This window comes from Cibotium barometz, chromosome 31, assembly GCF_041138505.1.
Source record: "Cibotium barometz isolate CiBa-2024 chromosome 31, ASM4113850v1, whole genome shotgun sequence".
NCBI classification, from domain to species: domain Eukaryota; kingdom Viridiplantae; phylum Streptophyta; class Polypodiopsida; order Cyatheales; family Cibotiaceae; genus Cibotium; species Cibotium barometz.
In genome coordinates this window covers 23,670,995-23,738,153 of record NC_141076.1, presented here as the reverse complement: position 1 = coordinate 23,738,153, position 67,159 = coordinate 23,670,995, and the positions used below count along the sequence as shown (strand labels likewise).

Genomic DNA, 67,159 nt, shown 5'->3' with positions numbered 1-67,159 from the left:
TTGAGGGGATTCTTGGGGCTTTCTTCCTTTTATAGAAGGTTCATTGAGCACTATGCATCTATTTCCGCTCCACACATTAATAGACTCAAGAAAGAGGCCTTCTTTTGGGATGCAATACCAGAGAAGAGCTTCCAAGAACTAGAGGAAATCCTAACTTCAGCCCCTATCTTAGCATGCCCTAATTTTTCCTTATCTTGGCTTTGATTAAGCAGGGGAAGCATTAACCTAGTTCATGGAAAGAATTTCACAAGCTTTTGAAAAGAAATATTTTCTTCCCTCACAATACAAGGCTCATCAACAATGGGATTCTCTACACCAAGTGGAAAAAGAAAATGTGCAGGTATACATCGACGTGTAGGTTCAAATGATCAAGAAAGTCAAAGAAATAGAGCAAAGAAGGAAATTCATTATGAGTCTTAAGCCAACCATTAGGGTAGATGTCAATATGTTTCATCCTTGCTCAGTTATGTAAATATTGCTCTTGATCTTGATTTTGAAGGCAAATCTTCTACTTCTAGATATTTTAAAATACAGAATAGTACTTATACAAACTCTTTTAAGCCCTCTTTTCCTTCAAGAAATTTTGATAAATCTAGGATGTACAAAGGTAAAGAAGTTGTCTCAAAGGATATTTTTGAGGGATATATACAACAAACCCTAGAATGGCAAACTAAAGAATTGTATTGTTAAGTGTTTTAGACATCGAAAGGAGGAAGGGCATATCGCACCAGATCATCCATAAAAGAAGAATATACCTGTAGCTCGTGTCAATATGGTTAAAGATGATGACGATGACTAAATTCACTCAAGCAACTGGGTTCGATCCTGATTGTTTGGTTCCTATTCATGCTTTGTTAAGAATTCAAGGAAAGATTAAAGGTAAACTAGTCTCTATTTTGCATGATGATGGTAGTTCATATGATTTCAATTTTTTTTAAAAAATAAAGGCACTTGACCTAGATGCATTGCACTCTAGTTACAAAGTCAAAGCTGTATTCCAAGAAACTAGGTACAAATGCACTAAAGAGGTTAAGGATCTAGAGTTGGAAAAAAAGTCATTCAGGGAAAGCTAACATTTCTAGTTGCTCCTTTGTAAGGTGTTGATAATATTTTAAAAATGCCATGGAGATATGAACATAACCCTAAAATTGATTATGACACTCATACAAGGTGAAGATGATAAGAGAACTTGTCTTAAGTGTCAAACAAGGGTAAATTAGGTCCTCATTTAACTCATACCTAAGCTAAGAGAGCTATAAGAAAGAAGGAGAAGACAGTTTGGGTTGTTATCGTTCTAAGATTGACTCTAAACCAAACATGTCTTATGATCCTTTTATTTATAAGTTCTCTGACTTCTTTATGGATGACCTACCTCCTAGTTCACGTAAGCCCCATCTAGAAAGAATATCATAAAATTGGAAAAATCTTTAGAAGCTCTTTGCCATTTAACGTACTTGAGCAGCAAGATATTTAGAGACAAGTAGAGGAGTTGCTAGATGGGATCGTAACATTGAAATAATCCCTCGAAGCTCTCTATTGGATAACTTGCTTGAGCAGAAAGAGATTTAGAGATAAGTGAGGAGAAGAGATAGAATCGGTGAGAAAGTTCTCATTTAGTGCTCCAATTCTTCTCATTAAAATTTAAGAATGGGGCATATCTAATATGTATCGATTATTACATTTTAAACAAGATATTTGCGAAGAACTGATATCTGATACCTCGAGTGGATGATTTATTAGACAAGCTCAAGGGAGCACAAGTGTTTTGCAAATTTGATCTCAAATCTAGTTTTTACCATCAAATCCCTATGGATGAAGGAGACATTTTCAAGACTAACTTCAGAACCCAAATCGGCCATTATGAGTTTTAAGTTATGCCATTTGGTTTGACTAATGCTCCGTATAGTTTTAGTAGAATGATAAATAGAATATTCTTAAAGTATTAAAATTGTGTTGTAGGATATCTTAATTTTCAGTAAGAATTCATGTGGAGCACAAACAACATTTGGAACAAGTGCTCACTTCTTTGAGAGAATTAGCTCCATGTCAACCCTCCTAAGAGCAGTTTCTTTTAAGAAGAAATTGAATACTTGGGACATCTTATATATGCTGACTCTAAAAAGATCAAAAGAGTCCTCATTGGCCCAAACTACATAATATTCATAATGTTTAATCTTTTCTTGTCTTATGTAGCTCCTATAAGATATTTGTTAGAAACTTTGCACATATTACATGTTCGTTAATGAAACTTCTTAAGAAAGCTAGACACTTTGATTGGACTACTAGACATGACCATTCCTTTTTTGAACTCAAGAAATCTCTAACTCGTGCACTAGTCCTTAGACTACCTAATTTTTAGTGACCATTCTTTGTGATAGTTTATTGATATGCAAGTGGGCAGGGTTTTGATGTTGTTCTCATGTAAGATAGTCACCCCATTGCCTATGAGAGTCATAATCTTAAACCAATTGAGAGAAATTATAGTAGATATGATAAGGAATTAACTGATGTTGTGCATGCTCGTAGACTTTGGAAATATTACTTAATGGGATCTTATTTCTTAGTCAATAGAAACCAACAAAGCATTAAACATTTATCGACCCAATCTTTAATTTATGTGATCGAAGTATCAAATGGGATTCATTTATCTAAAGTTTCCAACCCATAATCCAATATCAACCATGGAAGGAAAAGATAGAAAATGTTATGATAGATGTTTTAAATAGACATCTGAGTGTCCACAACATATATGTAATTGAGAGTTAATGTTTGAGTCCTATGCGAGAGTCTTATGAGCTAGACCCTAACTTCTCTCTGAAGTTGGATTAAGCTCATTGGTTTGAGGCATTGCATCTACATTGTCACCATGTGCATATACTTACCCTATAAATATTATGGTAGATGTTTTAAATAGACATCCAAGTTTCCACAACATATCTGTAGTTGAGAATGAACGTTTGAGCCCTATGAGAGAGTCTTATGAGTAAGACCCTAACTTCTCTCTGAAGTTTGGATCAAGGTCATTGGTTTGAGGCATTGCATCTACATTATCACCATGTGCATGTACTTAACCTATAGCACTTTCCTCAATGTCTTCCTCATGCATGGATTAGGAATCATGAGTGGCATTATCCACATGATCTACATTGCATCTACATTATCACAATGTGCATGTACTTGCCCTATAGAACTTTGCTCATGTCTTCAGCATGCATAGATTAAATATCATTAGTGGCATCCTACATATGATCTACATTCTCCACATCTTGTTGCATTCTCCACATCCTCCATATGATCTACATTCTCCACATCCTCCATAATCTACATTCTCGACATCTTGTTGCATTTTCCATTGCTTTTACCCTCTAGCCATGGCTAGAAATAAAAATCCACCAAATGACCAAGAAAATCTTTTCCAATCTAAGAGTTTGATGGCTTATTGGAAAGCTTTGACGATGATGATTCCAAAGATGTAATCAACTCCTTGTAATTCCTAGTAGTTTGCTCTCTGTTTTTTGGGTCCCATGTGTAGTAAAAAATGACTAAATGAGTGGATTTTGGAAACTTGATAGCTTGTTGTGAAGCTTAAAATATAAGCTATCCTATCATGTAATCAATTCAAGTTCAATCCAGCCGGCTTCTATTTTTTACCTCGTGTTACTGAAAATGGCCAAAATGACCAAGCAAATGAACTTTGATTCAAGGGACTTGATAGCTTGTTTTGAATTTGTAGTAAAGCCTATCCAACCATGTAATCATGTCAAGGGACTTGATAGCTTGTTTTGAATTTGTAGTAGAGCCTATCCAACCATGTAATCATGTCAATTCACTTTGGCCCAATTGCTTTCTATTTTTGGACCTCATGTAATTGAAAATGGCGAAAATGATTAAGCAAATGAACTTTGTTTTGTTGAGCAGATAACTTGTTTCAAAGCTTGTTTTGAATCTTGTAGTAGAGGCTATCTGTTATGACCCATGTTATTTGACGAATGATAATCATGGTCATTTAAATTTATATATTTTTTATGATGCCTATTTCTCATGAACACGTTAGGATTGATTGATGTGATGTCAATTGATTGTTACTACTGACGTGGTTTATGTTTATGAGGTTAGGTGATGAGGTGTGCAAGGGTACCGATTTAGGTGTTGCACAGTGCGAGGGTATCGATTTAGGTGTCGCACGGATGGTGGATTGAGTCATGGCGTGTGGACCGATCTCACAATATTTTGTGGCTGTATTATGGCGATTGATATTATTTTGACATCAATGTGATGTGTGTGTGTGCACGCGTCAATTTATTGTACAGTGTGCGTACGAGCATTAGTTGATTTATTTTGTAATGTGCATATGTGCACAAGTTAGATTATTGAATTAGAAAAATAGTGCAAACCTTAGAAGGTTTGAGGACAAAGGTTAATTGAGGACAAAGGCTAATTAAATGGCAAAGTCCAAATATGGATGTGTACTTTATTTTTGACTGAAAGCCTACTTTTGGAATATATAAAAATACCCATGGGAGAAGAAGCCACTCACGTTGGGGGGGAAGATTGCACCCAGTCTTGTGTTGCCTTGTGTTGATGGCGATGTATTTCTTTCTCTTGCTCTATGTTTTGATATGTGCTGTAATTTTCAATTTAATTCAAGTAGTTGTTTTGATATTTGATATAATTTTTATGAGTCTTTTGATTATTCTCTTCAAGAAAATTAAAGGTCCGGTTGCACTATCCAACCATGTAATCACTTCCTTTTTAGTCCCAAAAGCTTAATGATTGAATCACGCTTCTATTTTTAGTCCGCAAGTGGTTCAAAGTGGCCAAATAACCCATGTGTTGCATCCATTAACCAATGGCATTTCTTCGCAACATCATTAGACTTCATTTGCACCATTGAACACCATTTCATATAACCATAGTGTCCAAGTTTGCTACATACTCTGCTTCATGACACTGCCTTATATATGGCATTCTAAGATAATATGCAAGATTACTGCATCATAAGCCTCTCCATTGAAGGCTAATGTATCTACTTACATCTCGAAAGCCATTGACAATATATCATACATCATCATTGTGTATATATGTGCCAAAGTCTTCATAGGCTCATTATGGCCGTATACACTGACTCCTTTGTTCCATCATTCTCTGGACTAAAGTAGCAAGCCTCTATGGCTCAAGATTCATACAACAATTTGCAATATGGAAATTGCAATTGACATGAATGAATCTTGAATCAAGATCATGATAAAAGGATGAATTCAATGTCACTCACATGTCATTAGCTCTCCCATCCCATGTTTGTAACCACATAGCATCTTTCTCCTTCCTTCATCATCACTCGATGCCCCATTTTCTTCATTCTTGTTTGTAACCACATAGCATCTTTCTCCTTCCTCCATCATCACTCGATGCCCCATTTTCTTCATTCTTGGTTGAACTCTAAAGTCTCTTTATAATGTGTCTGACTAGCCCTTATCAAGGCATATGCAAGCAACTAGAGAAAGCCTTACAAATGTACACAAATCTTGAATCTTTTAAGATTTCAAGATTTTCATGGAATCTCTTCCTAGTGCTTGCAAGTACACTCCATTACTAGGGTTTTTAGCAAGACACATGAGTGAATGCAAGAAGAGAGCAAGCAAGCTTGTATTTAAATGTGCAAGAGTCTTTAACCTTGTCAAGATTTCAAGATATATTGGCAACGTCTTTCCCATGCTTGCAAGAGCTCCCCATTGCTAGGTTTTTGCACAAAAAACATGGAATAGGCAAGAAATTGCCAAAAGTATCCTCAAATCACTCAACCATGGCTTTTGCAAGCCCTATGGGATTCAAGCTTCACTAAACATGATGGCCATCATGCAAATTGAAGTTGTTGCCTTGTAGGTGGTGCCTTCTTAAGCTCAAAAATGTGTCACCTCTGTTTTAGGGTTTTAAGGGAGGAGCTTATGGTTGCTAGATGCTCTAAATGCCCTAACAATGCTATAATGCTTATCCAACACATGGGAAGCAAGTAGGTTCCACCTAGGGTTTGAGAAATTTCAAGGAAATTTTAGACATTTGGGAAAAATTAGTAAAAATTCAAAAATAGGCTTCTATGTAAGAGACCGATCAAAACATGAAGCTTTATGTAAGAAGGGGAAAGGAGGAGTGCACACATGAATACTATTGATGGGAGTAGACACCATGTAGGCTTGGTGGGCAAGAAGAAGAGTAGTATGAGTTAGTTGTGATTGGGCCCATTTGAGTTCACCTATACACTTGCCCACAATTCACACTACACTTGTTATTTGGCCTCTCTACATGTTCGACCTCCTTGTATGTCCATGGTGTTTGGCTCATCGCACATGTCCTAAGTTGATATGTACATGGACATGGTCCACCACGTTACACATGTATTGCTTGGTCCTTGTATGGCGACTCTTATGTTGCCACATGCTTTCGAGCTGAAAAGAAGCATCACATGTATTGCTTGGTCCTTGTATGGCAACTCTTATGTTGCCACATGCTTTCGAGCTGAAAAGAAGCATCACATCATCCGAAGAACTGTCCTCAATTTGTACGTGTTTAAAAATAGTTCAGTGCTTTTTACCATGCCCATGTTTGGCATATCCACCAGTGAGAAGGGCATTCCACAAAATCATAAGACTCTAATTGGAACCTTGTCAAACACTTCATGTGCTTTCATTGGTAGGTGTAGGGGCCCTTTTATAGGCCTTGAAAAACCCCTATTTTGGCCAACTCAAGGTTGGCCTTATAGGCTCTAATTTGTGGCCTAAAAATACCCTACATTGGGCTCCTTTAAAGGGCTATCATCTGCCCTCATTCAAATGAGCACCAAACAAGCCTAAACTACCTCGTGAATTGCTAACAAAATTCCCGGTTCATGTAAAACCATGATCTACTAACTTTCATAACGATGCTAGTCTATTTGGCTTGAACTAGATGTTCCAAAAGGTGTCATTCTACTACCGATCACATCCAATGTCCGAATTTGGACGTTCAATGTCTGTCTTGCTTAAACATTGTTGCTCCTCATAAAAGAGGCCTCACAAACATGAGCTAGCGAGATAACTATTCAGGTTGAAGCATTGATTTCGAACATGAAGCTCACCTTTTTCAGGTAGTAAAGCAAACAATGTTGGAGATGATTTTGACCGGGGCCTTGAAATATTTGTCGAACTTTCTAATTATAAAAACCACAAATTCTTTATTATGTATATGCTCGACTGATATATATATATAGAGAGAGAGAGAGAAAGAAAGATCCCGACTGATATACAGAGAGATCCCGTCTGCCGCTTCAGCGACAAACGTTGAGAAGCTGTCATGGAGGTAAGTTCGTTGATCGAACCTGGGAAAAGCATATCATTCTGTGCAGATCTGCATTTGTGGTACATGCGAAATTGCGCAATCGTTACTGCTCTTTAGCTTCAGAGTAGATTGGAAAGCGTAGATGTTTCGAAGCACGGTCCACCTTGACGGATCGAGTGAGTGTGGGTTCTCTTTTGGGCATTTTTCAAGGCCCTGACTTGTATATGTGTGTGTGTCTGTGTGCGCGCGCAGCTGTCGTGCCCTTTGATTAAGAACATCTTGCTGCTGGACTCGGAAGGGAAGCGTGTGGCCGTCAAGTACTTCTGCGACGAGTGGCCGAACCTTGCCGCCAAACTAGCTTTCGAGAAATCAGTCTTCTCAAAAACTCAACGGACCAACGCTCGAGCAGAAGGTAAGATCTGCGCACCGGAGTCCTTTTTAAAAGGCTCTCTGTTTGAGATATCAACCATCATGCTAGGTAGCTTGCGAATCAGAAGAGGTTCTTGTTTGCCCCCCCAACTTTATTTTGCAATTGATATATCATCATTTCACAGAGTCATAGACTCATGGGCATCTAGGAACCAAATTTCATTTCTACTTAAAATATGTAAACGCTCTGAAGGCTTGAAAAGGCTTCTTCTTTTGTACCTCATTTGAGATCAAGCTGTCATTTCTCATTTCTCAGACTCACCTTTAGTAGTTTTGGTGCAACTGCAATGAAGGCCGTTCTTGACCCACGACATGTTTTGAGTGTAGGGGGCATCTTGCCTAGAAGTCTAGAGGTTTTTTCATTATTAGTTGTGAGCCATGCGGCTCGATAAGTGTCCTATCCTTCTACAATCTTGTTCCACACAAGGTATTGGTATGGTTACTGCCCAATAAATGCCCCTTAGGACCTCCCCTTCCGCACTTGAAGTTTGCAAGGGGAGTCCTTTATATCTTGGTGCTCCATGCCAAAAAATGAAAGAACTTGGCGAGCTTTTCTATGCAACAGACTTACCTCATATAAGCTGTTTGCTGTTCTGCTAACTTGTGCCAGCCTACTCTCTCTCTATCAAATTATTCTATGGTGCCTTGCATTTGTGATAATTAAATGCTGTGATGAAAGCAAAGGTCAAGTATCTTTAGCTTTTTGAGGCTTATAATCAAAGCTATAGTTTGTTTGAGTTGGAAAAGACACATGTTGCTTACAGTTTATGTTTGTTGCTTTGACAGCGGAGATAGGGATGTTTGATGGCTACATCGTTGTTTACAAGTTTGTGTCTGACCTCCATTTCTATGTGACTGGGGGTGATGATGAAAATGAACTCATCTTGGCGACAGTCCTGCAGGGTTTTTTTGATGCTGTTTCTCTTTTGCTCAGGTTTTCTGTTTCTCTCAAATATATATGAGTTTCTAAGCTAGTGATCTTGTGTAAATTTTATCTAGGTGTGCTGCTTGTCTGATTTAGGTGAGCATGAGTGTGTTCCGGGTAACCATCTCTCTTTGTCACCCACCAATCATATTTCTTGGGCGTGTGATCAGGAACAGCGTGGACAAGAAAACAGTGTTGGAGAACTTGGACCTTATTTTTCTGTGTCTCGATGAAATTGTGGATGGCGGGTACAAGCTTGCTTTTACTTTTTATTTCTTCCATCACCATGTCACAAGGGTGTAGTTTTAGCTCTAAGTTGTGGATGTCTCTTGTTGTCCTAATCAACTTATCAGCTGCATTTATATTATGGCATTCATTCTAGTGTTCATGGGAAAAAGATCCTTTTATTAGTCATAAATAGCCGAGAGCTAGATGCACACGCTTAGAACCCTCACAGGAGGCAAAAACAAATTGGGGAGGGTTGTTTCCCTCCATGGCTGTAATGTGCAACTGGTATGATCATGTGATGCATAACAAGATCTTCTTTATACCTTTATGTTAGTGAGCATGAACCAGTCCACTTTAATCTTTTATTCATAGGTGAGAGAGAGAGAGAGAGAGAGAGAGAGAGAGAGAGAGAGATGACACCAAATTGGGTCCCAATCTACCCACTTAAGGGTCCCCTTATGCAAGCAAGAGTATTTGCTTCGTTGCTAACTTCTTTTACAATGCAGAACACTTATTGTAGATGATTGACTATTCTTGAAAAGGTACGTACTACTTCTTGGAGTCAGTGTGTCAGGTTGCACCTTAGTGCATGGGTGCATGTGACATTCCCTCTTGCTTAGCTTGGCGGTAGTCAAAAATGAATGCTCCCATAGCATCCACAACCAGCTCATCTTTCATGAGCAAATCAGTGAGCACAATCAGCTCCACTTGGGCTCCAACTAGCTCCCACAATTGCTTGTTTTCACATGAACAAGCATGCACCTCACATCCTTGCCAAATTGCAAGGTACCAAGGGATTCACACATCCCAAAATAGCACTACGTAAGGTTGATGATATAGAATTATATAGAACAAGATGTAAGTTGGCAACACAATTATGCGCAGATCAAGCAATAATTGATTCAGTCCTCTGTAGTCAATACAGAGTCTTAACGTTCCATCTTTCTTCTTTTGAGAGCGGGTGCATCCCAAGGTGAGACACTGGGTCTGACAAATCCCTGCTCTAACAGTTGTCTATGGCTTCAGGGATGTGCATTTTGTATGCACGCTGGGCTACTGTGGCTGAGCTCCGGGGGTTAATTCGATCTCATGGTCTACTTGTTCGCACTTTGCTCTACAAGGATACAAGGCTCCAAAAGAGATATTCAAAGGTGGTCTCCACTTCATTCCAACCTTCCATTTATGGAATAAGGCATGCAAAGTATACCTTCCCTTTTTTGTAATAAAGAAACAAAATATCAAAGCTTGGTATTATCTCAAGATTTTCTTTTGTGGAGAAATCCACCATCTCTAGAAACAAGAAATGCATAAATTCTAACACCCTCTCTGCATCTCATAGTGTGCAAGAGTTGGAAGAAGATAAGTCGATGAAGATACAACCATGGACCCTCTAGCACCGCGAATATTGGAATCACCTCGGAGAGAGCATCCACCATCTGATTCCTCGAAACAAAATGCCACCACAAACATCAAGGAACTTTGCTTGGCCACGAATTCCCACACAAGTGTGCAGTGAACTCCAAGAATAGATGCGAAATCCAAGAATAGATGATGAGGTGTTGGACACACCGTGCTCATAATCCCCAACAGTGGACGGAAAACACATCACGTCCCAAAATCCTCAAACAATGAACTCGGAACAGATCCAGTTCATAATCTCTGCTACACAAAAGATAACCATGTTTCCTCTCCCGCCCACAAGCCTTCTTTGGCTGGAAGCACATGGGGAGGAACTGCATGTGTACTAGAGGAGTACACCATCTGTTAGAAGTCATCTCCTGTCCAGTTTTATACACCAGGGCCTTTGTTGTGGGTGTGCCCGCCCTTATCATGTGTTTTATCATTTTTCCTCACTCCCCGCATTTTTTCCTTATTTTTTCCATTTTTTTTGTGGCTTGGGAGGCAGCCCCGAGTTGGCAGGAGGATCCATTTGCTGGCCGACTACACCAGATGTGTGTACAGGAGCTGGCCGACTGTACTTGATGCAGTCGTGGACCCTCAGAGCTGGCCGACTGGCTGCATGCTGCTGGCCGACTGTAGATGCAGTCGTGGAGCCTTTTTCAGCAGGCCGATTGCACATGTGGGGGCATATAAATAGGCCCCCACCCCCATACCACTCATTGTATCATACCCGAGATTTTCTTGTGTATATCAGAGCAGAGTTACACGCCTACTTCTCTCTCTCTCTCTCTCTCTCTCTCTCTCTCGTGCTGTTTTTCTGCATGCGTTTTTTGCTCTTGTGTTCCCAGATCTGGTCATCATCTCCGCTGCGTATTCTGACATGGTATCAGAGCCCTAGGCTCTAGATAAGTCTTGGGATTTGTGTGAGCAAGAGGGGGACTGTTTTGTGGCTGATTGGTGGACTGTTTTGGACTGTTCGGGAAGAGGAGAAGCAAGAGGACGGCGGGCTGATTTGCTGGACAGCCACTTGCAGGTATTAGTTCTTCCTTGTTCCCACCCACCCACCCTTTTCAGAGGACATCCCCGCAATGGCAGATCTGTTTGAGATGGCCGAGAGACATGTGAAGATCCCGACACTCCCCACGTTCCCGGTGGACCGTCAGTTGGACGGGAGCAACTACGGCATATGGAAGGTTATGATGGAATCTGTTCTGGAGTCTTACGACCTCGTTGATTTCGTCGTTGTTGGTGTTCCACGGCCGGAAGTAGAGGAAGGGGAGTTACCGTCAACCCGAAAGGACCGGGAGGCCCAAACATAGATGTGGGATCGTGTCAACGCCAGGGTCCGCTCGTGTATTTTCCTGAACTGCACACCAGAGGTAATCAATCATGTAAAGCATATGACGCTGGTCAGAGGTATATGGCAGCATTTGGCCTCACTTTACAACAGGGTATCGTCCATGAAGAGGATTTCCTTGGAAGTACAGATGTTGTGAGCAGTGTGATGCCTTTTTGACTCAGAAGCAGTATGGTTCATGGTTCTGGTTGATGGACACCAGATTGGACGGGAGCTTTCTGATGAGGCAATTGAGCTCATGGTTGCAGATGTCTCTTTGGGAGGCAGGATTGCGTTTCCTGTGGTTTCTGCGGCATGTGAAGGATCATGGACTCTTTTACACAGGAGGGGGATTGTTGGATGGAGTCCGACTCCACGGTTGGAGTGACTCGGTTTGGGGAGGAGATCCGGACACGAGGAGATCTACTTCAGGCCCAGGAGCAGTTTTACGGAGCAGTAGGAGACAGTCATCTTTTGTCTTGTCGAGAACAAAGGCAGAGTACCGGGCTGCTTGTGCTGCTGCTTGTGAGGTGGTGAGGATGCAGAGGTTGCATGGCAGGTTTGGGCTTCCACTGGAGGAACCCATGGTCATCCAGAGGCACTTTGTTCGTGAACAGATCGTTGCTGATGACATCTTGCTAGAGTTCTGTTCGACGGAGGACAGTACGGTGGACCTCTTCACAAAGTCGCTCTCTCAGGATTTGCTCAGGCGGCACCCCAGCTCCCAGTGGTTGGTTTCACAGCCAGGAGCTGAGAGGGGGTGTTAGAAGTCATCTCCTGTCCAGTTTTATACACCAGGGCCCTTGTTGTGGGTGTGCCCGCCCTTATCAGGTGTTTTATCATTTTTCCTCACTCCCCGCATTTTTCCTTTATTTTTCCCATTTTTTCTGTGGCTTGGGAGGCAGCCCTGAGTTGGCAGGAGGATCCATTTGCTGGCCGACTACATCAGATGTGTGTACTGGAGCTGGCCGACTGTACTTGATGCAGTCGTGGACCCTCAGAGCTGGCCGACTGGCTGCATGTTGCTAGCCGACTGCAGATGCAGTCGTGGAGCCTTTTTCAACAGGCCGACCCCACATGTGGGGGCATATAAATAGGCCCCCACCCCCATACCACTCATTGTATCATACCCGGGATTTTCTTGTGTATATCAGAGCAGAGTTACACGCCTACTTCTCTCTCTCTCTCTCTCTCTCTCTCTCTCTCTCTCTCTCTCTCTCGTGCTGTTTTTCTGCATGCGTTTTTTGCTCGTGTTCCCAGATCTGGTCATCATCTCCGCTGCGTATTCTGACACCATCTGGGTCCTGAGCCGGAAGCACCTTGGGAGCCCTAGAAGTGGTACTAGAATTTGTATCACTGTCACGTGTCGTGTCTTTGCCCTTTATTTGAGATGAAGCTTTGCCCTTGGTCTTGTTCTTCTTCTTGGACAAACAATCCTTGGACAAATGGAGTTTGCACGGCCGGTGAGACCTCCTCTGTGATGGTGAGCACAAGCACTGAATGCGCCTTCGCTTGTGGATGAACTAGATCCACATCTGAAGCTTCCAATGGGCATAGTTGGTCCTTTCAACTTGTCATCCTTGTTCGTACAGGGGGGGGCCATACCCACAGCAACAAGAAACACAGATCTCAACTCTCAAAGACTTCTCTCAAGTGCTTTCTGACGAAGCGAGGCTCCAAAACCAATCAGCCCCCTCTCAAACCTGAGAGAGGAGGAGGCTGGACAGCAGCAAAACAGTCCAAGAAACCACCGGGAACCAACTACCGGAATGGCAGGGACTCGTGGAGGAAGGAGGAGATGTACAACCACTTGTTTGGTAACTCCACATGCAAGAAACTCACCAACAACTGATGCCAGAGCAGAAAACACAGCCAAAAAACTCTGTAGAAGAAAACACATCCAAGCACCTGGCCGTCTTGCTTTTGTAGGAGAAAACACAGCCAAGAAACTGGCCAGCAGCAAGAAGAGGGCTGGCTGGACCAGAAAACGCAGCACTGTTTGTGGGACTGATCTGCAGCCAGGAGGAGCTAGGGCAGAAATTGTAAGGTACAGATGAGAAGGCAGGCAGATTTGCAGATGGAGTAGCCTGAACCTAAGGGAATGATACCATGTTGGAGAATGCACATGTGGAAGCATAAACAAGACGAGAGAGAGAGAGTAGAGAGAGCTTGTGGACAAAATCACCTTTTATATTAGCTTGAAGCTTTACAATGGCAATTTGCCAGCAAGAGAATGTTGAACTTGTGCAAGGGAATGGATGAAATAGTGAGAAATGGGGGAACTCCTTATATAGTGCATGTGTAACACGCGGAAAGCTCTGAGAGTCTTCTTTTAGCCCTAAACACCACTTAGAACATGCTGATGCAAAAATGCAGACAAAAGGGAGAGTAGAGAGAGAGAGAGAGAGATAGCTGGAAATTCAATATATTCATATGGTACAAAAAGGTACCTAGGTTCTACAGCCATAGGTTGCCTTCCATGAAAAGGTGGAAACACCCCAAAATAGTCCTAATGCTGGACCCACTCCCTAATGGAGTGAATGAATCAATCAATGAGCACACATGCCTATTTATAGGCCTCTTGGACACTTGGAGTGCAGTCGGCCAGCCGACTGGACTATAAATCATAAATGTTGATGTGCCTGCAGCCAACACACCTCTGGTACAGCCGACAGCATCCTTCATGCAGCGGACAGTCCCTTCATGCAGCCGACAGCATCCATCTTGCTCTTCTACGCATGTTTGGTCCCCTTGGTCCTTCTCCTAGTCCAACGCTTGTCACTTTTGCACTTTATGCTTCAAGTCCTGGTTCTAATCATCTTTTCTTGGCTGCCCCTTTTGGACTAGCTCCAGAGAATGTCCATGGCAATTCTTGCACATGACATCCCCCTCTGCTAAACTTGATGACGGGATTCCAACCTGTTCTTGGATGATTGTGATCATCCCATTGTGTTCCCTTAGTCCCTCTATCATCCATCCATCTCTGGCGACCCTTTTCTCAGAAACCCGGCCCGGTCTCCAAAACCACTTAGACTCTGAATAAGATCTATGCATCTGTTCCATCCAGTCCCCAATTGGTTCCTGCCTTGACTCTGAACACTGTCTTGGTCTTCATTCTTGAGAAATGAGTCTGGCACTCTCACTCCACCCCTTGGAGGATAATCCTCCCTTGGGACCGTTGCCCGAAAACCTATCTGGCTCACAGGACTGACATCCCCTTTGGCTTTGTGGAACACCACCAACAAACCTCTTGGGAGCTCTTCCCGATCTTGTATTCCTTGCCTTGGGCTTCGTTGTCATGTGCACAGTGTGTATCTACCGTGTGCTACACGCATGCAAGACTAGTTTCGAGGCTTGGGGAAGCTCGGAACTAGGCAGGCTAATTGACGAGCTGAGTTAGGGATATACTAATGGGCGGGCACCCAAGTATGGACGGGCGGGCGTCCAAGTGTGGACGCTCGATGACCGGCCAAGAGCCTATAAATTTATAAAAGGGTGGCCAAGGTTAATTATTGGGATATAGAGAGTCTCGCGAGTTTGTGAGAGCTCTATGGTCTTGGAGCCTGGATCTAGTGCAGACGTGCACCTGCTTTATGAGGCCGAGGCCGGCAACAATCTCGAGGCCCGCGAGGGTAGCTCGTGGCGGTATGGGACATCGCGAGGAGGAGATTGGTCGGTACGTCAACCTAGTTAGCTCAGCTCGTGGCTCGGTGGGGACAGCCAAGTCTGTGGGCTTGCCCACGGCTGTCATGGTTGGGAGGTGAGTCAGGCCTGCACCCCCTTGTCTGTCTGTTTGTTTTGTTTGTAGGTTTCGAGTCACGAACCAAGGACGGTCACGAGGGGATCCGTGGGGATTTGACAGTGGTATCAGAGCATACCTCGTGAACGAGCGAGTCGGTAGGTAGAGAAGATGAGGTCGAAGAAAGGTATGTGTTGAAAAGCTTGCTGTTTTTCTGTGCATACTGTGGTTTTCAAATTCTGTATGTGTTTTTTCTTCATCAAAGAGACCCATGTTGATGGGGATGGTAGTTTGGTAAGGGTCGTGTGCTTTGCAAAGAAGAGGAAAGACAGTCGCATGACTGTAGAGAGAAAACAGAAAAAAAAAAGCATGTTCGTTGCTTTTTTGGTTCGAAAGAGAGAGAGAGAGAGCGAGAGAAGTGCTGGATTGCAGATTCGCGTTGGTTGGTCGAGTGCTGCAGACACGTGCGGTTGGCCGGGTGCTGCTGGTGGTTGAGGGCGCCAGTGCATGGGCGGCCAGGGCTAGTCGGCTGGCAGGCGCCTAGGCCTGCGTAGCCAGGCGGCCAGGCCTGCCAAGTCAGGCGGCCAGGCCTGCGCAGCCAATCCAGGCAGCGCCCAGGCCCACGCAGGTAGGCGCAGGATGGCGCGCAGATACCGGCGATGCACAGACGCCGTCAGCACATTAGGCGCCGGCAGTGGTTGGCGACGACAGCAGGGCGACGTCAGCAGACGGCAGCTCCAACCGGCGGGCTATTCCAGGAGGAAGGAAGAAAAAAACAAGGAAAGCATACGTTTTTAGAGCTTTCGTTTTTTTTTGAGTTTAAATTTAAAAAAAAAAAAGTATACAAGTCCCCTCCTCCAAGGTTTCAAAGTGTTTATTTTTTTTAAAGAGTATATATATATATATATATATATATATATATATATATAAACACAAAAGCAAAGTAAAAGCTAAGCCTAGCTTTTGGAGATTTTAGCTTTTGGGGCTATCTTTATAAATCCCTTAAGTGGGCTTCTTGCCACACATCTCTCAAGTTTTCAAGCTCTCAAGCTCTCAAGTTCCCTTGCACTTTCCTTGTGCAAAGATCGAATTTTCTCTCCACGTCTCCTCTTCACGATGTCGACCCAAGAATCGGAGTTGGAGCTCCTTGTGGAACGCGAAGGCTTGCCGGCTACGGAAGGTACCGATGGTGATCTTTTTGACGATTTTGTGTCAAAATCAGATTTCCAAGAGTTCAAAGTAGCTCTCGAAGCTTCTTCGACGGAACGTCAGGCACAAATCGCAGCCTAGATGCAAGCTTTGCAGAACTCCATCGCTCTATTGACCACTACTCTCTCTACTTTCTCGGGTATGGATACCTTGGCTTCTGCTTTGGGCCCCAACATTACTCTGGAACCGTTCGGGGGCGAGCAAAAGCAGCGCATCAAGGAGATCGTGGATACGTGGCTACATAAGTGGCAAGTTCACTTTCAGTTTCATCCATATGATGATGGAAAGAAGATTCAGTTAGCAGCAGGTTTCTTGTCCGGCAAAGCTTTGCTTTGGTGGAAGGAACTCAACCCTAAGCCAACGACTTGGGCACAATTCGAAGACGTGGCTCCTTAGGGCTTTAAAGCTTAAGAAGGAAGGACGTTGTTTTATCTGCGAAGAAAAAGGACACATGCGTAACGAGTGCCCCAAGCAAAAGGGTACCAAGACAAACGCAGGACCCAAGCCAACGGCAGCTAATCAGTTGTCTTTGACAGGTACGTCAATTACTGTACTTTCTCGCGCTAGTACTTGTTCTGATTGTTTGTTCAATTCTAAAGTATTTGGCTTGCATGATCTTCTCCGAGTTTATGGAGAAGTGATTGGCCATAAGATTCACATTCTTCTAGATCCTGGTAGCTCACACAACTTTGTTAACTACAAACTTGTGCAGAAATTGAGTCTTGATACGACACTCAGTGACCATACCTATGAGGTACGCCTACCTGCGGGAAGGCAAGTTTGGGATCGCAAGGTGGAGATGCTTCCAATCCCAATTCAGGACTACAAAGATACTATGGAATGCTATGTAATGCATCTGGAAAATGTAGACTTGTTATTAGGGATTGAGTGGTTTAAGACTCTTCAAGTCCAGATAGATTGGTCTAGTCATATTTTTTCTTTTCAGCATAGGAACACCCAGTATAGTATTTTAGGTGATTGTATTCATCTCTCTCAGGGACCTCTTGTAAATACAATTGATTTTGGAAATATAATGGATTCTTCTTTGTATATCGCTTTTCATTGTGTATTGATTCCACTTTCTTCTTTTCTCATCCCTTCCATGGATGTAAATGAATTAAGTGTGTTTGAAAGCAAAGAATTACAGAAGATACTTGATTCGTTTCAAGACGTATTTCCTAAGGAACTGCCATCGGGTTTACCACCTGAACGGGCAGTAGATCATCGTATTGACTTGATCCCTGGTGCTCATCCTGTCAGTATTCCACCTTACAGGATGAGCCAAGCCGAGGAAGATGAGTTGACTAAACAACTCGAAGATTATTTGAGGATGGGCCAGATCCGTCCAAGTAAATCACCTTGGGGTGCACCTGTGTTGCGTGGGAGAAAGAAGGACAACACCTGGAGAATGTGTGTAGACTACAAGAGATTGAACAAGCTGACCATTAAGAACCGTTATCCTCTCCCTAGATCAGATGACCTGATTGACCGGTTAGCAGGAGCGAAATATTTCACGAAGATAGATTTACGTACTGGCTATCACCACATACGTATTCATGAAAGGCATGTCGAACGAACCGCCTTTCGAACTAGGTATGGCTATTACGAGTTTCTCGTATTACCTGTTGGGTTAACCAATGCTCCAGCCACTTTCCAGCAAATGATGAACGATCTTTTTCGTGAACATTTGGGAAAATTTGTGGTGGTGTTCCTGGATGATATTTTGATTTATAGTCGTACTCTTGAGGATCATGTCAGACACCTCACGATTGTCTAAGACAGAATGGACTATATGCTAAGTTAAGTAAATGTGAGTTCTTTATGACCGACATCATTTACTTGGGACACAAGATCACTAGAGATGGATTGAGCATTGACTATGACCGAGTTCAGAAGGTTCTGGACTAGCCTATAGTATATACCACGAATAGTGAAACAACTTCGTTCTTTTCTCGGTTTTGTTGTTTTTCTTCGGAAATCTGTACGGGAGTACTCTTAGCTCACACTACCGATGACCGACTTATTGAAAGATCGTGGACGTAAGTCAAATCAGCCTATCACTTGGAATAATGATTTGGATATGGCCTTCAGACTTTTGAAAGATAAAGTCAAGGGAGCATCTATCTTAGCATTACCTGATCCTCGTCGGCCTTATGTTCTTGAAATTGATGCCAGTAACTATGCTATCGGGGCTGCTCTATTTCAAGATGGTAGACCGGTTGCTTTTGAAAGTAAAAAGCTAGACGACTCTCAATCTCGTTGGCCAACCCTTGAGAAGGAGCTTGATGCCTTGGTTCATGCTCTCAAGGTTTGGAGACATTATTTATATGGCTCCAAGTTTGTGGTATTGACTGATCATCAGTCAATCAAGTATGTGTGTGATGCGGATGATTTGAGAGGAAGGAAAGCTCGTTGGGCGGAGCTAATGCAAGATTTTGATTTTGAGATCCGTTATCGGAAAGGGTCCATGAATAGTATTGCAGATGTGGAAACAACTTTGAATTTGAGTTCCTCTGATCATCCTCAATCTGATGGCCAGACTGAAAGAGTGAATCAGATTTTGGAGGATATGCTTCGAGCATATGTATCCAAAAGACAGAGTTCATGGGAGGATTATCTTCCTATGTTAGAATTTGCATATAATAGTACTAAGCATACGAGTACAGGGTTTAGTCCTTTCATGCTTATGTATGGTTTTCAACCTCGATCACCTGTTACAGTAGGATTCTCAGGACTTCAGCATGATGCAGCACGTAATTTTTTGCAAGATATGCAGGAAATGTTACAAGTTGCGAAGGAATCTATTAGAAGTGCTCAAGACCGAGACAGGTTTTATTCTAATAGACATCGTTCACCCAGAGAGTTCTCTGAAGGAACGATGGTGTATTTGCGAGTTCCGAAAGATTCCGAGACTTTACGGAGAGGTCGATCTCCGAAATTATTCCCTAGATACTGTGGACCATTTCGTGTTACACAACGGATTGGTTCAGTTGCATATGAATTGGATTTGCCTTCTCATGTGAAAGTTCACCCTGTATTTCATGTCAGTAGACTTAAGGAAGTACTGGGTGGAGCAGATCAGTTAGTTACTCCTCAAGAAATTATAGATGTCGAGGACATGACATTTGCTCCGCACGAACCTGAAAGGATTCTTGGATTTCGTGAAAGAAGATTGCGTAATACGCTTATCACGGAATACAAGATCAAGTGGAAGGATCGTGTTGAGGAGGACGCTACATGGGAGACATTGACTACTCTTCAGAGAGATTACCTTGGCTTTTTAGTGAGCTCCGGAGTGAGCTCTTAGAGGAAGGGGAGTATGTCATGTGCAGAGATCATCCTCCATGTGGCAACTCCTTTTTCCACTCTTTTGGTAAACACTCACACGCCATACAATATCACATGTGACATTCTTATCTTACAACAATATCTTGCACCTCTAGGGTGCTTTCCCACCTACACACAATACCGCGATTACATCTCTTAACATTGAGGAGGTAAGAGGTGTTGCAAGGTCATAAAATTTGTCCATATGGGTGTTGTAGGCCTGGCAAAGACCCACAAATGATTTGATCTCTTGAGTAGCCTTGGGTACATACATCCAATCCAGTATAGCCTACATCTTTTTAGGGTCAAGGTGAATAGGAGAAGCATTGGTCACACATCCTAGAGAATGGACCTCGAACGTGGCTTGCAAAAATTGCAAGATCTTCTCCACATCTCCTCATGCTACTCAACAATAACAGAAAAGATTAGTATTCATTATGGCTAAGCCCCGCATCTCTAGAGGCTTGACAGAAACTCAGTACGAAGGGCTTTGTGTGAATATATGCTCGTGCGTGCGTGCGTGTGTGTGTGTGTGTGTGGAGTGCGTGTGTGAGAGCATATCTTGATACAGAGTTCTACACCCACTATTGGGCACTGATGACGTTAGTGGGGATGTCGTAGTATTTAGTCCATACTATGCATAATGGAGTTGATAGTTATATAGTCTTGTGGGTTGACTACCATGACATGCACGTTCCTAAAAGGTGAATTTGGGCATGTTCTTGGATTTATCTAGGTATATATATTTCATTCAAGAAGATAAATACACGCTTTGCAATTAGCTTGATGAATACCCGAGACATCATTTTATTAAATGTCTACGGTGCATTGGTAAGACTGAATGGCATCACCATGAACTCATAATGGCCATGTTCGGTCCGAAAGGCTGTCTTTGGAATGTTTTGTAAATATTTGAACCTGATGATAGTCATTGTGGAGGTCTATTTTTGAAAAATACTTAGCACCATTAAGACGCTCCAGAATGTACTCAGTTCTGGGCATTGGGAACTTACTTTTGATGGTGAGCTTATTTAGTGCCGTATAGTCCACACATAAACGTGTGGTCTTGTCTTTCTTTTGCACAAATAAGATGGGTGCAGCGAATGACGAGGAGGATGGGCGGATAAATCGAGTCCGGAATAACTGAGATAATTGCTGCTCAAGTTCGCCCTCCAATGCCTTATATAGGCAATACCTTCTACGCATGTGATACACCCGGCCTTGCAGCGTCCCCCAATCACCGTGGAGGGTATGAATGATGTCGGTTCTGACTCTAAATGGAGCAGATGGACTCAGCTGAGGATGTGAGAGTACCCTCGATGACCTCATTGCAATGGGCCTATCAAACGTGCAATACAGCTATGCTGTAGATGATCTCCCATTTCCTCGGGTTAGTTAGTGCCCAGACACTAGGGCTTTGTTGGGGGTGGGAACTGTATCAATCCTATAGTGAGAGAGTTGGAGGGCTTGCCCACCGGTTGCCTCCTCGTAGAAAAGAGCGGGGCCGGTCTTAGTCACCCAGGCTATCCCCCCCCAAGTGATAGTATGCGGCGTGGACCGCATCGACGTTTACAGGCGAGGGATCCTGTGCCAAAATTGTTGTGCTTTGGGATAGTCTCAAAGGTAGTGCCGTTGCGACTTTGGGGGGTGGCTACATCGCACACTACCGGTTGTCCTCCAATGGCCAACCAAGTGCCGACAGCGAGGCTGCGGTGGGCTAAGTGCTAGAGGAAGAGTGTGACCTTCCTAGGCAATAACTATCTCACATCCGCTTCCAAAAATCTCCGAGGAAGTGGGAAGGGATGCCCAGTGTTCTATCGTCATTGTCGGGGTGACATCAACCTAGTGAATCTGAATCCTGTGACCCATCCTCGTTGAATAATGAAAAAAGGGGGTTGGTTGGGCTCTTTGGGCTGAAGGGGTTCTGTCACTCTCGCTCGCTTGGATCCCTCTGGACGTGAGTTAGAGGTCAGCCCTCCGAGAGCCATAGGTGTTGTGAAATGTTACGTGCCACCTTGGCTGGAGGAGGGTCTAAGTGCAACTGATGATCATGAAAGCCAAGAATCCTCACCTGCTGAAGAGATCCACCAATGTACTCCTCTATGGGGGAGGGTCACCATTCCTTGGGGACCAACTGAGAAAATGAGTGCGGGCTCCATCAAAATCGAGGATTGACCACAGGGAAAAGTGAAAGCACAAAGCCACTTTGGGGGAGGGGAGGATCCTGGAGGGGGGTCCACCATTTGGGGGGAGATGGCTGAGCTGATGACGAGGGAAATTTGATTGTGGGCCAACATCCCTGTGAGGCGTCTGTGCCGTTGAGGGGAGCCTCCTAAAGCTGGTCCACTCGTCCAGCTACTGAGCAGGACCAATGCTTGGAGGCCCCCACGCAATGTGAGTGAGTTCCAGGGGGTGACCTATGGGCATTCTGAGGAGGGGATTCTAATTCAAGGGTTGGTGAAGTCTCTCCTCATCTGAGGTTGAGAGTAAGTGTGTGAGGGCTGGCTTGAGGTGGCCCCAAGCTCTGAACAAATTGGTAGTAAAGCGGTCCTTGAAGGAGGAGCTAAGGCCGCGGCTTCTTTTCGGAAAGCCGCAAACCAAAGGTGAAGCAGAATACCTGGTTGTTCCAGTTAGTTCGTGGTTTTCATAGAAAACTCTGACAAGCTTTTCTGTCAGCCATCAACTGAAATTAGACCAGACTGTCATGGAGCAGAATCTTATAGCTGGTAGGCAACCTAGCCTTTTCCATACAAGCCTTTACAGCAACAATCAGCAGCTTTGGGTCTCCTGCAAATACTTCACAGCCCTGTTGCACCTTTGCAGCTGCAGTATTTGTCCACCGCAGTCTTCTGCAGCTATCGTGTGAGCAGCCCATGCAGTCAACCAGGGACCTGCAACTTCTGTGTTTTCTGTCTGGACAACCATTTTGTGAACTTACACATAATTATAACTAGCTTGCATCTATCTAGCCATTAGCAGTTATGGTTGAACCATACAACTAAACACGGTGAATTCACATGGAAGAACATGAAGATGATTTAAATGTTCAATATGTTTTAACGTTTCTTGAGAGATGGTGAGTGGGCTGACCCAGCAGTGGTTTGTCTCATGTACAGAATCATTTTGGAAACCGAAGCAAATTTGATAGCTGGAAAGGTAGCCATGCGGGGTGCTGATGCAGATGTGCCTCTATCCGAGCAGGTGTGTAATCTTTTCTTGTGTGCATTGTAGCTCTAAATTATTTACCTGAAGCAATGATGAAGATGACACATTAGTAACAACCTTGATACTTCCAAAGTGTTTCTGCTGTTATGTGCAATGAAGTTCATGATCACTACCATGAGGCTAACTGCAAGCTGTAGTGTTTTTGTAACATTAGTTTTTGAAGGTTTTCTTGATTGCATGAGTTCAGAGCTGAAGCTCTGGAAGATGCACACTGCATGATTGAGTGTGGGTCCTTTAGGATGTGGATCTTTTTTATAAGTTACAACACTGTGTGACATATCTGAGAGTGAGCCAGAAAGTGAATCAAAGAGAATGCGGGTCTCCTCGCTTGGCTGAGAAGGGATAATACTCACAGAGATTTGAGGTTTTACCTATCAAGAGATGTACATACCTTTGAAGTTTGAGCTGTGTGCATGGATTTGTATGCACCCCCTCAATGTGAATTTTAGTGTATATGCTTTGCTTGGCTTCACCAGCAATATGCTCATCCTCTTACTCTTCCTCCGATTTGCATGTCTCCATTTTCTGTGCTATTCGTTTTTTGCCATCTTAACATGGGATTTTCTGCACCTTATGTATGCTTCTTGTATGGAAGAAGACCCCTGTGACCTATTGTTGTAGGGCTGATGCATAAGAAGAGAGAGCTGATAATTTTGAAAGTGGTGGTTCTTATCGCTAAATGGAGCACTTTATTAAAGTTTCTGTGACCATGGATTTGGTAGCACATGGTTGGATAGCAAGATGCTCACCAAACCCTATCATTTCATCGATGTTACTATGATGTAGTGTTTTAAAGTTTTGTTTGAAAGGTGCTTGGTTGTACAATGATAGGAATCAGTGAAGAGTTAATTTTGGTATGAATTCAAGATGGCTAGCTTAGGAGTGTTTTGAGTTGATGGTTGAGGGATTGAGTATAGATACGGATACATGGTGTTTTACATGTATGCGTTACCTGGTAATGCTGTAAGCTTGGGTTCTTGGGAGGCTGCACCTTTCACACACAATGACTTGTGTACAAATGAGCTAGTACCTAGCTTTTATAGTTGCAAGGTGTCCTTAAGGACACTTCATACCCTGCTAACCTTTATTCTTTATGGCTTCCAAATGCTAGCTACGTTATGTCCGTCAAGCTTACAAGATCACCCAGCCAAAGTTTCTCTTGGAACACCGTTGAGCATGAGTTTTAGTGCAGCTTGATCCCTAAACCATCAATCTGCATGTAGAAACATATCATAGCAAAGATCACCAACCATATTTTCTCTTGGAGCACCCTCAAGCATTAGGCTCGGGCAACCATTGAACGCAAACCTTGGTATCTTTTTTTTTTCTTTTTTTTTTTTTCCGCGAAAGAGATCCTTCTGTTAGTTAAAACATCAGCCATAGGCTAAGTGTACATGCTCAAAACCCTCATAAGAGGTAACATAGAAAAGGGGGAGGGTGGTTGCCTCCATTGCTGGCCGATCTCGAAGGGAATCCATCTCATAGAGGGGGAGGGGGTGAAAGCCGAACCGGTGGCCTATAATGCCAAGTGATCTTGCCTGCCCGATCAGAGAGAAAGGGGCCCCAGTGCCAAGTGCGCAAAAAAGCCTCGCGTCGTCTATGTTCTAACCCCATCACCAACTGCAAAGCAACGATCTAGCCATGAGCACTCCCATGCCATGGTAATCCGCCAATCAGAAAGTGACCAAAGCAGCAAGGTCAGCTCTTCGTCACCCCCCTAGCTCCTAACAGGGATTGTCATGAGAAAGGAACCTTTTATAATATGATCGAGAAGAGAACCCTTGGCTTTTACACATAAAAACACGGAAAATAAGTATTGTTGGAGATTTTTATCCGCCTCCATGCAGATGGAATGTTGATGCAGACTTTTTATGGGCGGCGTTGCCATGGCTCCATGCTTCAATTCGATGGAGGAGGGGTCAAATCGAAAAAGCCCCAAATTTTTGATGTTGCAAAATCCTTAATTTGATGTAGATTGTTCAGTCCCCCAAATTTTGAGTGTTGCAGAACCTTCAATGTGGTGAAGAGAGCTGAATTACAGAAAAGCCCCAAATTTTTATGTATTTGGGAGGTTCAATTAGGCCAATTTTTGCCTAATTAGGGAAAACCCTATTTTTTTTTTTCTTGCAGCTGGTGTCGATGTTCATGTAGATGAGAAATTGCAGTTATGGTGGTGAGGCTCAGCAAAGTCAAAGAATGAGGGGGGCAAGTAGCTGGCTACTGCATTGGCCTTAGGAGAAATGTTGAGCATAGCGCCACTGCTATGCCCGCAGGAGGCTTTGGCGCTCTGGCGTCCCATACCACTAGTACACACCCATCGGATGTAAGCATGGAGTAGTGTCAAGGCCTTGAGTTTAGGTTTAAGGAGCTCTCCCCCAAACTGTCTCATAAAGTCACTTATATAGGCCTCCTATAAACCAAGGGGCCAAATATAGCACATGTCACATAAAAGCTACTAACCCCCACTGACGATGCCTAATCCCTAGGCTAAGGTTATCCTAACTTGAAGGTCTTAATTGTGATTAGCCTTGGGATGCAACAACGGTTGAACAATGGTGCGAGAGTCTAGAACTGGTGATAGCAAAACTGTTCACTGGTTGAGATGCAAACACCCCCTTGGTTCCCCTCAGGACCAAAAATGGGTGACTTGAAGGTGTGGCTATGGCCTAGCAAGACTTTCCTTGTAGGGAGGTGGTGGTCTTGGAGGAAAAGGATGTCCGCTGCTTGGGACGCCGGGTCTGCCTGGCAAGGCACCTGGCACGTGTTCATCTAGTTGAGTAGAGGGGCAGAGCTAGCCCTTTGGACTTCTCTTTGCTCCTGATGGGGGGTCTCGAAGTGGGTTTGGGTGTGCGTTTGATGGGTGGCGTCCTCGGCGGGCTTAACGTCGCGGGTCAGATGTCCCATTTGTGTGCAAATGAAGCATTGTCTAGGGAGACGTGAGTACTCCACGTGCTGCAGAATTGGCCCCTCTTGTGAAGGAAGCTGCGCAGCGCGATGACCTGCGGTAGAGCCTCTAGAGAGGCTGTGTGTTCTCCGATAGAGGGAATCCCAGTTGCCTTGGCCACACCAAGGAGGCGGCAGTATGAGGGCCTGTCCAATCGATCAACCGATTGATGAAAGGGAAGCAAACCGGGACGGGAAAGCTAGATAGTCTTGCAAGGGGGTCGGATGTGGGTTGAAGCCATGGTGCCATCAAGCGAAGAACGCTAGAGCTGTGCATATCACGATGGGACTGCGCTTTAACACCGTTTCTATAGGCACTTGAGAGTCAAACTCCACCTGGGTGTAGCCATGCCCATGAAAATGAATATCGATGATTTTGTTGGGCTCGCTAAGCAAAGTGGTTGCCTTGAGCAAATCCCGAATTCGACCATTCATTCGGTGGCTCCCCACGAGCTTGCAAACCAATGAAGAGGCCATGAGGGCGGAGAGTGTCTATGCCAAGAGTTGGAGGTCTGCCTTGGAAAATAAGCAAGTGGCGGTGGCCTCGGCCGGGGATGATGGAGCGTCTGCTATGGAGTCATCCTAAAGGGGTGAAGACCAAAGGAAGCCAACACTTATCGGGAAATTGCAGCATGAAAAGTGACACTTCGCGGAAAGGGGATCAAAGAAGGGGATCAAAGGGACTGTGAAAATAGGCAGGCAGAAAGGGGAAAAAGAAAAGGACAAAGAGCCCCCGAGGAATGAGGGTGGACATGCAATGAAGCGAGGAGCAGCAAGAGGAGGGTGGACGGATAATGAGCACAAGGTGGAAGAAGGTGGGGTCGGGTGGGATGTTGGAAGGTGCAAGAGAGGGTGCAAAGAAGCCAAAAAGGGTTGGCAGGGGCAGGGGCGGGGGCGGGGGTCTAGGCACAACAGGGGATGCAGAGGCGGGGTGCAAAAGAGACGACGACAAGCCACCAGAAGAGGAGGTGCAAGGGGCAGGCTTTGCGAGGATAGGAGAAGGCGGCGACGGGAGGAAGGGTTGGCGACGTGGGGGCTACTCGTGGGGGGCTAGGCATAGGTCTTGTGGGAGCTCCAATTATTTCGCATTTTGATTTTCCGGTTCTTGGTTGTTCCTTGTTCCCTCGAGTGGTGAAAAAAAAACTAAACCTTGGTAAATACCATCAGAGCCCACTATTTGAGTGTATGGCTAGAGCTTGGCCAAATCATTATATGGGTCCTTGTTTTTGAGGGGCTTAGACGTCGTACAAATAGTTCTTCGACTTCTGCTTTCATAGTAATCATAGCATGCTGCACTAATCCTTAGGGTCCCCTAATTTGAGATTAGGCGACTAACCATGTGATTAGCATTAAGTAGCAAATAAAAGAAAGAACCAAAATACACAACTGAAAACGGCACTTGAAAATTCAAAAAGTATCTTGGATCGAGAATGCTCCACTGTTGTGTTATTGTAAGATCTTGCAAGATCTCCCTAGACACAAGCAATAAGATTAGTACCAAATAGAAGGGGTGCATGTTGGCTCACCTCCCAACCGCCGAGCCCGTGGGCTAAAAATTCACCACACTTACATAGCCTCAGTTAGGTATAAGTAGCCGTTGACTCATAAATAGCTAATAACACTTATAAACCTTACCCAAGTAATCATAGCATGCTGCACTAATCCTTAGGGTCCCCTAACTCGAGATTAGGCTCCACTAACCATGTGATTAGCGATAAGTACTTAATAGTTACTCTTTGATCAAGCTAGGAGCGAATGTGCCAAAGTAAGGAAGTTTGAAGCATTAATATAGGTGAAATGGACCCCTTAACTAAAGCTTGAAAAGTTTTTTCATGAACTTTATCCCCTGGTGGATACTTGAGGATGCCTCTTCTGTTAGAAGTCATCTCCTGTCTTTATTGATACACCAGGGCCTCTGTTGTGGGTGTGCCCGCCCTTGTAGGTGTTTTCTCATTTTTCCTCACTCCCCATATTTTTCCCCCATTTTTCCCATTTTTCTGTGGCTTGGGGGGCAGCCCTGATGTGGTAGGAGGTCCTAGTTCTTGGCCAACTGCATCTGAGTGATTATTGGTGCTGGCCGACTGTGTGTGGACACCTAGACACCTTCTTGATGCTGGCTGATAGTATATAGGGCTGGCCGACTGGGCATTATGCTGGTTGTGGAGATTGGACCTCTGTCAGCTGTCCTACAGCAGGCCGACTGCTGTTTGGGGCCATATAAAATGGCCCCACAGCCCTTGCCACATTTGTGTCTTGTAGTATCTTGTATTCCGGGATCTTCTTGTGTATATAGAGCAGAGTTACATGCCTCTATCTCTCTCCGTCTCTTGTGCTGTTTTTTTGCACTGTTCTTGCGCTAGTGTTTCCAGATTTTGTCATCATCTCTGCTGTGTATTCTGACATGGTATCAGAGCCCTAGGCTCTTGATAGTTCTTGGGAGTTGTGTGAGCAAGAGGGGGACTATTGCATTGTTGATCGGTGGATTGTTCGGGAAGAGGAGAAGCAAGAGGACGGCGGGCTGATTTGCTGGACAGCCACTTGCAAGTGTAAGTTCTTCTTTGTTCCCACCACAGTTGCATAGAAACGCGTTTCGTACAGGTTCAAAATGTACGGAACGTTTCGTCAAATACGAAACGCGTTTTTTTTTCATCATGCATATTTTAAAAACCTACGCATCGAATCATTTTGTACGGCGCACTTTTGTTCGCGTTTCCCAGTGGCGGCCGCCTGTACATTTTCGCCGATTTGTGTGCTAGCCTGCCATCGCTCGTGTCAGCCTGCCTGCTCCTTGGTGTCCTTGGGCCTTGTGGAGGTCTTCCAAAGGGGTAATGTCATGTTTTGCTTTATGTTGGTTTTCTCTGCACAACTCACAAAGCAGCACACTTTTTTCTCTTCCATCAATATTTATGGCATATCTTCCACGGTCCACCCTTGCTCTATTGAGGCCTAACTTCTAAGGCTATCTACCTTCTCTTCCCCTTGCTCTATTGTTGGCCAAGATGACAGTTAAAATCATGAATCATATAATGAGATTAGTATATGTTCTGTGTTGCACATGCAAGGCCAACAATTTGCATTTATCCCCACCTTGTAGGATGCCTCGAACAGGTGATTCTCTTTGGAACAATGTCACCTTCGAGTCTAGATATGGTGGCTCGGGCTCCGGAAAGTGAAAATGCAACTTTTGTGTTGATAAGCACCATGGCAGTGTCACCAAGCTGAAGGCACATTTGTCACAAACAAAGGGTTATGAGCTAGTTTAGGACCTTGTGAGAGGAACTGGAGTACATGGGCTCTTTTTCACACGAAAAAGAGAAATAGACTCTCCACAACACAATTGGAGAGGCTTGTCTTTTGTCATTGCAATCTCTGATTGCTAGAACAAAAGGGTCATCCCATTGAGCCTCGCCAAGTGAATCGAGATAAGATTGATATCATGAAGTGCAAGGAGATTCCCGACATTCCTCAAGAGGAGAGAGACATCTATTCTATGCTCTATGAGGAGATCATGGCTCCGGCTCGCACTACACGATCTTCTGGAGAGGCTAGTACTAGTGGTGCACCTGCACCTCTAGAGGATGAGGCATTTGAGGACTCGGCTACCGGCAGTGACCTTGAGAGTGAGGCTGCAGAGGTAGAAGATGCAGATGAGGATGAGCATGAGAATGCAGATAGTAGCTAGCAGTTGCCAGCATCATTTTATTCGGACATGTTATTTAGTTTGAACTTTGGACATGTTATTTATTTTGATCTTGGATTTTGAGTCATGACGTGGTGATCCTTTTGATTTCTGTTTAGTCATCAGTGATCACCCACATGATTTGTGATATCATCATATCTTACATATATTTTGTTTTTATTGTGGTCTCTTATAACTTATGTCAATAGTTTTTTCTTTTGTATATTTCAAGTTAAAAATATACATGCTTTTTCTATTTTGTATGAAACCTTTTTGTACCCGTTTCTTACCTTTTATGAAACGTTTCAAAAACGTATGAAACCCGTTTCATATTGCCGTTTCAGAAACGCTTGGTAACACTGGTTCCCACCTACCCACCCTTTTTCAGTTACATCTCCGCAATGGCAGATCTGCTTGAGCTGGCTACACTCTCCACGTTCCCGGTGTACTGTCAGTTGGATGGGAACAACTATGGCATATGGAAGGTTATGATGGAATCTGTTCTGGAGTCATACGACCTTGCTGATTTCATCGTTGTTGGGGTTCCACGGCCGGAGGTAGAGGAAGGGGAGTTACCGTCAACCAGAATGGACCGTGAGGCACAGGCACAATTGTGGGATCGTGTCAACGCCAGGGTCCGCTCATTTATGTTCCTCAACTACACACCCCAGGTAATCAATCATGTAAAGCATATGATACTGGCCAGAGGTATATGGCAGCACTTGGCTTCTCTTTACAACAGGGTATCGCCCATGAAGAGGATTTCCTCGGAAGTACAGATGCGGGTTATGAGCCCTGCAAAGTCGTCGACGATGTGGGAGTATATTAAGAAGCTGCAGGCTCTTCAGCAGGAAGTTCTATAGGCTGGGAAGGAGATATCGTCACAGGACATGGCCATAACGTTGTTGTCGCATTTACCCTCTCAGTACTCAGCATTTTACTCGTCTTTGATTACCAGTGGGCAGGCTCAGCACCATCACGTGGGAGGAGCTTGTGCCCATGGTCTTGGACCAAGAGGAAAGATTCTCGAACCCTCCACAGAGCGAAGGTTCGGAGGCCTTAAATGGCCAACGGTTGAAAGGCCGTAACAACAAGGACAAAGGGAAGGCTTCATCGGAGAAGTCTTTTGAGAAGAAGTCCGACTCAGACGGGGAGAAACTGAAGGCAGAGAGGACCTGTAATGATTGTGGCGAGAAAGGCCAGAGAGCAACAAAATGCTCATCAAACTCCACCCGTACGCCAGTCTTGCAAACCTAATGCACTGACAACAGATGAATACCAAGTGTGGGAACATACAACATCTGGGAGGAATGCTCCCCCCTCTGCCATCGGGAACTATCTCCAACTTGTCCTCACTGTGAACTGGGATAGTGGATGTATCCCCAGTAAGAATGTGACCAGAATACCTGTAGAGATCCTGTAAATTTGAACGGGAAGGAGTCATGTGCCTGGAAGCACCACTGTCTAGAATCCACTCCTGAGTATTTGTAGCAGCGAGTCCTCCAGGAGTCCAACCTCCTCCCTGCCTGAAGAAAATGAAACATTGGTGTCCATCACCTCCAAGTGCACAAATGCTGGAGTCTTCACGATTGCTGCTGAGGATTCTTCACCCTTCTCGGTGTTCCGCTTGGGCGGAGTGGAGAATGGAGTTTACAAACTTTCAGCACTCTCTCTCCGAGGTCCTCAGTTTTGTGATGAGTGGCAGTTTGGTAATGGCCACTTAAGTGTGGATACGTTGCAGATGCAGGCTTTCTGGGACCAGATGGTGGATAGCTTGCTAGTTGATGGCAGCGGTTGGCAGGAACTTTCTAGTACAGATGTTGGTAGTTCTTGTGTTCGTCAGTCAGAGGAAACTTTACAGGTAACTTATGCTCTGGTATCTCATAGTATTCGGGACAAAGAAACTCCTGTAGATGAGGAAGTTCTTCCCACAGGGACCTCTTGGAAAGCTAGGCAGGTGGTAGTTGATTACTTGCACAAGGAGGTGGACGTTGCACATTCTCCAGGCTTTGTGGTTCCGGATTCAGAGGGGGTTGGTTACAGGTTTTTGAAGGCCTTGAATTGGCAGGTTTCTAGGATTTGGCTTTCCACCGTAACAGGTGCTGATCCTTGTGAGCAGTATGATGCCTCTTTGACTTGGAAGCAGAATGGTTCATTGATTTGGTTGATGGATACCAGATTGGACGGGAGCTTCCTGATGAGGCTGTTGAGCTCATGGTTGCAGATGACTCTTTGGGAGGCAGGCTTGCGTATCTTGTGGGTTCTGCAGCATGCGAAGGATCTTGGTCTCTTTTACACAGGAGGGGGATTGATGGATGGAGTCCGACTCCACGGTTGGAGTGACTCAGATTGGGGAGGAGATCCAAACACGTGGAGATCTACTTTAGGCCCAGGAGCAGTATTATGGAGTAGTAAGAGGTAGTCATCTTTTGCCTTGTCGTCGACAGAGGCAGAGTACCGGGCTGCTTGTGGTGCTGCTTGTGAGGTGGTGAGGTTGCAGAGGTTACTTGTAAGGATTGGGTTTCCATTGGTGGAACCCTTGGTCATCCAGAGGCACTTTGTTCGTGAACAGATTGTTGCTGATGACATCTTGCTAGAGTTTTGTTCGACGGAGGACATTACAGTGGACCTCTTCATGAAGTCGCTATCTCAGGCTTTGCTGAGGCGGCACTCCAGCTCCCTGTGGTTGGTTTCACAGTCAAGAGCTGAGAGGGGGTGTTAGAAGTCATCTCCTGTCTTTACTGATACACCAGGGCCTCTGTTGTGGGTTTGCCCGCCCTTGTAGGTGTTTTCTCATTTTTCCTCACTCCCCGTATTTTCCCCCCATTTTTCCCATTTTTCTGTGGCTTGGGGGGCAGTCCTGAGGTGGTGGGAGGTCCTAGTTCTTGGCCGACTGCATCTGAGTGATTATTGGTGCTGGCCGACTGTGTGTGGACACCTGGACACCTTCTTGATGCTGGCCGACAGTATACAGGGCTGGCCGACCGGGCATTATGCTGGTCGTGGAGATTGGACCCCTGTCGGCTGTCCTACAGCAGGCCGACTGCTGTTTGGGGGCCATATAAAATGGCCCCACAGCCCTTGCCACATTTGTGTCTTGTAGTATCTTGTATTCCGGGATCTTCTTGTGTATATAGAGCAGAGTAACATGCCTCTATCTCTCTCCTTCTCGTGTGCTGTTTTTTTGCACTGTTCTTGCTCTAGTGTTTCCAGATTTTGTCATCATCTCCGCTGCGTATTCTGACATCTTCTACATATAACCTTGATTTTTGTTAAGACGGGAAATAACCTAAACTTTCCATTGGTATACTTTCTGCCATATTAGCAGACATGTGGGTTCCTTTTGAAGTCTTCGTCCAAGTTGGAGCCAGCTGGTGTGTGTGTGCATGTGCTAGACTTCATCATGGTTTGAGTCTGCCCACAGCCTTATGCATGAACTTGCACCTACTCTTGGGTGTTGATGACGTGAGTGGGGATGTTGGGTATATAGTCTATCCTCTCAGCTCTGGAGAAGTAATAGAAAGTCAAATTTGGTGGTTTGTCTATGAAGATTAGTCTACTATGGTGACACATCTACTATGGTGACACACATTTATGCATGAACTTGCAACTACTCTTGGGAGTTGATGATGTGACTGGGGATGTTGTAGCATGTAGTCTATGCTATCCATGATGGAGTTGATGATTTGGAAGCTTTGTGAGTAGACTGTCATGGAGTGAAGATCACACTTTGGTTTTGTTTTCTTAGTCCATTGGTATATATACCGCTTCTACAGTAGGATTTAAGCCATGGGAACGGATTACAGATAAATAAAAGTCAGACATTGCTATGTTGCTAAGCGGGATGTAAAGCAGTCAGCAGTATATAGGCCTGTCAAACTTTTACTTCGCTGAAAGACTCTAGACCTACTGGCTTTTGAGCTTGCAGACCTTTCTATCAACCTACTAGACATGCCAATCTTAGAAAATGGTTTTGTGATGTTAAAAAGAGCTGACGGCAGCTTCTATTCGCAAGAGAGCACTTTTGACATGATTATGGGTGAAAGGAAAAAGAACGTCATTCCAATTTCAAGAAATACAAGAAATTTCTAGTTGAAATCTAAAGGGTTAGGATCACGATAGTTCTCGTAATCGAACAAATGGACTAGAAGAGAAGGGGAAGATGTCTAGATATGTGACACTTAGCGAGTAGATAGGCAGAGGGATGTGTGTGGTGCTGGATCCATAGTAACATAAAAACGCGTTTCGCCCTCAAAAAATGGCACGAAATGTTTCTGGCATGAAACGTTTTGAAACAAAATGAAACATGCCCATCGAAACGGCGTTTCGTCCAAATGTAAAGTTAGGTCAAAAAAATGGACGAAAGGGTTTTTTTTTCTTGCAAATGCAATTTTTGTAGTCGTTTTTGCCCTATTTGCTGCCCATTTGTCACTTCGCACATCCCACGCTTCTTCCCGGCTGCAGCCCGTTGCTCTACCTCTTCTCGTCCACTCCTCTTTGTTCCTTCACTTCCTCTCCTCCATGCCTCCTCTTCTTCCTACTCTTCCCTTTTCCTCTCTCTCTCTCTTCTCCTCCATGGTCCACCCCTCCTCTTTCTCTCCTTTTCTTGCCTTCCAACTCTCTTTCCTTTTCTTCTCACCTCCTTCCCTTTTCTCCACTTCCCTTCCAACTTGTTTCTTTCCTCCTCTCTTTCTCTCCTTTTCTTGCCCAAATTTTGAAAATACCAAAAACCTACTCCCAAAATCACTAATTTCATACCCACTAGTCCCAAAAAAATGCACATCTTCATCTTTCTGTTGGGTATGTTATAAATTTGGTATGTGTATATGAAAAGTGTCATTTCGAAACCTTTGCATTTCGTCCAAAAGAGACGAAACGAAACGAAACCTTCGAAACAACGAAACAAATGAAACGTCTCATGTTACTATGGTTGGATCTAGCTCTTTTTTTTAGTTGGATTCAGCAAATGTCTAATTTGTTTGGCATTCTTTTGTTGTAGTGTGTGAGCCACTCATGGAGACAGAATTTTAGCAGGGCAATATGGTAAATTTGTAGATGGACTTTGGTGTGGTGATTTGAGGATAATTTTTGGAAGAGCTGAATATGGGAGGACCCTTCTCTTGATGTGTCTTTTGCAGATATAGATGTGAACTAGCAACTACTCTTTGTAGCCCTGAGATTACTTGTACATGTGAAATTTCCTTGTTTTGCAATCCATAAGATCATGTCTAACCCAGGTCTCCAATCACAACAGTGACATTGTCGTATTGAGAGTTCTTCAGACTGAGGCTTCTATGGAGCTTGCAGAGTGGGGGAACCAAGGCACCTGACCTTAGAATTGGGTTTGGATTTGGTGACACGAGGGGCAAAACTTCTGAAGGTGGTTGTGAGATGATAGGTGCACTTGTTTGAGGTAGCTATTTTCTAGAAAATGGCTGGAAGGAGTGGCGTCCAATAGGACTGACCTTCCAAGCCTAAAAGAGAGTTGGTAGGCAATAGTGGCTGTCATACCATGCATCTTCATGGGGTCATTTGTAGAGGCTTTCCATTTGTGAGAGACTCCAAAGAAGGGCATCTACAATCACTTTTACGGGGAGAGCTCTGTAGTCTTCCACTAGCTTCCGTGTATGAGGAGGAAAATTCTGGGAGTCAATGGTGTAGGGGCATTGTGGAACATATCAATTTAGAAAACTCTTCGGTGGAAAGAAGAGCCTCTTTGCAACCAACAGGAGCCTTGCAGCTGAAGTGTGCCTGGGCTCTAGGGAGCTGTCTCTTTTTACACCATGATAAGCAACAGGAAAAAGTAGAGAAAGAGCAAGGTGAAGTAGAGCCCAGAGTCTACAGAGGCTAGTAGACCAAAGTAACATCATTCCCCTTGGCATTTGCAGTATGTTCGTATGAGAACTCGCCTCAGCTCTCTTTTCAAATTATTTGCACGTCAAAGTTTGGTCTCTAATGCATTCAATGGTCTTGGAAGTATTTGAAGCTCACAACATTGTATCATGCCTGCTTGGTAGATTTTGGTGCCCAAACCAAGCATTGTAATGCCCAATTTCGTTTGAGTGTGTTGCAGTAAATGTCTTTAATTGGGATTCTCCATCTGATCTCTCCAGTTTGGGTATTGCAGACTATCTCACAAGCACTTGCCACAGCAAGGGAGCATCTAGCCAGATCATTGCTGAAGTAAAACAGGGTGGTGCTGGCGACCACATTCGATGATTGGGATAGTACAGCATTTGTGTGTCTCTTCAGCTCTTTGCTTTTTATGGAGCAATTGTTTAGCCTCGAAGTGCAGTTTTGAACACATTTTTTCGTCTCCTGTAGATGGAAAAAACTGAAGCTTATTCTCAAGAGGAACAAATTTGTAAAAGCTCTCGAACTTCATGCATGCAAGTGTGTTTCTCGATGCATGTTGGGTGTGCTTTTTATTGGTAAGAAAAATGAAATAATATGTTTACAACAGTCGTGAAGGCTCATCGAGAGTAAAGGTTGAAAGAGGTTATAACTATTATGCTCAAATATTACAATGCTATTTGTATTGTAAAGCCATTGGGAATCATGGAGCAAGCGATGATATTATGCATAAAGATTAATGATAATATTAATTGAGTACAATATAATAATAATAATAATCTAATCACATGCATTGCGTAAAGGGGGAAAGAAAGCAGTCTCAATGTTAGAAAGAGGCTAGAAGCGTCTCCAAAATATATTAGCAAAAGATCTAAGTGCCGAACTAAATGGTCTTTATGAACACATTCAACTTGGAGAAGGCCACGAAGGACCCAATCAGAGATCGTTTAAGACGAGGATTAATGCTCACAGCTCCTGGAAAGACCAGATTTTCACAAGTTTTTGCAACTCCGATGCCTTGACAAACAACGAGTGAGCTTAGATCCCTCCAAATAAAGCACTCGGGTAAAGTTCCTCAAGGCTTTTTTGGCATTCACCATGTGGCAGGCATGTTCTCAGTCCACATCTCAATACATGGAAGGGGCGCAAACTTCCAGAGGTAGTGTACTTTTTGAGGATTGAAGGAACCTCGCGCAGGGTCTTTTGGCCTCGATCCTCCCATACGTTATCTTTGATAATTTTATGTAATTCATCATACGTAGTGCGTATCTCCTAGATGTTTCCTTTAGTCATGAGTCTCAACAATAACTTGTACTACATCAAGAACATGATGTGAGATATGGGTAATCGTAAATCTCACATGTTATCCCAAAATGACATTTTCCCCACCTTTCTTATTGCTATCCTTTACATTATGAAAACAAGAGGAATAGTAGATGCACGTGTGATCTCTCTAGATATCATGTGATCTGTCTAGATATCATCAATACCTTTTGATGCTCCATCTCCACAAGGAAGAGGCCCATACATATACCAAGAGAAAATGACCAAAAGCCTTCTTATCTACTATGGATGGCATAGTTGACATAACATTTGAAAAGACAATACTCCTTTGTTTGGATCTCTCCCATCGTGCAAAGCTTAAAGATGTTTCAAGTAGTTTGTAACTTTGGACTCGGAAAGATTTGTCTCATATGTGAGTGAACCCTAATTTGAATAACACCCTATCTTTGTTGAACAATGATATGCCTTGGTGATCACACCATATACATGGATTAAGCAACTACAATCCTAGGTAGATGATGAGCTTGTAGATACCAAATCCTATGGAAATAAGTGATAATTCAAAAGATTGCGCTAGTTTAAAGGTGAAGCTCTTAAATTTTCAAGGATGAGATCATGTGACCTTGAAGGCATGCTCATAATAAAATTAAAGAACATATGGCCCATTACCTCACAATCCTTATTTATTTGGCATAGGTCACGCCTTGAAAAAAAGTGTCCCTGACATATTTGCTAGGCTGGTCATGGAGTAAAACAATAAACTCCTTGTTTATGGAATGGGATTGGGAACATTTTCTTATTTAATCAAGGAAAGAGAAAATATATATGCCTTACTAAGATAAGCTTCATCAGCCTAACTCCCTAGAGAAAACCACCCCAAGGATATGAAAGACTCTACCATCTCTATTGGTTCCCTTTTCTAGCCCAAAGGTATAAGAAATCATTAGCTCAATATTGAGAGATTTTCTTTATAGATCCTCGATCTTATTGCTTTTGAATCTCTTTTACGCAGACATATTGAAATTTGGCATAAAAGTATTAGTCATGTTAATCTTCTGTGGCTAGAAATTAAGCAAGCCCAAAGTATCCAAAGTATCGTTAAAAGTTTACTGAAGTTCAAAGTGGATGGAATGCACAAAGTATATGAAGCATGCCAATTGGAAAAATAGTTTAAGCATGCATTGCCATATGACAAGAATATAAGTCAAAGACCAATAGATGTGGTGCATTTTGTTGTTTGGGAACCAACAAAGATGACATGAATCAAAGAATACCAGTATCAAAGGACGCTTGGGAACCAACAAAGACAACATCAATCAAAGGATGCCACATGATGCCATTGTTATGTATCTTTCATTAATGATCACACTAGAAAGGTGTGGGAACCAACAAAGATGACATGAATCAAAGAATACTAGTATCAAAGGACGCTTGGGAACCAACAAAGACAACATCAATCAAAGGATGCCACATGATGCCATTGTTATGTATCTTTCATTAATGATCACACTAGAAAGGTGTGGGTATACTTTATGAAAGAGAGAAGCAAAGTGTTTATGCACTTTCTGAGCTTCAAGACTACGGTTGAGAAAGACATAGATATGCACATATAATGCCTAAGATAAAATGGTGGGGGAGAATATTTCTCTAATGAATTCACTAAGAGAGTATGGGGAGATAAAGAGGGAGTTTCTTACAGCAGAGGTACACCTTGCATAACAAAATAAGGTTGCAAAAAAGAAGAACATGCATATTGCAAAAGTTACTTGTGCGTTGATGAATGAGAAAAAAATGCCTCATTACTTTTAGATTGAAGCAATAGCAACAAATGCAATTTATACTGTGAAATAGAACCCTATTGCAACACTTCATGGCATGATGTATGAATTGTAACAAAGGGGATTTTAGGATGCACATGCACGTGGGGGATGGGCGAAGGCACATGGGGCTTAGGGGCATTTATACATATGATGTTAGGGGCATGTGGGCCTTGGGACTATAAAAGCAGCCCTAGAACTATTGTACCTTTTTATACCTTTTAATTACCTTATGACCTTTTGGATCATTTGGCATATACTTTTCTCAAAGCTCATACTTCTGTGTATGATTCATGGCAATCTTTCCATGATAAGTGGACCCTTGGCTTTCATGGGAACTGGCTCATGATCCCTTATGTGTAGATTATCACACATAGGTTTTCATGGATATGGCTTAGATTCATTCCCAAATCTCAGCTTGGTTATGTCCCTTCTTTACATTGGTATCATAGGTTTGCTCTGATCTTGGGAACTCTTGACTTTGATCTTGATGTTTTGATTAAGGAGTGACTGGAGTACTTAATCATTCTCAAATTAGAGTTTTTATACATTTTGAACACTCATTTCTTTGAGTGTTCTTGATCTTTGAACTTTGATTAGAGCTGATAAGGTTAATCATTCTCAAATTAGGATTTCTATAGATTTTGATTAGTTATTTCTTTGATTGCTCTTGATCTTTGATCCTTGATTAGAGTTGATTACGTTAATCATTCTCAAATTAGTGTGCAAGGTGTATTGTGCATAGTGAAGTTTACATGATTCTTGGTGTAGATTAGTAAAGTTGCAACAAAGACAAGTATGCAAAGTTCAAGATCTTGGTGATGTATTCAAGATTCATCAAAGTTTGGTGCAAAATTTATAACAATAAGATAAAATTTATCCTAATCTTGCTTAGTTTTACATTTTTTTAAATATTGCACAAGAAAGCTTGCTTAGTAAGCAAAGTTTGCAAGAAAGTTTAAGAAAGGGAGCAAAACATTGGACAAGAGAGATTTGGTGCATGCTCTTTATCAGGAAAGAAGCAAATTACGTAGTTTCAGTGTAGATTTGTGCATGACATTATTGTGCTCGAAGCATTTCAAAGAAGTCATGGTGCAAGTGTGCATAATTAATATATTTTGGTGCAAATTGTAAATCTTGAAGATATATACATAATTTTTCAACTTTGTAGCAAAATTCTTCAAGAAGTTACATGCAGTTTTAGTTTAGAACAAGATTGTTGTGTACACATGTGTGAAGTTTCCATGGAAGCTTATTGAAGAAAAAAACCACACAATTGTATTCGAGAACCATGACATGCTTGGGTTATAGTGCAAGGATAACAACTTCTACAAAGCTTCACTCAATTGATTTATTAACCAATGGCAATGTGAACAGCCTGAAGATGTACTGATATAGTTTTGGAGCTAGTGTATTCTTCATATCTAGACATCGATATAGTGGATGATGGTATTGTTTCACATTTGGTCTTGCGCAATGCCGACCATGAGATATGTTTCTTTGGCTTCCAGGATTGTCGACATGATCCTATTTTCTTTAGAACTGTTGGGACATTTATTTTGGCCTGCATCATATGCTATTTGAGATGCATGGTAGATAATTATGTGGTAAGACATTTACACCCTGGTCTTGGCCTACACGACGTTGGTTCTTTTGAGTTAGGATCTCTTGATATTTCGGCCAAGGGTTTTGAGCTTTCTTGGTGCATACTTTGGGTTTCAGATTTATGATCATGAAGATGGGCTAGTGAGCTTTTCCTTGTATTTGAGCTTTTCTTTTGACCCAGGAGCTACTATTACATCGGCTTTGGGAGTCCATGATGTATATGAAAAGATGCAGGGGGAAGAGAGCTTGAGCTCTTGCAAGCACACACACACACACACAAAACCCTAATAGAGAACACACAAGGTGAGAGGCTGAAATCTTCTTCTTCTCTACTCAACACTCAACACACCATATACAAGATAAGAGTACTCATAATATGAAAGGTACTCAACCAATACATACACGAGTTCTCTCTAGTGTGAACCCGACTAAATGAACTGGCGCTATAACTATGCCAGTCTCTAGAATGGCTGTCACACAGCCTGTCATCCCACTGGCCGCATATCTCCCATGATCTCACCAACCATGCCAGTGGTGTAAGTGTGGGGCCTATCCCCCAGGCGGGTCATCAGTGTCCACCGCCTCACTAGACGAGCTCGATATCTCAACACTCCCCCTCGAGCTCAACTCCATCTCATGTACACCAAGCGAAGCCCTGAATCTGCGGAGCTTCTCTGTACCCAATGCTTTGGTGAAGATGTCAGCTACCTGATCCTCTGTGCTGACATAAACAAGGTCAAGGTCTCCTGCCAAGACCTTCTCTCTGACGAAGTGGTAGTGGACCTCTATATGCTTCGTACGAGCATGAAAGACTGGGTTCTTGGCCAACTGTATACTGCTAATGTTGTCACAAAAAATGACAACTTGTCTATCCACTGATAGACCCAAATCTGCAAGTAGCTTTCTCAACCAAGCTACCTCACATGCTGCCATAGCAGCTCCTCTGTACTCGGCCTCTGTACTCGATAGAGCAACCGTAGGCTGCTTCTTGCTACTCCAAGTCACAGCAGCACTCCCCAAAGAAAACATGAAGCGACTGGTAGATCTCCTATCTGAGATACTACCAGCCCAATCAGCATCTGTGTACCCATGTACACATATCTTTGTCCCAGTCTCATAGAATAGTCCACAATGCAAAGTAGACTTCACATACCTCAGTATGCGTCTCACTGCATCCAAATGCGGTTTCCATGCAACCTGCATAAACTGACTCACCAACCCAACAGCATAGCTCAAATCTGGTCTGGTGATCGTCATATAGATCAAGCTTCCTACTATGCGCCTGTACATAGTAGGATCCTCCAAGATCTCTCCTAAATCTGCACTCAACTTGCCATTCTGATCCAATGGCACAGAAATAGGCTTACAGCCTGTCATACCATACTTGGACAACATGTCCAAGCCATACTGTCTCTGCAGTAATCTAATACCATGTGGTGACCTAATCACCTCAATGCCCAAGAAATATCTGAGCTCCCCCAGATCCTTCATCTCGAACTTCTGTCTAAGCAAGATCTTTACATCAAAGATCTGTGCATCATGGTCCCCCGTAATGATCAAGTCATCTACATAGATGACAACAAGCACAACCCCTCTATCACCATGTCTCACATACAATGAGAAATCTGCATTGGCTACATGAAAGCCAATAGTGACAAGATATTTAGAAATCTTGTCAGACCATGCTCTTGGTGCTTGCTTTAAGCCATACAAGGCTTTCTTCAACCTGCAAACATGCTCGGGGTGACCCACATCCTCATAACCAGGTGGCTGCAACATATACACCTCTTCTTGCAAATCCCCATGCAAGAATGCATTCTTTACATCCATTTGATGTAAAGACCATTGCTTTGATGCAGCCATTGCTATCACAACTCTCACCGTTGCCATCTTGGCAATTGGGCTGAAAGTTTCCTCATAATCAATCCCATATGGCTGTGCATATCCTTTGGCTACCAATCTAGCCTTGTACCTGTTTATGCTTCCATCACTGTTATGTTTAACTTTGTACACCCACTTGCATCCAATGGCTTTCTTGCCTTCTAGCAATTGCACTAAATCCCAAGTTTCATTTCCATATAGTGCATCCATCTCCTCATCCATAGCTTTCTCCCAACACACATTTCCAACAGCCTCATCAATGCATGTGGGCTCAACAACCTGCACAACCTTTGCCATATATGCGTAGTGATGTGCCACATAACCATCATATGTAAATCTCTGCACAGGGTTCTTCACTCTCCCTGATCTTCGCAGATTTTCATTAATGGCTTCCATAGCCTTCTTTACACCAGGTGTTCTCATAGCTGGGATCCCAAGCTCCTCATCAAGGCTCATATCTGAGCCACTAGACTCTCCATCAACATGAGAATGCCCTGCAGAAATGTCAGGCATACCAAGGGGCTCAACCACTTTCTCTTTTCCTTTACGTGATGTAGTAATCACATTTGCAGGATTGGTATTATGACGTAGCCTGCCACTCCATGGTCTATCAACAGACCCACTAGATGAGGACTCTCCTGGTCCACTCAAAGACTGTGATTGCTGCTGACCTGCATTCTGTGCAACCACACTTCCACTCACATCAGCCCCAACAGCTTCTTTTTCAGCAGCATACCAGCTGCTCATCTCATCAAAGACATCCCTGCTTACCCTCAACTCACGTGTAGCAGGGTTATAACACCTGTACCCCTTTTGCTTAAGGGAGTATCCAATAAACACACATTTTTCAACTTTTGGATCCAGCTTAGTTCTCAGCTCATCTGGCACATGCACATATGCAATGTATCCAAAAACTTTCAGATGAGACAAATCTGGTTTTCTGCCAGTAAACCTCTCCTCTGGAGTTACATCATGTATGGCTGCAGTTGGAGTCCTGTTCATGATGTATACTACTGTAGAAACAGCCTCAGCCCAATAGCAATGCGGCATATTCTTCTCTTCCATCAATGCTTGCGTAATCTCAGCAATGTGCCTGTTTTTCCGCTCAGCAACTCCATTTTGCTGCGGAGTGTATCTGCATGTAAACTGTCTCCGAATACCATTCTTCTTCAAAAATTTAGAGAACTCATTGGAGAAGTATTCTCCCCCTCCATCTGACCTTAGGCACTTGACATATTTCCCTGTTTGCTTTTCAACCAAAACTCTGAAATTCTGAAAGTGAGTGAACACCTCACTCTTCTCTTTCATGAAATATACCCACACTTTCCTTGTGTGGTCATCAATGAAAGTCACATAATACCTGCAGCCTCCCATAGATATGGTCTTCGTAGGACCCCATACATCTGAATGCACAACATCTAGTGCATTTTTGCTCACATATCTGTTACATGGAAACACATGCTTTGTTTGCTTCCCAAATTGGCATGCTTCACATATTTTCTGTATACCTTCCACTTTAAATTTTGGCAGCCCTGTCACAATTCCTTTTGTCTGCATAGACTTCAATCTCTGCACATTTACATGTCCAATCCTTTTATGCCAAATGTCCGTGTCTGCAACAATTCCTGAACCATTTGCAAACATCGCAGCACTCATTTCAGGCATGTCTACATTTAATGTAAACATTCTGCCCACTCTGTTGCCTTTTGCAACCAACCTGCACTTGTCTTTAAAATCTTCAACATAACATCCATCAGGGTTAAACCGAACCTGCAAACCCTGCTCAATCATCTGGCCAACTGAAACCAGATTCTTTGTTATGTTCGGAACGTGAAGTACATCTGCAAGGTACTTCACTTTGCCATCCTGCATAGACAATGGCACATCTCCAACATGGGCAATTGGATGAGCAGTGTCATCCCCTGTTTCCACAAAACCTGGTCTTTCCGGGTTTTTCATCTCCTTGAACCACTCCCCATGACTTGTCATGTGGTTCGAAGTGCCTGAATCCACATACCATACATTATCTTTTTGTACTGCATCAACATTTTCAGACATGGCATTCACGACATGCTGCATAACAAACAACCTTTCATTATCCTCATTTTTTCTGCTTGAGGAGGATGCATAGTTGTTTTGCTGCACTTTTCCATTTTGCATGTCAGCCTGCTTCTTATAACATTCTGCCTGCACATGTCCAGGCTTACCACAATAATAGCATTCACGTGCATCATTATATTGCCTTTGCCAATTTCCACGGCCTCTTTGACTCCCCCTGCCTTTGAATTTGCCTCTTCCACCTGCGTGGTGTTGTTGTTGTTGATTCTGGGACTGTTGTTGTTGTTGCTGCTGCTGGCCATAATTCTGATTACCTATTCGGCCACCTCCTTGACCGCGTCCACGGCCTCCTCTACCTCGTCCTCTTCCTGAACTCGTGTAGAAGGCCTGTTGCTCTGAACTGTTTTTGCTTTGTGAAGACTGTTGGTCTTCACCCAAGCTCTTCTCTTCGATAATCAACAGACACCAAATCTGTAAAGTTGGGAATGTTTTCCCGAGTCTGAATGGACATCTTAAACGCCTTGTATTGTGGCCCGAGACCACGTAGACAGACTTCCACCTTGTCATCATCATCCCCACTGACACACCAATAGATGCAAGGGATTCCACAATACCCTTTATCTTCAGCGCATAGTCATTCACAGACATGCTCTTTTTCTCCACAGTATGAAGTTCATTCTTCAACTGTATCTTACGTGCCTTGGTATTTATTTCATAGAGCTTTACCAAGGTGTCCCACGCCTCCTTGGGGGAATTGGCATCCTGAATGTGCCCAATCATAGTGTCCTGTATACTAATGGATAGCCAATACATAACCTTCCTGGCTCCTTGGTTCCAGTCTTTAAACTCTTTCACGTCTGCAGCAGTCGGATTTATATCCGGTATCTCCGGTGCCTCTTCATGCTCACCTTCTATGTAGTCCCAATAGCCTTTTCCCATCAAGAAATTCGTCAACTTGAACCTCCAAGCATGGAAGTTATTCTTATCCAGCTTCTCAGCCACAATTTGTGTTATGCCATCATTAGACATCTTGCCAAACACACAATTTTACTAGAAACTGCACTCTGGTTTTTCTGCACAAACTGCTGTATTTTCTGCACAGCGGTACTGTAGTACACTCAAATGTCACAACCAGTGACTTCAATGTGCATACATACACCCAATGGCAACTGTAGACCTCTTTGCAGCACCCACAGTGTCTGCACAGTCAATCTGTCTTCCAGCAGTTCTTAAAACAGAGTTCTGCAGAGAATCGATGACTTAGCCGCAATGCTCGAAATCGCCTGCTTTCTGAAAAACGGAGGTCCAGACGCGCCCGAAACGCGTTTTTGGCCCAGAAAATGGGGTCCGATAGGACAATATAGTTGCCCTATAGCTTTACTCCCACGAAGAAAGCTCCTCAATCAGAGATCGTTTGCCGGTGCCTCCCGTAGAGCTCCCGACAAGGGTGTAGTCACCAACACAAATAGGGAAGAGTAGTTGAAGTTCTTACCCTCGTACCGCTTCCTGTGGTTCTCTTGCTTGCAGCTCAGCCCTTAGCACGAACCATGCTCTTATACCATGAAAAGATGCAGGGGGAAGAGAGCTTGAGCTCTTGCAAGCACACACACACACTCACAAAACCCTAATAGAGAACACACAAGGTGAGAGGCTGAAATCTTCTTTTTCTCTACTCAACACTCAACACACCATATACAAGATAAGAGTACTCATAATATAAAAGGTACTCAACCAATACATACACGGGTTCTCTATAGTGTGAACCCGACTAAATGAGCTGGCGCTATAACTATGCCAGTCTCTAGAATGGCTGTCACACAGCCTGTCATCCCACTGGCCGCATATCTCCCATGATCTCACCAACCATGCCAATGGTGTAAGTGTGGGGCCTATCCCCCAGGCGGGTCATCAGTGTCCACCGCCTCACTAGACGAGCTCGATATCTCAACAGTATACCATACCTATCCATTTGATAATGGAGGATACACGACTCGCTTCATCACATCGACAACAGTGGTTTCTTATCCTTTATTTACATTTGATCCAGATCATCGTGGAGCCATTATCTTGGAGTTCACATACATCAGATTTCCTTTTGTTCCAGGTGGGAGTATAGTTAGCCTCATCATCGATATTGGTTCTCTACACTTTCCATTTGACCCAAGCGGTTGGAGAGCCATTACCTTGGATTTTGCATGGCTTGGATTTCCTTTTGATCCAGGAGGTTGTATCCTTAGCCTTGTCTTTGACAACATTCCATTTTCCTTTCCATTTGATTATGAAGGTCATGCTTTGTCTTTGACATGACTCATGTTTTGGCATTGATTTGTTCTCGGTTTCGATACCTAGTTATGGGTGATTTTGGCTTTTGTATATAGCCTTTTATATGTGTCTATTTTGTGCACGACTACCCTTCGATTTCGAGGCTCAATTTTGAGGATAAAGTCATTATAGGGGGGGGATGGTTTGTAACAAAGGGGATTCTACGATGCACATGCACATGGGGGATGGGCCTAGGCACATGGGGCTTATGGGAATTTACACATGTGGTGCTAGGGGCATGTGGGCTTAGGACTATAAAAGGCACCAGACCTAGGGCTATTGTACCTTTTAATTATGTCATGATTGTTACTTAATCTCTCTAACTTCTCTTGATTAGCCTTCAATCATTGAAAGGACACTAGTGAAGGGTCACCAACTATCACATGGTCTAAAGGACACATCTATTGATCAAAGGACACATCTCTACATCCAAAGGACATAACTATTCATTCAAGAGTCACACCCTATCTTTATTTGTACCTATTTAGGCCCTATTTAACAAGCCCTTGTGTACACATCTTTTCACTCTTTGCCTCATATTTACTCAAGTATTTCAGTATTAATCTCTTTAATTATATTTAAGAATTTTTAATTAAGCTAAAATCTTAACAGTGGTATTAGAGAAAACAAACTCCTAACCTATAGGATGCCCATAGCCAAACCCTAAACCTAAAAATCAGAAAGCCCTAACTCAAAAAATCAACCAACCCTAACCCTATAATCAACCTTAGCAAGGGCTGTATGGAAGAGCAGGAGAGAATGTTTCAACCAATTTTGGCCCCTTTGCCAAATTTGCTTGATTTATGATTCTCCCCAAATATGTTTTAAAAAAAACAGTTGAAAGCTGAGAACTACCTTGGCACACACAGCCTTCATCCTCGTGCTAGCAGGCTTTCTCCATCGTCTCTAGACTTTGGTCCCTCTATTCACACCTCTTTATCCTGGATCGTTCTCTTCAAGGGTTTCCACCTTTTCATATGGGATAAGCCACCATAGTTTGTTTTTTTAACTAGTAATATTTAAAAAACATTAAGGCTATTAAGCCTTAGCCTTAACATAAGGCTCTTACATTAAGCCCTCCAAAAATGCCATGTTGTAGCCCACATTAAAAAAAAGCAGCAGCAGAGCAAATCAGTGGCGGCAGTCGCCCACAGCCAGCCACCAACACACACACACAAAAAAAAAACATGATCAGCAACCCTCGCGTAAGCAAACACGGCTAGCCGAGAGAGGAAAAAGAAGAAAAAATAAAAAGCCTACCTGCACGGCCTTTTGGGACTCCTGCATGTAGCTAACTAGCCTGTGCTTCTACACGTACTTCAAAAAAAAAAAGTGTGTCCTTGGCTGTGTCACATACATAGCAAAGTCTCCCTCCTCTTCATGCCTGCACAAGTCAGCCTATGGTCTCCCACTTTTGCACATAGTTCTTGGCTACATGTGTTCATGGCATTGTTCCAACCTTCAGGCATTGTAGGTCTTTATTATTTGCAGCTTCTGCTTAGTGCCTAACTCCTGGAGTACTTGCATTTTGCTGGGCTTCTTCACACAAATCTCAGGTGTGATCAACCATATACCTCGTTGTTTTCATCATTAAAAAAAACACAAAAACACATGTATATATAACAAAACAACAAAAACAATGTACACTTTGATGTTCAAGAAAGCCACAATTCATCATCATACGGGCACCACACGTTAGGAGTGGAAATCAGGATTTATGTTTAAAAAAATAAAAACCCACTCTACTCCCGCTTCATTGACAACAACCAGTCTCAGTGCTCTCGGGTCCACCTGATCTTTCTACCTATATAGGATGGTCTCTAGCAGCCTCCCCAGCTTGCAACCTACCCTTTCTAGTTCATAGTATGTCTGTCTGCTTCACCCACCTCTGCTAATGGTACTTACTAGGGCTCAAAGGCATCAGCACCCACAACCCCTAGAGCCTCAACTTGAAGAGTCTTCATCTTAGCCTACTACTATGGAGGACCAAACCCACCAGCCTGGCAATCTAGCTCCAATGGATTGGCATCAGGATTTGCAGTAGATGCAGCAACAGTTCCAATAGCAACTTCAAGTGTCCATGGCCACATTGGCTTCTTAGATCTAGTTGTAGTAGACATGTCGCCCTTATCATACCAATTTTGTACCAGTAGTCGACATTACAACATACAAGACAATGAAGAAAACATTCCCCCTGCGTTGGAAGGTGACGATCTTAAGACTCTTTATCGTCTTTTGGCAAACTAGTAAAAGAAAGAAATTGGAAATTAAACCACCCCCCTGAGAGGACAATGCAATAAGCGTACACTTGAATAATGGCTTTACAAACTTTGGCTGTATTTTGACTCGATGGTACTTTTACTGATGCCAAGAAGATTACCTTACTTAAGGATACTGCCTTCCTTTGGTGGCAAACGGTGACAGCATGATGGAAAAATGGTTATGACATGGGAAAAATTTGAGCGGTTAATTCCAATGCAGATTTTCAAGCTCGAACTAGTTTACAACACACTTGGACCAAACTGGTTCTTTGGCTTCTTGTATCTCAAAGTTCACTAATCCGATACTAGAGATTGATTCTTTGTCCCCCAGCCGTGGTGGCGGACGACGAGCTTCATGCCTTCAGTGAAGGTTTAAACTCTACATTTCGTATACCGATGTGCAAAAGTACAACCCTGTCAACCTTGCTGTCGCCATTGATTATGCCGGTGAGAGCATGTTGCAGATCTAAATCTAAATTCTTAAACATCAGCCTCTAAAGGTCGTTATGGGAGCGGTTCACATATGGCTTATAAAGGTTATGAAAAATCCTCATCAAAGCAACTTTTAATTCTGACCCAACTCCCCTTGGAAATATTTGTAGCAACCTCACCAAGGAAAGATTGTTTCTTAATCACTCTGAGCTTCAATAGCTCTTTCAACCACGTGCATGTGATCGTGGGGACCGTGACTCTAGACATGACCAATCTCAAACTCCTCATCTTGTAATAGCTTCATCTTCTCGCTCAACAACATCTAATGGCAACTATAGATGGTTTGAATGCCCTAAACGACCTAATGCTCCTCAAAATTATAATGTAGAACCTTCAACTTTTCAGAAGACTGCTCTGATAATTATGCAGTACCTCATGCACTTCATGTTAGTGCTAAACCTTGACACATCTATGTCAAACTTTACTGAGTCACTTGATGACAACATTGAGGATTCTTCCAGCATGACTTTAGAAGAACAACAAGATGACATTGAAAAGTCATTTGGATTCTTTATCTCAACATGATCTAATGATGGACTTTTTGGAAGACACAAAGACTATCAAAGGGGATATAACACTTGTTTCAACCTTACTCACATGGGATGAAATAGTTGACATCAAGCAAGAGGATACTTTTTCCAACATTGTAGAGAATTTCACACATTCTTCTAGCAAATTAAATGAGTACTTCACTAGTTTCAAGATGAACACTTCAGTAGATACTGTTCAGGTATCATTGAGAGAATTCATGGTGAAACCTTCAGATTCTTCTATACTGCAACATACTCAAGTCAGCTTTAAGCCCAACATTTGGAAGCAGACAAAGAAGGACTTAAATAATGATGCTACAACTTAGGATTTATAATTTGAAGCACAATAGCAAGACAATAGAGGAAACTTTCTCAATATTTCTTAGTGTGAGATTCACCACAAGCATAAATGGCCTAGTGAAACGAAGATCTTTAGTAACATCATAAGTCTCTTATTTAACTAAAGTCTTATTTTAAGTGGGAGGGAATGTCACGATTGTGACTTAATCTCTCTAACTACTCTTGATTAGCCTTCAAACAACACCAGTAGTGAAGGGTCACACCTTGTCATATGGGTCATCACCAAAGGATAAATTTCTTTAAAGAGACACATCTATTGATCAAAGGGCACATCTCTACGTCCAAAGGATCAATCAAGGTAGAAAAATGTATCTTGATCAACAGGGAGGGGAGGGGTGTGATGGCTTCTTCCCATAGTACGAGGACGGCAAGAGGTGAGGTGTGGAGAATCCCTCCCATACTAGAATGAGGTATGGGGGGACACATGATTGAGAATGGGGTAAGTAGATACCTTTCATAAAAAATCCCCAAGAGTAAAATTTTTCTAGTTTCCAAAGATAATTTATTATTTTTTGGTAAATTTGTAATACACCTTACCTCTTATTATTAAGGTCTAAATAGCTAAGATTATAATCTGTGCAGACGTAGGTCCCAAATGGCCACCTACATTTGAGCCAAATTTTACCCTTCACCAAAATTCCGCAAGACTAATTTTTTCCTAATTTCCAAATAAAATTTATTATTTTTTTGTGATAAATTCGTAATACACCTTACCCATCTCAAAATCAAGATTCATCACCATAAACTACTATATGCTCTGCTTAAAAAATTTTCTAGCTCATTACCTAGTGAAAATTTTATTGTCCAATTTTTACAACACAAGTTTCCTACCAAACTTTAGAAAATAATTGTTATTATCTATCTCTCAGAGAGGGAGGGACCTTACAATCTATTTTGGTTATCCTCCTTATACACTTTTTTTATAGTTGTTTGTAATAAGTTCGACCACACAATAGGGTGCCTCTACAAACAACACCATCACCCTAATCATCTTTAACAACTTCGTCTTAGTCCCAATCATGTCCCCATAAGAGATTGCTAATCATGATACCGAGATATGTGAATGTCTTAGCTTTCGAAATAGAGACATATAATGTGCATTTTCTTAATTTTAAAGGATCCATAAATTAACCATGGTGGAGGTTATGATATTTTGGTGATTTTCCTTGTTGCATGATGAAAAATAAGGGAGCTTCTCCTTTAACATCGTGGCTATTCCTGGAATATACATCATAACACTCTATGATCTTCTTTGCCTGAGGGTCATAAATCTGGTATCCCTTTGACTTGTAACCCAAGAAGATGCATTTCTAGATTTTGGGATCCAATTTGGTCCTTTGAGTATCTGGAACATATACATAATATTCACACCCAAAAAATTTCAAGTGTGTAGATGAAGGTTTCCCCCCACCTAGAATCGCGCAGACGAAAAACCCTAAAAATTAAAATTTTTTAAAATTTTCCCAAAAGTGTGTTTTCCCTCTCAAACTTCCCCCCAACATACTCTAGGTTTGGAAAGCTCATTTTGAACCTCTTTCTTCCTCTTCTAAGCTCTCCATTGCTACAGAAACTCCATACCTCTCTCAAGCTCTCCCTCCTTGTCAACAAGCTCCCTCAGTCTCAAGCTCTCTCTCCCTCTTTCTTCCTTTTTTAAGCTCTCCATTGCTATAGAAACTCCATCCTTCTCAAGCTCTCCCTCCTTCTCAAGCTCCCTCCCTCTCAATCTTCCTCTCTCTCTCTCTCTCTCTCTCTCTCTCTCTCTCTCTCAAGCTCCCTCCCTCTCCATTGCTGCAGAAACTCTATCCCTCTTTAGTCTACTCTAGGTTCAGGAAGCCTATTCTCAAACTCTAACCCTCTTTTAAGCTTTCCATTGCTGCACTGAAAACCCTGAACTTTCTCTCCTCTCCACTCTTCTGTTGTAAAACAAGCTTTTCTTTTCCCTTCTTCTCTTTTCTTACCACCATGGCATCTTCCAGTAATGTGAGAAGATCTAGGGAGAAAGTGGAAGAGCTTGTGCTGCATAACACAAGAGATGAGAATGGAGTTTGGGCTCCAACAAGATTCAGAATGGAGTTTGGGCTCCAACAAGATTCAGGGTTGGGGTTTGGGTCTACATGCGGTCAAGCTCTAAGGGACCACATCGAGTGCATCGAATATGCTACATCATTGGAAGGGGCAGCTACAAGGCTTCGAGCATACTAAGAAGGAAGGATTGGTTGCCATAGTGCAACATGTGTATACCCTTGGAGACCTATACATTCAAGGCCAACGACCAAGGTTTCCTTCAAATTGTTAGTGTAACATAAACACAGCTTTAACAACATGCTAATATTAGATTTTTTGTTATAAATTTTCTTATGATTCTCCATTTTCTTATGTCTCTCTGCAGATATTTTCCGCTCTAATTATGATGAGGAACAACCACTCCAAAGCCTCACTGGAGTTTTCTATGCTATGCATGCATCCATTGGAGAGGTAATGTTTGTATCTCAAAGCCCAAGTGATCTTGTACAAAACAATATCTTTTTCTTTTCTCACTCATATTTTGTAGATAAAAAACCAGGTTTATTTAGCAAGCTACTAGAAGAGATCCCCAACCCCCCTTTTAACAATCCTAAATGGCCCAAACCTGATGCTTGGACCATGTTATGGTTAAAGTTTAAGATGGTAAGTGATATCAAGACATCACTCAAGTTTTCAAAGGCATCTAGGTCATTAGGGCTAAATTGCTTTTGTTCTTTACATGTTTTTGTGCACATGTTCAATTCCATGCCAATGCACCAAACAAAAATAATGTATATTTGTAAGGAGGTACGGTCTGACATCATTCAAGGATTACTAGGAGAGGGTTGGGAGGTTAATGAGGGGTCACATCAAGGTGATGTGTACAAGTGCAATGTAGTAGATTCTACAGTGTCTTTTAGGTTCTTGAAGGCACGCTCTATTTTGTACATGCGTCTGCACTACCAAAGATATATGCAAAAGTATGGGACATGGATCCCTCTTTAAGCCTCAGAAGAAGAAATTATGCCTATTGAGGTAGCTGTGATGATGCAAAATGGATGGATTGAGCGAGTGGCAGAGCAAGCAAGCATTGGAGCCTAGTAGACGTGCGTCAACACTTTAGCATCATGGGCTTTGACAATGTGGAAGAGTCAAGTTTCAAGTATATCTGATTCCACTACATGTCTAGAGTTAACCCTTACACTTTCTATAGGTATATCTGATTCCACTACATGTCTAGAGTTAACCCTTACACTTTCTAGTTATTGTGCCACTTTCTATATTTTTACAGATTGGGAAGCATAAGGAGGGGACAACCATGGTCTTAGAATCATGGCAAATGGGGGACCTTGAATTTTCAGCAGAGGTGCATAGCCCTACCAACATATAGTAGGCATGTGGAGGAGCTTGAAGATGAACTGAGTATATGGGAAAGTAGCCTTTGTTTTGATGCACGTGAGGGGCAAGAGTTTCACGATCGAGGTGAAGGCAATGAGACAAGCTTTCAAGTCAACAAGGAGATGGAGATCAACATGAAGCAAATGTCACAAGAGGGGCAAAAATGAAGACATTATAACAATTTTAGATTAGATGATATGCTTGTAATTTTGTAGCAGGCTTTTTGTTAACCAATCTTTATTTAATTGAAATCTTAATATTTTTGTAAACTGTAATTTTTTTTGTCTAGCGGTCTAGTGTGAAAAGGCCAAACTTTAAATTTTAACTATAAATAGCCAAAGGTGCCTTCTTTCTCATTTTCACGCGATAGAAACCAAGCACGAGCTCACACTATCTCTTTGCATTCACATGGCTACCCACTTTGACAACTTCTGTGAGTTCCTCTCCACCACCCCGTGGGCGGGCAAGAGCGAGCTCTTTGTCATGTTCTCTCGTGAAGTCAACTTTGAAAAGTCGCTCGCCCTTGTGTCCCAACATTATGAGACGCAGATTGCATACATGGAGCAATACTTGGCTCCCCACTCCATCTCCTTTCCCCATTGCCCCAATGATCGATGGGTGCCTGTTGAGCTGCTTAAGTACATTCAATAATATGCCCACCCCTACATCCAGTTACATCCAGTGCCTTGAACGCTTCATCGACATCTGCATCCCCGCAAGAGCTTACTGTACCTTCAATAAGCAAGAGGTGAAGAGGTTGGGGAAGGGCAATTTAGGAACTAGGTTCCTCTTGTGGCTCGACACTTTTGCATTCCTCATCAGTGGATGAGGATTCGGATGAGGAGGTAGGGATGCCTGCATTGCAGTTGGCAGGGTATTTGAGGGATGTGAAGGCAGTAGTAGGAACGAGTGCTGGTGTAGAAGAGCAGCTTGCATCAGAGCACTTTCTAGAGGGTGCACAATCTATAGCTGAACAGCCCATTGTAGTAGAAGATGCGGGGCCATCTTCCCCACACGAGGAGAGCAAGGTGCTGCGCCAGAGCTTGAGATCAATCTCTTGAGCACCATTGTGGTGGAAGGTGAAGAATACTTATTTCTTCATGACCTTGAAAAGAAAGCTGGCTTGAGAATGGATGAATGCTTGGGCATTATATGCACGCGATGTGAGGTGGACCTTGATACGTCCAACCTTGGTCCTCACCTAGATAGTGCTATATTACGCCTTGGAGAATCTATCGCAGAGATAATTGCTTTGTCAAGGAAACTGTGGTTGAGACTGCGGAGCAAGCCCTAGTTCCAAAGGAGGAATTCACAACCTTACAAGACAAGCTAGAGGGCTAAAAAGGATACCCTTGCTCTGCTGAAGTAATGGAGGAGACCAAAGCACCAAAAAAGGATGAGGCTAAGTCCTCGATTGACCTCTCCGCCCCCACCAGCACTTTGGCAAAAGAAGACATTGAGCAAGAGGTAATAATCGACCTTTTACAACCTAGAAACATTTGTAATTATGTATAAGAAAATATTTTGATTTTTCCTTTGATTGCAGAGGGTGGTTGAAATTGACGCATTTGCTGGGAGAGGCGGCGGCATAGCAGAGACCAGGCCAAGGTCCATGGACATGAGATGCTGCATTGGCGCACTATCTTGCTCGACTTCCTGTGGATGGCATCGCCATTATCCACAGGGACTACACCCCTCAATCTGCCTTCACTCTCTTCTTTTTGGAAGCCCTCTCTAAGGTGCTGTGTGTAGCCTCTATGGCACAAAGCACCAAATGTATAGTTCTGATTAAAAAACCCCTTGCCTTCGATGTTTTTGGTTCTGGATTTAGGGGTAAGCTTCTTGCTCGTATAGCCAAAAGCATAGGCATAGAGGATCCAAAGAAATAGGTAAGCTTCTTGCTCGTATAGGTATAGCCAAAAGCATAGGCATAGAGGATCCAAAGAAATAGCCCAATCACTCCTTGTGAGCACACTTTGCCCAATAACAAGAGAAGGAAGCTCAATATTGTAAGAAAACTTTTGTAAAGATGATGTATCATTTCTTATTATGAATATAATACAATTTTTGTAAACTTATTTTCATCAAGTATATCATTGTTTTTTCTAGTTTGTACCATCAATGTTTTTGTGAATGCATTAGAAATGACCCTGGGAGCCTAGGGAAGTAGTGCCAGAAAAGTGCGAATTTTGAGCCTGCAGCATCGCTCCTGTAGAGCCCAAATTTGCACTGTTTTGGCACAGCTTCTCGAGTCCTTCATGAGCAATTCTGATCCATTGGATGATAAATAATGTATTTTTACACATGATTAAAGGTATTTTTATCTTGTAAATTACTGTTTCTCATAATCAATGTACTCAACTTGATTATAAATGCATCAAAAATGATCATGAGTGGCTGGGGGAGCAGTGCCAGAACAGTGTGAATTTTGAGCCTGCACTGCTACTGTAGAGCCCAAATTCGCACTGTTCTGGCATAGCTTTCCTAGCCCTCCAGGAGCAATTCTGATGCATTGGATGACAAATAATGTATTTTTATACATGATTAAAGGTATTTTATTTTATAAATTACTATTTTTATAATTAATATAGTCAACTTCATTATAAATGCATCAGAAATGATCTTGTGAGTGGCTGGGGGAGCAGTGCCACAACAGTGCAAATTTTGAGCTTGCACCGTCACTGCATAGCCTAAATTCGTATTGTTCTAGCATAGCTTCCTCAGTCCTCCAGGAGCAATTCCGATGTATTGGATGACAAACAATGTAATTTTACATATGATTAAAGCTATTTTTATCTTATAAACTATTATTTCTCACAATTAGTGTGCTCAACTTATGCATCAGAAATGATCTTGAGTGGCTGGGGGAGCAGTGCCAGAACAGTGCAAATTTTGAGCCTTCACCGTCGCTGCAGAGCCTAAATTCGCACTGTTCTAGCATAGCTTCCCCACTCCTCCAGGAGCAATTCCGATGCAATGGATGACAAACAATGTAATTTTACACATGATTAAAGTTGTTTTTATCTTATAAACTATTGTTTCTCACAATTAGTGTACTCAACTTCATTATAAATGCATCAGAAATGATCCTGAGTGGTTGGGGAAGCATTGCCAGAACAGTGCGAATTTTGAGCCTGCACCGCCGCTGCAGAACCTAAATTCGCACTGTTCTGGCATAGCTTCCCTAGTCTCCCAAGAGCAATTCTGATGCATTAGATGATAAGCACTATATTTTTACACATGATTTAAGGTATTTTTATCTTATACACTGCTATTTCGCACAATTAGTGTGCTCAACTTCATTATAAATGCATCAGAAATGATCCTGAGTGGTTGGGGGAGCAGTGCCAGAACAGTGCGAATTTTGAGCCTACACCGTCGCTATACAGAGCCTAAATTCGCACTGTTCTGGCATAGCTTTCCCAGTCCTCCAGGAGCAATTCTGATGCATTGGATGATAAACACTATATTTTTACACATGATTAAAGGTGTTTTTATCTTATAAACTACTGTTTCTCACAATTAGTGTGCTCAACTTCATTATAAATGCATCAAAAATGATCCTGAGTGGCTAGGGGAGAAGTGCCAGAATAGTGCGAATTTTGAGCCTACATCGCCATTGTTGCACAGGCCAAATTCGCACTGTTCTGGCATAGCTTCCTCAGTCCTCCAGGAGTATTTTTGATGCCTTGGGTGACAAACTGGCACATATAGACACTCCATGTTAAACAAACATGATGACACCGAGACATTATAAGAGAAACTTAAAATTTTAGCTATCAAAAGGTTACAAATGAAAGCCAGATAGGCTTGTTACAAAGGGGGGTTTGAAACAAAAGAGTTGCTTCAAAAAAAAGGTTAACATCTAAGATCTCTAGATCGTGTCTCGCTCGCCTCGAATGCACCGAGCTAGTTGCATGTCCTTGGCAGATATGGTAATCCTCTTTGTATGTATTGCAAGGAGGTTGGTGTCTTCAAAAAGCCCAACAAGGTAAGCCTCGGAGGCTTCTTGCAATGCTTTAAGGGCAATCCCCTGCACACGGAACTCTGTTCTCTATCGTTGGAGAATCTCCTTCACTGTGTGAGCAAAAGGGGCTCTTCTTATCACCAACTTAGTGTTCCTCTGATAAAACTTGATTTCTTGTAGAGCCCTATGCCCTTGGCACATCCTTCTCCTTGGAGCTCTCTGTGTTGTGTTAGTGTGTTGGCGAGGTTGGGACTTCCTTGGCTTGAAGAGCTTGACCTTTCTATGCTTGCGCGCACTTGCAGGAACCTCCTCTTGGTCTCTCTCATAGTCTGAATCCTCCTCCTCATGTTGTTGCTGTGGTACATGTGTGTATCAAGTTCCTCCGGGAAAGGTAGGGGACCCTGTCCTGGTGTAGGGTCTTGCCACCTATGGTGCTGCACAATGTAGGAATGTTTTCACCAACCCAGTCGAACTACTCATCATTGGCCTCTGTCTTGATCTCTGGGGTGGCTGCATTGTGGGGTCTTCTTCACACGCTTGCTCCCACTAGAAGGGCTTGCATGTGTGTGTACTAGTGTTGCTGTGGGAGGAGGGTTGGTGGACTCTGGTGATCCCATTGGGCGTGTCTTAGAATCCAAGGGGTCACTCTCTTCCGTGGTGGTGTCGCCAGTATGTGGTCGTTGTGGGTGCCTTGCACTGTGTTTTGTGAAGGCATGGTAACACGTGCGGTGTTCTTAGTGCATGCCATATCCATGTACGACTATGCTAATGTGGTGATGTGCTGGTGTCCTTACTACGTGGGTGTCTACGTAGATCTTGAGCTCAAGCTCTTTAAAAAAGTGAAATGAAAATGAAGTGAGAGAAGGAACTATTAATAGTTTTTTTTAAGGAAAAAAAAACCTAACTAAACTTATTTTCTTAGCCTTATTACATCATGCACATAAACTATTAATAGTTTATGCACCATGCACATAAACTATGTGCTGTACACGTGATAATAGAATTTAATTAGAAAAAGTCAAGGTTAAAACACCAGTTTATTTTTTTACTGTACAACTTACCATATAGTGTGTTACTTTACTCTCTCCCCAAGCACCTTGAAAGTGTGCTCCCCAAAACTGCAAATAAACAGTAATTTACAATATTCAAAACAAAATAATCGTCTTCATTTTCTACTGAAAAACATGAATAGTAGTAATTGCAAGTTCTCACCTTCTGGTGAAAGACCATAGAACTTCACCATAGCTTGTTGTGTAGTCTCTCAATATGACCCATAGCTAAGCATAGAGAGAGAGAGAGAGAGAGAGAGAGAGAGTTAAAACTTTGCTATTGCAGGTTTAACACAAATCCGTTTTTCTAAGTAGAAAATGATATTTTTGATATACAAATATACTAACATGGAGTTTTTTTATCAATAAATTACATTTATGAGAAAAATTAAAAAATAATAATTTTCGGGGTCGCCACAATTTCGGGATCTGACAGTTAGTTATGTTTATGGGATTGTGGGGATCTGACAGTTAGTTATGGATGTACTAGCTCCTGACAGGCTTCTGATGTGACCCTTGAATTACAAGCTTTTTGAAGGAAAAATTTTGTTTTCATCATACATATTGGTTGGGTGGTGTTTTTTTCACCTCAAAATGCAAAAAAAATAAAAAATAAAAAATTTTCACTTTTTGGGGCCCACCTAAATACGAGAATGTTTTGCTAATGTGGAATGGAGATATGGTGGGAGTTAATGAGAAAGGAGATTTCAAACTGACAAGAAAGATTCAATTTATTGAGAGTGAAGATAAAAAATTTCAAAAAGTAAGAGAGAGTATGAGAAAAGTCAAAAAGTAAGAAAGGATGAGAAAAGTTAAAAAGTAAGAGAGAGAGAGAGTATGAGAATATTCCCTTTAAAAAGTGAAACTAGGGGGTATGGCTGATGTGGCAAGGCAAAAAATAGGGGTCATCATAGCCTTTGTCTCTCTTAAGCCTAGCTTTTTAAGCTCTAATCCCTTAAAATTAGGAATCCTGAGGAGGCCCTTTTAAGGTCCAAAAAATTTCCTAATGAACTACACCATTCTTATCGAAGTGGACCCACAAGTCATGGTCCATGATGGTGGCTAAGAGCTAATATACATTAAACTTATAAAAATAAAATAATTTTTTCAACGTGAAAATCTCAAGCCTTGAATATCTCAAGATACTCATGCCATGAAAAATCAAGCTGATTTTTCATGTCAAAAAATTGTTTAGAAATAACACTTTATATACTAATTGCATATACTTATATATTCTAACATCTTTTTATCTTCAATTACTACCATTTTTTCTTAGTAAGGGTTCCATTAATCTTAATATTATCTTCTTTAACATTAGTGATCCATTCTAACATGTCTTTGTTTCAAAATAATGATATTTTTTCAATGCAAAATTTTTTAAATACTTACAACCATGAAAATGTTGAGATTCAAGCTCGATGTCAGCTTATGCCAGTTGTACTATGAGTTGGCATGTTAGGTAGTAACATGTGTGAGACATAAATGACCGCGTTCAGCTGGTTATAGTGTGTGGACATTAGCTAGGGTTAGTAGTGTGTGGACACAACACATGTACTATGTTGTAGATTATGGATGAGGGCTTTATGCATGGTGTGAGAAGGGAGATGGCTTCTCTCTATGGTTAGGGTTTGATAATACATTAGGGTTTGCTCCTGTGTGTGTGTCTCCTCTCCCTCTACCTATTTTTCATCATGGTATCAAAGCCTGGTGCTCTCTATTAGGGTTTATGAGTGAGTGAGAGAAGAGGAAGAAGAAGCTGTGAAGCTTGCCATTGATGCTGTGAAGCTTGGAGCACACCGATTTCCATCAAATCTGAGAGCTTGGCCTATCAGGTAAGGACTACTAAACATCCTTGAGTGGATTGCAGGTGCAAAAACACAAACACCAGATTTGAGCAAAGAGAAATTTATGTTTTGCAAGCTCTCCATTGAAGCTTGAGTGTGGTGAATGTATGATGCAAATAGTTACAAATCTGACAAAGAATCATGTATCCGGCAAAGGGGAATGTATTTGCAACTCATGAAGTCCTACAATGAATTTAAAGCAAATATGATGCATTTAAGTGATTGGAATTCACTGGTTTGAAGTCCTCACAAAAACAGAGAAGAGATGTCCACTGTGGATGAAATTAAAGCTGGTTTTTTGCAAAAATAACCTCATTGATGGATTGGGCACATGCCTAAGAGTGTTGGAAACTCACCTATGCTCTCAATAGCCATTATAGTAGCAGGCGGCACAGACAGATGTGCAAAAACAGAGCAGTTTTTACAATATTTTGCTAGGTGGAGGCCAAATTCAAGTCTTGTGGTTGATTTTTCCAAAATCTCCTTAAAAATTGTGTGGTATACACACTTGAGGAGGTCTCTATATGATTGGTTGAAGCAATTATGCATTATGGAGCAGATTATGAGCTGATTAAATAGGCTGTCTATAGTGATTAGTGAAACAGAGGGTAATTAATCAGTTAATTACTCTCTCAACTTAAAAAATTGGTCTAATTCCTTTTACATGGAGTTAGTAGACATCATTGCTAAGCTAATGAATGCCTAGTCTCTCAATTTGGACAAGAATCAAAGGAATTAGAGCACTTTTACTATTGGTCTTTTCTAGTTTTACTGGTTTTTCTCAAAACAGAGAAGGGGATTTGATAAATTTGGTATGTACGCACCTTGGATGGTGTTGATGTGCAACATTGAGCTTGTTTAGGTGTCAATGCAAGTTATCCACACTTGATTGAACCACTACATTGCAATTTGAAGCCTTGGAAAGCACGCAAAAATAGGGTACCTTGGACTGCATATGCCAGTTCAATTTGGATGCAATCAGTTTGACTTTCTACATCAAAAGTGAAGTTCATTGAGTATTTTGGAGTATCTTGAACACTTATTAGAGTATAGTTGAGCTGAGGAAGGCTCGTTTATAGATTTGGATGCAATCAGTTTGACTTTCTACATCAAAAGTGAAGTTTATTGAGTATTTTGGAGTATCTTGAACACTTATTAGAGTGTAGTTGAGCTGAGGAAGGCTCGTTTATAGACTTGGACGTGTGCGGAAGGTGTATTTGCATTGAGCAAATATGTCAGACAACCCAGATTGTGGGTGAGAAGTTGGATAGAAAGAACTTCTAGGCATGGAAGTACAGGATTGAAAGCTTTCTAAAAGGAAAAGGGTTTTGGAACCTTGTTACAGGTGCGAAGCTAGAGCCGGAACTACCCCGACAACCTACACAACAATAGGTTGTAGCTCATAAGCAATGGTCAGAGAGAGCATACAAAGTTTTGCACTACTTGTCTATATGTATCTCGGATGCTATAATCATAATTATACATGATGCTGAGAATCCCAAGGATGCATGGGATACATTGGTAAAGCTACTTGATACTACAGATACTAGTGCTCGTAAGTCTCAGTTGAGACAACAGATTCATAATGTGAAGCGCAAAGGAAGGAGTATCCATGATTATGTTCAAGACATAAAGAAGTATGCAGATGCATTGGCAACTATCAATGCCTGCCTGATGATGATTTGGTAGACATTACCTTACGTGGTCTTGGCAAGGTGTACAAGTCTTTTGATACATCTATCTCTGTTCAAAGTACAGGTTTATCAAATTTTGATGAGTTGGTTTCTCTCTTGCTTGTTGAGGAAATCAAACTCAGTGACTCTTTTCATGATGCATCTACTAGCCATGATGATAATGGCAAAAATCATGCTTTCTATTCACAAAGGGGATTTAGAGGCAGGGGGAGATTTGCATCACGAGGCCGTGGTAATGGTCGTGGATGGCAGGATAGATCACCAATAGAATTTTCAGCCTTCATATGGTGCCAGAGGTGGTCGTGGATATACACCTCAGAGAGGCAGAGGTAATCCTCGTGGTAGAGGATGTTGGCAAGGCCAACAAACATCTATGCAAAATGTGGAATGCCATTACTATGGGAAATTTGGTCATATGGCACGTGATTGTTTACGCAAACAAAATGATTTGAGAGGGGGTAGAGCACAACATGGTGGACATTATGCACAACATGGTGGAAATTATGCAAATGGTGAAAATTTTAAATCAAGTAGTGATGATGGCAGCATAAATCACTTGTTTGCCATGAAACATTTCGTGGGATCTATGATGACAAATGGTGAGAGTGATGACACTTGGTATATGGACTCTGGAGCATCAAACCATATGACTTATCATGGCGAATGGTTTGAGCATATGAAGCCTATGGATGTGAAAGGCTATGTGGAGACAAGAGATGATTCCCAACATGCTATCACACATGTTGGAAGTGTACCATTGGTTATGCACAATGGTAAAACAAAGTCTATGGCAGATGTCTTGTATGTGCCTTCTATTACAAAAAGTTTTGGCCTCAGTTGGTCAAATGGTGGAACAAGGTTTACAGGTTTGTTTCAACAAGCATGGTTGCTTCGTTGAGGATTTCAAAAATGGATGTAGATTCATTGTGCCAAAGGCAAGAAAGAAGGCAGGTTATTTAAGTTGGATGTTGGGATTCCTAAGTTGAAATTAGCCATGTTCTCTAAAAGCCGAAATGTGGTACAGGATATTGACATGTGGCATAAAAGGATTGGACATGTGAACATACAAAGGTTAAAGAACATGCAAGCAAGAGGCATTGTTAGTGGGCTGCCTAGATTCAAGTATGATGGGAATATGCATGTTTGTGATGCTTGCCAGTTTGGAAAGCAAGCAAGGTTTTTGTTTCTTCCCAAAGAAGGCAACATGAGTAGCAGGCCACTTGAGATAGTTCATAGTGATGTATGGGTCCTGCACAAAACCCATCCATTAAAGGCATCTTGTATTATGTGACATTCATTGATGATTTCAACAGAATGACTTGGATTTACTTTCTCATAGAGAAAAGTGAAGTGTTGGGAAAGTTTATGGACTTCAAAGCTTTTGCAGAGAAGCAATATGGCTCTTGGATAAAATGTTTGAGGACAGATGGAGGTGGTGAATACACCTCATAGAATTTCTTGAGAAAGCATGGCATAAGAAGGCAGTTAACTTGCAAGTACACACCTCAGTAAAATGGTATACTGAGAGAAAGAATAGAGTCATTTGTGATGTGGCCAGGGCAATGCTCAATGAAAAGAGCATGCCAGACTATTATTGGGTAGAAGCGTGTGCCACCACAGTGTATGTACTTAATAAGATACCCACAGCAGCCATACATGGAAGTACGCCAGAGATACGGTTTACAGGTTTTAGGCCAGACATTGGACACCTCAAAGTGTTTTGTTGCATAGCTTATGTGTATGTGCTTGATGAGAGAAGGAGGAAGTTAGATCCTAAGGCAAAAAAGTGTGTTTTTATTGGGTATGCACAGGATCGCAAGGCATATAAATGTTACAATCCACAAACTAGGCAAGTGGTTATCTCATGAGATTCGCATGCATTGCGGAGGTCCCAAAGATCAGGTATCCAGTTTTGACAGGTTGACATATCGTGACTTTGCTATGCATTACGTATATATGACCTCTTTGGTGAAGCATGTGGAACCTACATGCTATACAGAAGCTATTGGGAAGCATGTATGGGAGAAGGAAATGGATGTTGAGATGGACGCATTGGTTCATAATGAAACATGGGATTTGGTTGCCTTACCACCACAAGGCAAAAATGTCATTGGTTGCAAATGGGTTTATAAGGTGAAATGCAAATCAAATGGTTCCATTGAGCGTCATAAGGCACGGTTGGTAGCTAAGGGTCAAGCACAAATCCAAGGCTTGGACTATGATGAAACATTTAGTCCAGTTGCAAAGATGGAAACAGTGAGAGCAGTCATTGCTATGGCTGCAGCAAATGGTTGGGAAATGCATCAAATGGATGTGAAAAATGCATTTCTAAATGATGATTTACAAGAGGAAGTTTATATGGCACAGCCAGAAGGATATGTACACCCAAGGTATCCCACTCATGTATGTAGATTAAAGAAAGCATTATATGGTTTGGAGCAAGCACCTCGTTCTTGGAGTGATAAGATAAGCCGATATCTTATCACCCTTGGATTTCAGGTTTCTTAGCAGATTCTTCACTCTATGTGAAGAAGACAGATCATGGGATTGTCTTACTTGTCATCTATGTGGATGACGATTGTCACAGGAGATCATGTTACAGATGTTATACATGTCAAGAAGGCATTGAGTGGGTAGTTTGATATGAAAGACTTGGGTGAATTGAGATATTTTCTTGGGATTGAAGTGATCAAAGACCATGCAGGTACATGGTTAGTGCAACGCCAATATGCACTGGATATGTTGGCAAAATATGGGATCTACGTAGAGGCTACCTTGTCTATCAGCTCATCTACTTTTTCCTTGATATTGGTGTACTCTACTCCATTATTGTTGTTGACCACTTTCTCTTTAAGCATTTTGTTGAAGGGTAGGTCCTTACGTTCCACCCATGTGTGTGTGTATGGTTGGCGTCAACTACATGCCTATCTAATATCATCTTCTTTAATCATCACTTTTTTTGTGGTCCCATCTAGCAAGGTTACTTCTCCTATTTTTAGGGGACTTAATAAATTATCCACAAAGCTAGGTGTGATGACTTTAGGGAGCTCCTTTGTATAGAGGTCTACCTCTTTTAATTTTGGGGTCTCAAGGAATAGTAAGTATTCCAGAGAGTAGTAATAGAAGGATACCTTGCCTCTTACTATTTAGCACTTCTTTTCTATGTTGATTATCCATCCAACTATATTCCTTAGGTAGGGCCCTAGGTGGGTGAGCTCCTATGCCTATGAGATTTTCTTATTATGCTTCTTCTTTATCAGGGTAGGTTTTGATATCACCAGAGGTCTCGATGGGCTCTCTGGATGCATAATCCGAGTCCTTGTGCTCCATTTTATGCAAAGTCATCCTATAAAGGTAATTATCAAATATGTCTAGCCACAAGTTGGCTGGTAGTGAGACTCATTAATTTATTTTTCTTGGATTATGTTTTTTGGGAAGTCATCATAATAATCAAATCCATCACAAGGTGGCTACTGGTAGGGAGACTCCTTAATTTGCTTTTCTTGGATTTATTTTTTGGAGTCTAATTTTTTAGAATGCATTATCTTGATCATAATTATTGATAATCATTTTTGAAATTAATTTTTATATAGTTTTCAAATTTGTTATTTTCTTATCTTGAGAAGATTAGCAATAAAATTTATGTTAATCATTTTTAAATTTGTATTAATCACTATTTTTAGAACCCTAATCCACTTTATTGTCTCATTTCTTAAAGGTCTTGATCTTCTTGATCTTGATTTCTTGAAAATTTTCTTGATTTTTGAAACTAGGATTTGGAGAGATTTTAGAAACCAATATTGAGAGATTTTCTTGCATTATCTTGCTTAGAGAGCCTACAGTTTCAAATATCAATACTTAAACCCTTATTTCTTCAAGATCAAACCCTAGATTACCAAATCTTTGAGTTCTTAGAAGAAGCATTGCAAAAAAAAGATTGATGTGCAAAAAATCAAGGTTGCTGTACAAAGTTTTCAAATTACTGTGTAGAGTTCAGATTGTTGTCCAGAGTTTTCAGATTTCTATGCAGAATATTTAGATTACTGTGCAAAATATTTAGATTGTTATGTAGAGTTTTCAAATTACAGTTGCAAAGTTGCAGAATACTGAGTTGAGTGCAGATCCATTGCAATTTTGAATAGATTTCAGTGCTGATTTCAGTGCAATTCAAGATTAATGAAGTTTTCAACAAACTTTAACTTCATTTCATGTTTCTTGAATATGGTGCAACTAAGGCTTGCTCAACAAGCAACAAATCGAAAGACAGTGATGCTTGGTGAAAGATTAAGTGAATCTTGACAACTTTTGACAAAGATGGCATAACAATTACAAAAAAAATTGTGAAGACTTCAAGAGAAGTGAATTACAAAGAACAGCAAATGAAATGATACAATTCTTGAGCAAGAAAGTGCATAGAAATTATTAAATCTTTTCAGATTTGTGCAAAAGCAAAATCTTATCATATATTAGTGATAATCTTTCAAAGATTAATACTAAACATACTTCTACAACATAGATTGATTAAGCTATACTAGTTTTGATACAAAAGTGTACAAGTCTTACAATTTTAAGTGTAGAAATTCAAAAAGTTTGTTGATTAACACTATGTTTGCAAGTATAACCTTGCTAGGAATTGAACCTAGTCCACTAGTGTCAATGTGCTCTATACACCATAGGGTTCTCCTAACTTGCATACAAGGCTTCTTGAGTGTGAATATCTCTTGCAAATCTTTCAATCTTTTGTTGTCCTTGGTTAATTTTCTGTAAAGAACCAGTTTTGTGAAAAGAATGGTTGTAAAAAAACAAAACAGAGTGAAGATTTCCTATGCAGCTTGGTAAAGGTGTGTACAAAGATTTATTTGCAGACACAATGCTCACACCAATGGAAAATGCCTTTGGAATGTTGTATTGTTGAAAGGTCTACAAGAATATGCATGTGTAAGAGGATTAGAGCTAATCCAAGTGATCAATGTTAATCTTGATGTATT

General features: G+C 42.1%; 1 protein-coding gene across 2 annotated transcripts; it reads left to right on the top strand.

The window, feature by feature from the left end:
- Positions 1 to 7,193: 7,193 nt before the first annotated feature.
- LOC147620647 (coatomer subunit zeta-2-like) lies at positions 7,194 to 36,297 on the top strand. 2 transcript variants are annotated; one of them, XR_015269959.1, is made up of 7 exons: positions 7,194 to 7,332; positions 7,564 to 7,723; positions 8,527 to 8,674; positions 8,836 to 8,913; positions 23,022 to 23,106; positions 35,880 to 35,990; positions 36,077 to 36,297. XR_015269959.1 is itself a non-coding variant. In XM_086824908.1 (6 exons), exons 1-6 carry the CDS (start codon positions 7,327 to 7,329, stop codon positions 35,937 to 35,939), a joined length of 537 nt encoding a protein of 178 aa, XP_086681034.1. In that variant the 5' UTR covers positions 7,194 to 7,326; the 3' UTR covers positions 35,940 to 36,297. The 2 variants fall into 2 exon arrangements, 1 of the variants encoding a protein (XP_086681034.1); XM_086824908.1 differs by having other exon boundaries at positions 35,880 to 36,297.
- The last annotated feature ends 30,862 nt before the right edge of the window (positions 36,298 to 67,159 follow it).

Excerpts from the sequence above, each read along its gene's own strand:
- LOC147620647 (XM_086824908.1), top strand. Across the intron at positions 8,914-23,021 it reads GATGAAATTGTGGATGGCGG|AATCATTTTGGAAACCGAAG; the intron begins GTACAAGCTTGC and ends TCTCATGTACAG. Across the intron at positions 23,107-35,879 it reads ATGTGCCTCTATCCGAGCAG|ACTATCTCACAAGCACTTGC; the intron begins GTGTGTAATCTT and ends TGGGTATTGCAG.